Source organism: Haemaphysalis longicornis, unplaced genomic scaffold (assembly GCF_048455015.1).
Source record: "Haemaphysalis longicornis isolate Haplotype H1 unplaced genomic scaffold, Haemaphysalis longicornis Haplotype H1 scaffold_7, whole genome shotgun sequence".
Taxonomy (NCBI): Eukaryota; Metazoa; Arthropoda; class Arachnida; order Ixodida; family Ixodidae; genus Haemaphysalis; species Haemaphysalis longicornis.
In genome coordinates, this window is record NW_027526422.1 from 38,379,787 (window position 1) to 38,451,875 (window position 72,089).

At 48.1% G+C, this 72,089-nt stretch overlaps 1 long non-coding RNA gene across 1 annotated transcript; it reads left to right on the forward strand.

Moving 5' to 3' along the window:
* The first annotated feature begins 28,494 nt into the window (after nt 1-28,494).
* LOC144145981 (uncharacterized) lies at nt 28,495-31,969 on the forward strand. The gene is made up of 3 exons (XR_013317635.1): nt 28,495-28,556; nt 30,208-30,267; nt 31,912-31,969. It is a non-coding gene; the product is annotated as an uncharacterized LOC144145981 (long non-coding RNA).
* The last annotated feature ends 40,120 nt before the right edge of the window (nt 31,970-72,089 follow it).

Consider the following 72,089-nt stretch of genomic DNA (forward strand, 5'->3'; position numbering starts at 1 on the left):
TGTCATTTCAATGTTAATGTTGTTTGTGTAACAAAAAAATTAGCACTTCGTTTTTGCCTGCGTATTTGGTCGTTTTAACTCGTTTTGGAACTGCTATTTTTCCAAATTTCATTAGTTCTTGTGTGGCACGGATTCATTTTTGCGTTAAGGGCGGACCATTGGGAGAAAAAATGTCTGCTTTGTTTAAGTTTCTTTTCATAACTCGCGGCAAGCGGTGTGAATACAAGTGGTATATTTTCATAATGAGGTGTTCCAGAAAGAGCTCGCCTGATGGGTGATCAAAGGATACATGAGATATATTTCTTATAATTAATTTTTGGAAGGGATGAATTGTGTGAAAATTTCTTAGTTTGGTAATGCCCCACGCAAGATGGCAATAGTTAATACGCGCGTAAAATAACGAGTTATAGAGAATTATTTTAACTTCAGAGGGGAATGTGAATTTAAATGAGAGTTAGTCCAACTATTCTCCCGCGGCGCGCGCGCATACACTCCGGGCCAAGAGGGCAACGATTCAAGACATGAAGTTCTGCTAAAATACACAGACATCTTGTGCCACTACCATCACAATCGCAGAAGATTCCCACCACCGCATCCCGAATTAACGCGCACCGAAGCCCCACTCTGTGCCATCTACATGCAAACTCATACCCGCACGGCACCATTCTACACGCCATCGCCCCCGCCCTTTATCCCACCACCTGCAAATTCCGCACCCAGCCCAGCACACTATACCATGTGGTATGGGAGTGCTCTCACACGCCTAGCCTCTTTCCAAACCCCACCCACACCTACGAGCAGTGGGAGGCCCGGCTGACCTTCGCAGACCTCTCCGACCAGCGAGACCTGGTACGAAGAGCAAGAGCAGCCCGCGAGGAACTGGGTGTCATGTGTCAGGGCACCCCCAAAGAGGGGATGCCCCAAACCCCCCCAAAAAAGTGAAAGAAAAGAACAAAGGAGCGTAAATTTGAAGTGCGCGCCACGAGCGCACCAATGAGCGAACGCCAGTGTCGAAACACCGAGGTATCATGGGCAAATATGTCAGCGCATGGGTCTCCAATAAGAGAAGGCCGCACCGGAGACCAGTGGCGTGATGGCCATATATGGACATGGAAAAGGCAATAAGCGAATGAGAGTGCGCCACGAGAGAGCCCAGAATGGATAAAAGTGGGGCGCACAAAGAGAAGGGAGAGGCAAGGAACGAGGAGGCAAGAGGCGACAGGAGCACGTGAGCTTCACGGAGCGAGCCAGGGGGACGCGGCAAGGCCATCGACCACGCCATCCGAGCCTACGCGGGAGCGGGCCTACTTCGCATCGGCACCGTCATCCTAGGTGCACCACGAACCTGTCCTCGCGGCCCCAGCGGCATCGGTCGGGCACCTGCGGCCAACGTCTACGCTCCGCCGACCTTCGTTTCGACGGCCCCGAAAGGCTAGGTTCGTGCCGAGGCTACCTAGGACCTCCAGCGGCAGCGGCTGCCCGGGTGTAGCCACCGAGGAAACAAGTCGGGACGAGCGGAGCCCACGCGTCCAAGGAGTGACAGCGCGCATCGAACGCCGGCACCGAAGCGAGACGAGGACTGCTATCACCGAGTCGCGGCCACGAAACGGGTGCGAGACGTCAGCGCCGACGACCGGGTAGGCCAATCCATTATAGACGCAGTCGTAGTACACAACTAGGGAGTTGTGGTGCGAAAGGTAATAATTACGACTTGATGTAAGGAGTAGATATGACCTAATTAGGAAGGACTGTATTGTAGATACTTTTGAGGTTTGCTTTGAATTGTATTCCGTTATTTTGAGTTTGAGGATTGATTGTTCTCGGGTGTGTACCATTGATTTCTTAAGTGGTTTCCTGAAGGGTTTTCTAAGGCTGCATTAAATGTGTGTTTTGTTAAACACGCCAAGGGCTTTCCTGCGTCCATCTCTCTGAGCTGGTCAAGACAACCTCACTATCCGTGCACGTGACACTGGGTTTTCCACACTAAGGAAGAGCCCCTACAGGGCCAGGTGCTCCTAACATCAGCACCTAAAGCTCATCCTGACCTGTATAAAGTTTATTCCATCCATACGGTAAATATCCTCGTCTCGAGTCATTTTTTCTGTGATGACGACCCTGAGTATTTTATATTCAGCGACTATCAATGAATTCTTTTACCGAATTGTATCAAAAGCTTATACAGTTTTCTTTTATTGGCGAAATGGAATACATTTACTCTCATGAGGGTTCTCTTTGAGGGCATTGCACTTGCTCTATTTATTGAGTTCGGCTAGGACGTTGTTTGCCTAAGGTTTAAATTATGATGAAGGGCATTAAGGCTGACATATTCACGCCGACGTCCTCGATATGACTTGATCAACGCTAATCCTGTACCACAGCAACCATACAAATCTAATTTTAACGCGTTAACAATAACGTGTTATTTAGGTGATGGAAAGCCTTTGTGTAGTCTACATATATTCGTATAGCCATCGGTTCGTCTTGAAATGGTTTTAGAATGAATTCATTGTGTTCTAGTCAGGCTAATTCTGTAGAGCAGTCTTTCGAAATCCAACCTTAACAGAGATCAGTATGTTATATTTATCACAAATGTTTTTATTACTGCAAAAATTACTCTTTCGAGTACTTCTGAGAAAACTGTAGTTTCCGATGTCGTTTTTGCTGTTTTTTATTCGTATTACTGCTGCTTTTGCGATTTGCATTGGCTTTGGAGACACTCCTTCTAGTAAGCATAAGTAAATATATGCAAAAGAAATGCGTTCGTTTCCTCGCAGGCTTGCATACTTTTTCTCTCTCTCACTCACCACTCTCACTCTCTATCAACCCAGAGTTCACTTTGTGGCGCGAACTGCGGACTCAATTTCTACTAGGTCTCGCCCCGGGGCATTCCTTTGCGACGCCCGTCTCCAACTACCGCCGGCTGACTGAAACTGTGATCCCATTTCTGCACGGGGATTTCACCTGTCTCTGGTTCTACTGAGACCCGCAGCTCTATTGCTGCAACAGCAAAATTTTTCAACTCTCTGACATGACTAGACGCACCTATTAAATGCTCCTCATTCTTTCTTCCGTTGCTAAGCAAAATAAGGCCTTCTGAATAGCTAGACTTTCGTGCGTTGTCGAGGCCGCTTAATAAAATCGCATTCACGAAGTTACATTTCAAGAACCGGCAGGCATCAATCAGCTTGACTGTCGGTACACTATCGGCTGGGTGTTTCCGAGTGTTTCCGCTCTCCAGTGGGTGGCCCAGAAGGGCTTCATCTTTCATGCTCGAGCGCCCACTCAAACTTTCAGGTCTGCTCGCGAGATTCAAGCCTTAGTAGAAACGGCTGCTTTTCCGATTAACGCTTCCTGTTTTCCTAGAGCACTTCGGTCACCGGCGACTGCGTACGTGTCTTCGCATCGCTCCTGAGCATCACACACCACAGAACCGTGCACAGCCAAATCACACAAACTGACACCAACAACGAGTTCTCCTGTACGCAAGGCCCCTCTTGGCACGAGTTGTATACCGCTACGATGCCCATTACTAGCACTACCGACTGACATCGCCACGCCACTTTGCTGCTTAGGCTAAATTAAAGGCTAGCGCCATCGAGCCTCGGTGGCCCGCTAGCTCCTTCTACACCCGCGGCCCCTGCGTTAGCCGAGTAAATTTCTTCGCAAAGGCAGCTACACATGCACTGCAAGGCAATTGCACCACCATTGCTCCCAGCAGCGATTGCACGCCATTGCTCCCAGCAGCGAGGATCTTTTAAACACCTCTCCGGGCTCCACCGCCTTGAACACGCCAGTACCGGAAAAGGTGCATGACGCTTCATCAACTCAGACGACCCCCGCCATAGAATACGTCATTCCTGGAGAAGACATTGACCCGCAAGTCTTCAACAAGCCAGGATGGACGAAAATTCGCCAACGGGCTGCACATGAGACTGAGAAAAACACCTCCCCCCAGAAGACCCGCTGCGTACGGATGATGTTCAAATTATACTACGGCCACAGGAAGGCCTCAACCTCGGGCAAGTAAACGCAACCCTTTTATCCGACGTCACTTTGAAACAGGCCAACCTCACCAACTCTCACGAAGGCCAAGTTCGCATTAACCAACGATGAAAGTTCATATCGCTCAGCACACCGTACGAAGGATGAACCCAACAGTACCTGAATCTTCCAACCCTCCCATGGAGCAACACCAGCTACGCTCTGGCTAACCGTATCCCTGGGCCCAGTGCAACCATAGCAGGGGCAATCTTTCAAGTTCTCCTCAACGACGATCACACCCCCTTTATAGACATTATCGTCCAGTATAATCCTTCAGTAGTGCAAGTGCTTCTTCATGGCTCATTGATTCCCTTCTGGGCTGGCAACCGTGCGGTAATCCCCCGGTGTTACCGTTCGAGCGGAAGGGGGAGCCCTACATGGCCTGCTGCAGACCAGGCCCCAGGCATAGCGTATGCCCCCGTCCCTTCACCACCTTCTTACTGCACCACCTGTGGAGCCTTAGATCCTGCACCCGACCATCCCTGCAAACACAAGCGCGTCCTGTGCGGAGACACCCACCTCACCGCAGTGGCTGGCTCCCTAAGTGGTTTCAGCTCCGCCGCAAAGCCCCCGCAGCCAAGCAGCGCACAATCACCACTGTACCACCTAGGAATACAAGCACTACAGTCCATCCCTCCCTGAAGCCCTTCCACAACAACACCTACAACCAGGCTGCCCAGTGATCCGCATGTGCCCGGGGCCTGCTCTCTACACCACCCTCCCTACTCCTTCCCCAAACCAGTTAAAAACAAGGGCAAAATTAGATGGCGGCACTCGGCACTCTGTCGAGAAATGAACACAACGCCTCCCGCTATGAACTCCCAACTCGAACAAATCTCCCTCAGAAACCCGCGACCCCCCGTACTGAATGACTCCTCAAATCTCCCACTCTGAAAAGGCGGGTATCTGCTCCAACGAACGCCCCAACGCATCTGCTCCAATACATGAACCCATCACCTCCCTACACTCAAAAATCGCGTTCGCTTTTACCGCCCTAATCAATCGGACCACAGAACAAGTCAAAGACATTACAGTCACTGCGCACTAAGTCCACCAATAAATGTTAAACTGGATTCAGGCAGCAATTCTACAACCGCCACACCTCTCCCAGCTAATACCCCACTAGGTGTACCAATCTAACAAAACAAAATACTTTAAGCCGCAAAAGATGTGGCCATGAAATCGCAGAGTTTACGCAACCAAACGCTCTAACCTTTAGGCATTCCCTTCCGCACTCAGACAAACGCCCCTCCTTAAAGCGCTACAAGAAACATACATACCAATCAAACTTCTCAATTACAGAGCATACCAGGATACTGGTTTCCCCAAACTATGAGCTCTAGCACTTAGGAATACAGCTACCCAAGAACACATGCTTAACTCTGACATCCCGTATAGATTCATTACTCTTTTACCCGCCACACCAAATAGTACCCAATTAGACGTTTTGAATGTCTACATCTCCCCCCCTCCCCCCCAAAGTCACGGCTACAAATTTCAAAGCAATATTCGAAGAAGCCATACACCATGTCAAACGCAAGCCGTTGCTCATTCTGGGTGACTTCAACGCGGCGCTCATAGCGTCGGGATACACACATACACCACCCGCAATGGTAGAATAATGTGGCACTGCGGCGGAGGAACCTACCATTGCCCTTGCGCTCTCGCAGAACCCCACCCAAGTCACCGTCCTCTCAGAATCGTAGCCTGCCATCCGACACTTCACCAAAGGTTTTATATTTAAAGTTACGCTCCAAAGTCTTCTCCAATGCTAAACGTAGTCGGTCACATCCGTTAAGTCATGATGGCGGTTGGCAACGCGTTTTAGGAGATGACTAGTTTGGGCTGTGTATTTCTTATTGTCGTTGAGTATGCGTACCTTAAATCTGTTGCGTGTGATAGTAAGACCCAAGATTATCATCTCGTGAGTGAAGGAGACGGGGTTGTCTTTTCCCAATAGTAGCATTGTGGGTTGGGGGAAAGCCGGCTTTAGGACGTTTTATGATGAGTAGGGCAGATTTGGTGGCCCACTATGTTATGGCAAGGGGCTGATGTTTGAGGATGTCTTGCACCCTAGTTTCTGAGGTGTCTTCTAGGCCCACTTACGCGATTTTATCTGCGTAAGTGGATCTAAGCGCGGGGATGTGGAGGACCTGTTGAGCAAACGGAATAAAATGAATGTTAAAAAATTACTGCCCTTCGACTCTGTGAAGAAGGATGACCTGCAAATCTGGGCGCAGTCCACGGAGTGGACGATACAAAATGCGTTTATCGTAATTTACGATAGAGCATATTTCGTGGCCAATTAGCCGAATGAACCCTTGACGGATCCAAGCTTTGTTCTTGCAGGTAAACATGGAACTGCCCGTCTCCCTCCCGCGTCGTAAGCAATGCTTACTGTTTGTGTAAGGCCGGGTTCAGACTGTTGCCGCAGCTGTCGTAATAACTTTCAAGAATGACGTCATTTCACGTTTCAGCCAACCGAACTGCGTGACATGGAATGTTTTACGTCCATAGATCGCGATACGCGTGTGCGTCGGTAATCTGAACATAGCCTAACACATAAACCCAATCCGCTCTACCATTAAGGACTCCGGACAGGTACCATTGGGCCGTTTAATGTCCGGGTTTAAATCTCGCACCAGCACAACGCACATGGCGCCCACCAGTGCGGGAATGGAACCTATAGCTGCGGTGCACGCCTCCCCTTCTGCCTCTTACTATTCTCCACTACAGACCCGCGCACGCATAAACCTGCAACGGGTCATGTGCGCGTCCTAAGAAATGACAGACGCCGTCGAAAATATCCCCTGAAAGCCCTCTGAACAAGATATATTGGCTCACGCTGGCGTACTAAAAGGGAAATTTGCTGTTCATCCAGGCTACTCCACGAGCTGAACTTGAGGTGGTAACGGCGGTGCCAGCAGCCTTCCGTTGTTTTTGCACCCATTCGCGCTTGTGTTCGGGCCAACGCTTCGATACTTGCTCTTCATCGTCTATACGAACCACGAGCGTCCGTCCCAGAATGATTTTAAACCTGGAAGCCGTTGAGCTCTATTCTCGCGTACAAAGATGCGGCTGTCCGTTTTCCTTCCCCCTCGTGTGCATCTTACTGTGTAAGATGTCTGTGTAACACATAAACCCACATCCGAACCACTCGATTGAGGAGGATAGCCGAATAACCGCATCGAGCCGTGTAATTTTGACATCTAAATACCAGCGCAACCGGAATTTCGTCGGTAGCGGCGTGTAGCCTAGCTATGCGTGCAGGCTCACGTTTTTCTACCCGCCAACCCTGCACGCATAAACCAGCAACCGGTGATACGCACACTTAGGCGTGAAAAACACCGGTGAACAGGTCTCTCGGAAGGCCTTCCAAGCTGAAAAAGAAATATGGCATCAAGCCGGCGTTCCAACTGGGGAAGTTTCTCTTCTACCGGGAGGGATTCGCAGCTACTTAGCGAAGTGAATTTGAGTGGAGATGGCGATGTTGGGATTCCGTCGTTTTAAGGGGCAGCCCTTTGGCAGCCGTTAAATGGGCTTCACGGGAGCGTCTGTCCGCATATCCGAGTCAGCGAACGCAGCAGCGACGAAAGAAAGCAAACGGAGGGGAGCGTCAAGCAAGTGGAATACGACATGTGCGGCTATGCCGTCATCTCTCTCACTGCCTTTCCGTACGTGTTGCCACCAAGGAGCGTCCTCCTCCTGACGCTTTCCGGAGACGCTGTTCCATTCTCCGCTAATCCAAACCACGTGACGTTTGCGCGGGAGGTTCAAGCACGATATGCAACATGTTCGCCGCTCCCTCCTAGGGGGCTAATTCCAGCCACGTGGCATTAACGCGAAAGGTTCAAGCACGATTTGCAACATGCTGGCCGGCGGCGGCGGCGCACTGCGAGGTAGCAGCAGAGTAGCGCATGGCGCCGTACGTTCGCTCATCAGGCGAACACTTCCTGAAACACAGCAGAAATGCGCCGTGACCGAGAAGACTGCGCTGCCCACAAATTTCATATTACGGAGTGTAGTAATCGTTAATGCATCTCTTTACGCCCATTCGTGCTTCTGTTTATTTTTCGCAATCATCTGATGAGCGCATAGCGCCGTTAGCTCCCGACTGCACAACTTGCCAAAGGGGCATCGGTGGAGGCGAGGGGGAAAATAGTTGTGAAAGAGGTGTCAGCGCTGGTGAGGAGGAGCCCCAGAGCGGCGCCGAGTAAATCGATGACACCGGAATGAAAACTGGGGGGGGTCAGACATATAATGTTTTGCAGTGAAGGAAGTGGTTAGAGGACTCCCCCGTCGGTAGACCCGCTATTAGGCAATTGGATATGTCTGCAGTGGATGGGGCGAGTTTGATAGTCGCAGTGCGTTGGTAATGGGAGTTGTAGGTATGGGTATGGAATTGGGTTCGCAGACCGAGGTTGATGATGGCTACAAGGATCGCTTCGTGCGATAAGTGGTTAAAAGCCTTGTGCAGCTCAAGTGAGAGTATCGCAGAGTTCTCTTGCGCATTTGTGTGTTCGATTAAGTCGTGCTGCAGTTGAAAAGACCACACTGTGTAGAGAGGGCGGGGCGGAATCCTGATATATTGGGAAGATACCGGTTGCTAAATTCTAGAGAGTCGGAAATACGGTTGTAGATAATGTGCTCTTGCAACTTTCCAATGCATGAGGTCAAGCATATGGGATGAGGTTGTGTATAGAAGATTTTTTGCCCGGTTTGTGCACCCCGGCCCGCACCGGCATATGTGCAAAAGAGTCAGCAAAATCACACAGTCGAGCGCCTAATTCCCGGGGTACTGCCTCTGGTACACTAAATGTACGGACCTCCCGAGGGCGACACCTGTTCTCACTTTCAGGGACATAACCCTCCACTTCCTCCTCATCCGCCGTAGTTTCCCAACACCAGACCTATACCTATTCACCGTATACTACAAGCACACACCTTCTCTCATCGTACTAAACTAATACATACGCATCCACAGTGGTTCCACCCACCCCACTGCCACAAGTGTGGTCAGCTGGGTACTCTCTCTAATTGTGCGAGTGTCCTGCTGACCCATACTCCCAACTTTTCCCATCCTATTGGGAGCAGACCGACAGCAGCTCCGAGGAGTCCAATCGAGTAATAGTCACCTCCCGAGTTCTGGCGGTCGTGGTGAACATCTGGTGCTGCGCCGGCCGCCCTTGGTAGCCCAGTTTTCAAAATTGTCTTGTTCTCTCTCTCTCTCTCTCTCTCTCTCTCTCTCTCTCTCTCTCTCTCTCTCTCTCTCTCTCTCTCTCTCTCTCTCTCTCTCTCTCTCTCTCTCTCTCTCTCTCTCTCTTTCTCTCTCTCTCTCTCTCTCTCTCTCTCTCTCTCTCTCTTGAGTTTTTTTCTACACTCGAGTTGTTTTTGCATTTCAACTGTATAAAACTCCCATTGCATTCGTGTAAGCACTGTTGTCTCAGTTTCAGCTGGGAGTATTACTGCTACTGTCCCGCATTGCAATAGGACCCCGCGGATCGAACGATTTGTTTTCTTGCTTCATGCCAGCCAGCACGCTCTTCCTCGCTACCACGAACCCTACGCTCCAGCCTAGACCACCACAACGAAGCGCAAGTAATCCCACTCCCGGCCCCTTCGGGGGCAGGTTGCCGCGCCAATCACACCGTGCAGGTGATTCCCGTGCACTAGTAGTCTCACTAGAACTCGCTGGTCCCCGCGAAGCACAGCTTACGCTGGTGACAGCGGACATGCGCCCGCTCGTTGCACCTTATTCTGGCTTGGTGTTGTTTTCTTCGGCTAAATACTGCCGAATACGTCTGTAATGCATGCCACATTCCTTACCCTGAAGTCCGGAGTCCATCAAAAACCTAATCGCCTGGGGAGCGTTTGATTTGGCATAAGGCAATGCGTGGCGATGATGTTGAAGTTCTCCGAGGTGTTGACCGAATTCATGAAATCGAGATGTTTTTGATGTGATTAGGAGACATAAAGATTGTATACACACCTATTAACCTTAACAGAACTAGGTACACGAATAAAAAAGTTCAAACTGCAGTTACACTCTACCTCCAAGTGCGTACGGGTCTCTTGAGTACCTGGCACTCAGTCTAACTCCCCTATGCCCCTTGACCACAAAAAACCACTCCGGTGACGACGGCCGTTACCGAGGTCCACCGCAGGACCCGTCTCGATGCCCGGTAGACAACTGTACCATTCAATACCCCCTGTACCACCTCGGGCAATCGTCCAGGGATGGCCGAGATCAAGTGTACAGAGCCAGCACTGCAGCCGGCACCGGCGCAAATTGTGCACCGTCCGGGCTGCAGCTTCGGCTTTGGGGCATTTGAGTCACACCTCTCTTGGCGTGATTGACTAGCCGGCACCCTTTTGTGCTTCTTGCACCTTCTCCCAGCTTCCTATGGCAAGAAGGGTGGCAAGTTTGTTGATATGAGCCGTATGTTAGTGACGCAATAAATTTATCAGACACCCAAAGGGCAATACCAGCCGATAAAGACGTGTTCTCGGTAATGAGAAAAAGGCACCGAAGTCATGCAATATTTTACAACGCCTTCCAAGAAGGCGTTGAGTAGTATACGCGGGCATAGTCTCGCAGTAGGTCTTCGAGTCAACAACAGTGATTCACGTCAAAACGTTTCATTAGTCGACGTTGAGGTCATCTTTGATGCGGCCCGTTGTCATAAACACACTGCATGCAGTGTGAACTGTTGAACCATCGTAGCGCTGGGACGTTCAAACGGCGGAACTACCCCGCGTCACCGACAACGTTCGTGTATACATTTTGAGCATGTGTCCACAAGACGCAGAACTGGAGAGCGGGGCGTGGCGCCAGGTGCAACTGTTTCAGACAAAAAGGAAGCATGGCGGAATAACACCGCGTAGCGACTTCTGGGCTGCCATGACGGACCAGCATATTTATCGGTTCACGTAAAGCATAGAATCATTTTTTTCGGCCAGGTATAACTCTCGTATGAGCAGCACGAAACAGCCTTAGTTCTAGAAAGACTTTCATTCCCCTCCCCAATGCTCGCGACAATTCTACGCCTCTGAGTGTCGCAAAAGAATGTCGGATTCTGGATGCTTCTTACTATCTCTGGTGTGAAATGGTGGGCCCGGTCTTGTAAATTGTGACGTGGTTACTATTGCCAAAAGAGCACCTGACGAGAACAGATGGGGCAAATGCTTTGTAACGATCGTGCCATCTGCGATTTCTTGCCCCACCTAAAGCAAACTTTTCATTACCTCAATGGGAACGTTGACGTACCAGTGAAACTCACTAGACGTCATCTAACTTTACGGAATGAGTCTCACAAAGGGTAAATCAATGATAGACCACATAACCTAACAGTGGGATGTCTGTACACACATAACCGACCTCTCATAATGCGGAATACATCGTTTGACATTACGCACGGTTAGCGATGACAAAGATGAAGTACATTCTCTAAGCAGGGTTGGAATTTTGGTGTGGACTTTGGTGGTGTAGGATGCGAAGTTGGTTTAAGATTTTGGCTTAGTTGAAGTTCACTTTAGCACTTGGGATTTTGGGCGTTGGGAAAGTGGATTTTGGACTTTGGCTTTGACTTAGGTTGCACGGGAGAATATTTCGCGTTTTCACATTTTTCTAATAAGAAAGGAGTTTCGATTTTTTACCCCTTTGGGTCAATGTTGCTCAGAAGCAACAACTCAAACAATATTTTTTTCCAAACTTTTTTTTTCGCCATTTGGTACAATTTGTTGGCAGAAAAAGGCTCTCGGACATTCAAAAATTAAAGAAGAGAGTGCAGCACCTACTTCCATGGGCTAAAAGAGAGTCTTAAGCGTGTCAACTCCAATCGAGCCCGGGGAATTACAAAATACCCGCCGCGGTGGCTCAGTGGCTAAGGCGCTGCGCTGCTGAGCACGAGGTGGCGGGTTCGATTCCCGGCCGTGGCGGCCGCTTTTCTGATGGACGCGAAAAGCAAAAACGCCCGTGTGTACGAGATGTCGGCGCACGTTAAAGATCCCGAGGTGGTCAAAATTAATCCGGAGCCCTCCAATACGGCGCGCCTCATCGGCAGCGTTGCGTCGGCCTGTTAAACCCTTCAATCAATTAATCAAATTGCAAACTTTAGTGGCTAACACAAATGATAGCAATACAAACTTTACGTTGTTTTCTTCACTTGGACCACAAATCGGGCTGATCAAGCTACCTTTCTTCAAGTGATACATTGGCAGCCAATGCCCTTCGTTTCCAATTGCCCAGTTGGTTGTTGTGTCCATCATGATGAACAATTTTTTTTTCTGAAAACAAGACTCACCTTCCTGCCCTCCGCATTATCTGGGCACCAAGTCATTCCGGCATAGTCGGCAATGAAGCGGCACATACCGCGGCTCGAGAAGCAGTACACCGGGCCATTGCGGACAGCCACAACCCTCTGCCAACCACCCTCACTAACTATACGCCCCAACCATTGCTAACCTAAAACGACATCCTCTCTCGCTACCGACTATCCCGCCAACAGCCCCCCCCCCCTTCCGACATAAGCAACTCACCAAAGAGGAAGGTGTTATACTTCGACAGTTCCAAACTAACACCTTCCGCCACAGCACGCTCTGGCACAAAATATTCCCCACCCAATAATGCCCTCAGTGCAGCTTCTGCCCTACATAAGGAACACTATACCACGTATTGTGGGCATGCCCGAACTTCCCAGACCTCCCTCCCAATCCCAACCCTACCCCTTCACAGTGGGCGGCGGCGCTGACAAGCTCCGACCCCTGCTCCCACCCAGCTTCGTCTGGTGAATAGGGCACGGAGGGCCGACTACACCCCGGGTGCCCTGGACTGAGGACACCCCTCACTGCTCCGGAGTGAGTGAACTTAACAGATGGGATAAATAAAGCTTTTCCTCCTCCTCCTTTGACTTCATACGTTTGATGTCGTAAGTTCTTTTCGGTCATACAAATGTTTTTACAATATTAAGAAAAAAATTAGTTAAGGGCATCAAAGGGTATAATAATCATTAAGCATGACAATTTTTTTACAAAATACCGACTAGACAAACTTGAATTTTTATTGCGTCTATATTCGGCTTATGTTGTATAGGTGCGCTGGCAAACTTACACGAGAAATGGGGCGTGCAATGTGGTTCCCACGTGGTCTTAACGTTACAGATTGGGCATGGTGTTTTTATCTTGCTTGAATCGGAGTCAGTGTTGGCCGTAAACGTAGCAGCGTTGAGAGGTAAAGCGTTGCAAGGAGGACGGCCAATACAGGGAAGCTTGTTACAGGTCTAAAAACCTTTTATATTTAAGGAGTTGTAAAACTCCACAACAATAAAATGAAAGAAAATTGGCATGTCAAAAACGACACCACAATGCCTTGATTTGAAAACACAGATGCACGCATAACACCCTGAGTGCAGGGTTTCATTTTTGTTTTCTTGTGTGTTTTGCAGCCCGGGAACCGTGTACGCCCCCGATTCTGCGTTATGGCAAGTACTTCCCCTTACACTCGAACCATTTTACAGTTTTCTGGGCGAGGTATTTGTGACTAAGCGGGCTGCAGGTCAGTCAAGTTGAGCCAATCCCGACACGCCTAAGCCCCTGCAATGTCACAGGAGCAAACCTGAACAGTATAAAGCGGACATTCTTAAAGACGATATTCTCTCTTGGGCTACTTAAACCCAGAAATTGTGGTCTGTCTGTCTGTCTGTCTGTCTGTCTGTCTGTCTGTCTGTCTGTCTGTCTGACTGTCTGTCTGACTGTCTGTCTGTGACTCGATTGAGCCACCCGGCCAAAGTAAAATAGATATCGCGCAATAGTCTTACATACTGACAGCCAAACTTAAACGTCTTAGCCCGGTTCATACGTTCATACTTCTCAACTTTGTTGAACAAGAACAAGACATTAGGCAAATATAACACAGGAAATTAGTACACAAGAGATATTTAAAGTGGTCCTTTATTAAAAATTCACGGATGCTTGGTTTTTCGATAGCAAATGATATTCCACATCTACTGCAGAAAACCGCCAACTGCTGTTGCCCGCGCCACCTCCTGGCGGCATATTAAAAATCACGCCTCAACAGCAACGAAAGATTTCACTAGCTAGGTTCCACGTTCTGCTTGGAACGCACGTGGAGCACGGTCACGCGGTTCTATAAACATTGTAGTTGGCCGCGTCCAATCACGCGCGTCTCCGCCGTACTGCAGCGCTGGCATCGAGGAACCCGGCCTGTAGCAGTGGAACGCCGTAAATTCAAGTCTCCTTGAGCAAACCTTCAGTGTCTTTACCTTGGGATGAGCGCTACGGTACAGAAACAGCATGAGAGGTGAGCAGGAAAGCAAATTGGGTCATTTCCTTGGCAAATGTCTACAAAGACTATCGTCTTTTGACGACATTTGCAACGAAAGGAGCAGATACGCGGCCAATATTTTTTACAAAAACGCATGAGAACACGTCTTTACGCACAGCGTGAAGCTTGGGACAACAGTCCGGAATTTGAATAGGAAGCAATCTTGAGACTGTAATTCACCTGAAGGTAAATCCAACTGGAAGTAGTACCCATTGCCTGATTATATAAACAACTTAGGGAAGTGTCAATCATGTGCTTTGCTGTGAAGTGTAGCCTAAGTGAATAGACCCCTAATGCACCGGTGCAAGTGTCTTAACAGGTAATCAACCCACGATAATAGGGGACGGGTTGCGCCCGCACATTTCTCCAGAAGCACATTTCGGGCTCGAAAGAGGAAGGAATACTTGGACAGCTAGATGTTGAACTACGTAACTATAACTGAAAGCCGCATTCCAGGTGATGAGCTGCATGGTCATGAAGACAAACACCAAGAGACTTCGGTGAACGTCACCAGTGCAAAGAAGGTCTATTCGTTTGTTTAAATCAATTAATTAAATCTTCGGGTCATTTAACATGCACCAGAACCAGTAGGTAATGTCAACAAACAAATAGTTCTCGCCATTGGCACTGCTCAAAATAGACTAGTCATTTAAGGTGAACCAGAACCAGTAGGTAATGATCCCAAACAAAGGGTTCTCGATATTGCTAATGCTCTGCCACTGGCCTGGTAGTCGTTGTTAATAAGTTTACTTTCACACCACTTTGTTGACATGCCGCTAAAGTTCCTACGACAATGTTTTGCTTGAATGTAAATTTGAAGTTGTTTTGTATTTGAAGTAGTGGGAAGCCAGCGATTATTTGTGGCCCCACCCCTTTGTGCGTTGTCTCTTATTGCTCTGCGGGCATCACCTAAGACAACTTAGGTGTTCAAATGCGAAGAATCGCTTATTTGGAACTATAGGAATTGTATTTGAAATATTGTGTTACCTATTGTGTCCCGTAGACAAGTGTACTGACATATACGTTGATGACACAGTGTATAGGGGGCTGGGGAGCTCCCTAAGCCCATCAGTGCAATTAGTGCCAGTCTCGTCTCGCTCAGACAATGGAGTATTTTTAAATCAATCCAATTCCATCACTTCAAGCTACTTCATATTTGAAGTGATATATGTGTAGGCGGGACGCCACTGTCTTGGATTGGGCTAATATCCTTTGTGCTAATAGGATACGTCCGGCGTGTACCCGCCGCGTCTCAACTGTTTCGGTGGTGTCGGAGTGTTGTTATTTTAGCTGCAGCGGGCGCCTGGCTCTGTGCTTGTTGTGCGTCGTTTTCATGTTCTCTCGCGTCTCCTGAAGATGTGTACTTCCTTTAATTTCACTGCCGCCGCTGAAGTGGACGCCTCAGAGTCTATCGCAGCAGATACGGCACTGACCGCTGAAACATGTCCAGAGTCTAGACATGTCTAGTTGTGAGACATGTGTGTGAGCCAGTTGTGGGACCATTACAAAGTTGTGTGACAGTCAGAAACATGTGTAGCATCTGGAAATGTTCCTGGGATCTTATTACAATCACTATCATCATGTTCCTAATACGTTGCTTTTTTTCTTCTGTGTGTTTTTGTGACTAAAAAGCTCGGTGAATCACCCTTGTTAGCCCTGCATATACTCTATCTGCGTAAACGTGCTTTGCACTTTTGCACTTAACGTGTTCTAGTTACTCCTGTAGGCCTAAAACGGTGGGATCATGCCCTTTCACTACCATTACTGTCAAGCGTTTTCTTCTTCGTTTTCTCTTACTTTTCTCTTTTGTTTTGTTCCTTCTTATCATCTTTGGTAGACCTACATATTCGTGGTTATGGTACGTTCACTTTGGTAATTCCGCATTTCAATGTTTAATTTATTTCTGTTCCTTGCGGTATTCGTTCCAACACTCGTTTCTGAGTCAAGTTTCAAGATTTACTCGCTGAGTCCACCTTCAGTTGGCTAGAGACGGGAAGGCGGGTTCGGCAAGCGTGCTAAAAGCAGACTGGCATGTTGTATGCTGCGGACTTGAATTTTTTTTTCATCGGGCGCAATAGCACTAGCAAATTGTGTGTTCAGAAAATAAACACCTTCATAGCCGCTTTTAAGGCTTGTAGTCATTATATCTAGACAGCTCTCTTCCTTGTGACCGTATCTAAGGTTATAATTTCATTCCAAATTTTCTTGAGATCATTACATATATTACTGAACAGTCGTTCATATTACTCTATTTTCGCACTTTTCAGTAAAGCATTTCACTGATTTCGGTACTCTTTAAAAGCTTTAGCAAAGCTATCTACGTCGTTTGACTACAGAAACGAATGAAACTTATAGTTTTTTCTTAATCTTTTTTAGAAGTGTTTTCTTGATTCAAGGCTTTTGTATTTTTTACATATTGGCCTGGTTAGCTCTGGCGGAAATGCTTGCTCATAGCACAGCAAAAGTCTTTCTAAAAACAAGGTGTATGCCTGTTAGAAGAGCGATAGAAAATAAGGTAAGTAAAGAGAAAGACACACGCGAAAAACATTTAAAACATTAACCTTTACGGATGTTTCAAGAACAGGAATTCCTTTCTTCACAGCCTGAAGAAAGGAACTTGTCTTCCTAAAAAAAAACTCCTGCGTTTTTCCAGCTGACCTTTTTTATAGGGGCGATTTCTCGTACAAGCGGGGTGAACTTCCCAAGCGTTGTAGTCCCACACAAGGGCCGAGCGCCAGGCAGGGAAGTCGCTTGTACCTACTTTACCGATAGGTGCCCGGCGCGACCAAGGCACATGTATGCACATGCTGCCTTTCACAGCCACGGTGGACGCTCAACTCGCAACCGCCTGTGGCAGAACATGCCGCCAGACTCTTTCAACCCCGGCAATAGGGCAATGCGGCAGGATGGCCGGGGGCCCCGCCAGATGGACAACGGTCAGGGGCCCTTCGCAAGGGTAAAGGCAGCTTTCCAGACGTGAAATCCCCTTTCAAGGGTCCGCCCTCGACCAGGGATGCCTGTACCCGTTAAAAAAACCGGTGTGTGCCCGGCGGTAGCAGGATTCTTACCCAGCACTTCCCGCATACGAGGTGAGTGCTCTACCTCCGAGCCACCGCTGCGGTTCAACGCATGCGATGGTCGAGTGGTAAAGCTCTCGTATCGGAAGTGGGTATCGGAAGTGGGAGATACCAGGTTTGAATCCTGGGCCACCGGAAACCCACCGGCTTCTTTAAAGGGCAGAAGCGTCCCCGGAGCATCTTGACGTCTTGACGTGGGAATAAATGCTTGGAGCTTGACCACAAGCATCCGTGGAAGGCCACGTGGGAGGACCCTCGAATCCCTTCGGGCAAGGTCAGGGGCCGCTGGGCACCCACCAGTCAAAACGGTACAAGCGCCCCCTGTACTGTCTCGGCAAGTGATAAAGGCCTTGGACACGTTCTACCACTGCGGCGAACATGGGACCATGGCTGCTGCTCCCAGACTTCAGCCGCTGGTCACCCGCAAGAATAAAAAATTTCACCATCTTCCCGCAGGGGAACCCTGAGTAGTATGCGAAGCAGCCATGAGGTCGACTCAAGTTCCTATTAGTTTTCAGTTCGATCGCGGTGTTGCGGGAGGAGAATGAGGGGAGCGGAGCGCGCGCGCACGTCATTTATACCGCGGAGTTACAGTGGCGCCCCCAGCGGAGTATGCAGCGGCTACCGTCGCGTCTCTAACCCTAAGCTGCTTCGTATTATCGCGCGCGCAGCCGCAGGTGTTGCCATTCGTTGCGCAATCCCGGAGAGGAGAGGAGCTTCGGAAAGGAGAGGAGGAATGCCTCACATACTACTCAGGGTTCCCCTACGGGAAGATGACGGCAGTGGTTGAACGCGAAGCTATCTCGTGATGGATTCTTTGGTTGGCCAATTCCAAGGGGGATCCTGCCACAATCATCATCAGCGGTGCCTGGCCAGGCATGCGCGGGGGGGGGGGGGGGGGGGGCGGCGGGCGGCCGACGACAATGACAAGGGAGGGAGAGACACAGCCCCGAGCACGAGATGCTTCGCCTTCCTTGGGGGGGATTCTGAAAATAGTAATTCCACGTCGGACCATATCACTGGTTACAAGAAAATGGTAGGTATTTCGGCACTTCTGGGCATCAACCAGTAGCAAAATTGGTACGAGCACGCCCTGCACAGGGGACCAGTGTTTGGAAAGTTACCCGACTTTGTCGGGAAATGCCCCGGTGGAAGAGGTCATAACTTTAAACCGCAGCGATGGCACACAGGTAGAGCACTCACCTCGGACGCGGGAGGTATCGGGTTCGAATCCTGACGCCGCCGGGTACATACCTGTCTCTTTATCGGTACATGCGTCCCTGGTCGAGTGCGGACCCTTGAAAGTCGAGTGCGGACCCTTGAAAGGTGGATTCATGCCTCGAAAGTTGCCTTTACCCTTGCGGGAGGCCCCTGACCCTTGTCCATCTGGCGGGGCCCCGGCCATCAAGCAGCCTTGCCGGGGAGAAAAAGTCTGGCGGCATGTATTGCCACAGGCGGTAGCGAGTTGATCGTCCACTGTCCCTGTCGAAGGCACCATGTGCAATCGTGTGCCTTGGTGACGCCGGGCACCTACCGGTAAAATGGGCACAAGCGACTTCCCTGCCTGGCGCTCGGTCCTTGTGGGGGACTACAACGCTTGGGAAGTTCACTCGTCTTTCACGGGAAATCGGCCCTATGGAAAGGGGCAGCTGCAAAAACACAAACTTTTTCCTTGTCTTTACTTACCTTAGATTTATTCATTCATTCATTCATTCATACATACATACATACATACATACATACATACATACATACATACATACATACATACATACATTCATACATACATACATACATACATACATACATACATACATACATACATACATACATACATACATACATACATACATACGTATACGCCTCGAGCGCGGCCTGTAGGGGCGCCACTGAGATCCCCCTAGCGGCCCGTTTCTAAAGCAGCCGCGGGAGTCCGCGCCCCGCTCCCCCAGTGCCGCCGCTGCTTTTGCGGCACGTGCAAGACTGAGATTTACCTTTTGCAGGCGTTTGAAATCCATGTTTATGTGGAGCCGTCACTCTGTTCGCAAATGGGGTGTGTTTACGAGAGTGTGAGTGTTTCTGACGCGATCTTAGTGCGGTATATTTGGTCAGAATAAGCCCCAGGTGTGTGCCACAGGTCAGCGTCGCGGAACCAGCGTGTGATGGAGCCGATTGTAGTTACACTGACCTGAATTTACTAGCCGTGTCTCCGTAACCACCGGTTCCTCAGATGTTCATGCTGCGGCTATACAGTACGATTTAAATCGGCTTTGTGCGCTTACACCATCAGCGGAGCACTCATACCTGACAGCACGCCAGTTACGTTTGCCAATATTATACCTCAGATATTGATCACCATAATTTACAAGCCAGTCTGTGTTAATTTCGAGAATATTCAACAAAAGTACGATGAACAATGCATAATTATACTCAGGGACAAGCACACGACAGAGTCATCTTGTCGTGAGGTAAGCGCCCGCAAACATTTATCTGCTACATATATCCTCTGCGAGCTGTGTGGAGACGGGCTTAGAATATAATCTGCATCCGCGACTAAATGCTTCTTTAAAATATCGTCATTAGGCACAGGGAGCCTGCAGAATAAAGCAGAAAATGAAATCAGATTGCCTTATCACATACCCCACTCTTCCAATGACACCTTTCATCGCTTAATTGTTGAACAGCGTACCCTGTATATTTCCAAAAATGCGTCCGCCGTACGATCAGCTCTTCGTTGAAGTAGAAAAACAAAAAGAAAGTTAACGCGAGATTTGTATGTGGGATTACTAAACCGTTCATTGCTTGATTCCGCTCCGCATTTGTACACAGCGTCCCCCTCCCTTCCCCCACCGATGTCTCTTAAAGGGACACTGAAGTGAATTTGTCAAGCTCCCGTTTTTGCTTGCACTGTGTAGACTGGCTCAAAATAGCACACTTTTCATCGTTTATCCGGTTGACAAATCGGTAATTATTTTACAAAGCGCGAAAGAAGAAAAACTACCATGCGCGGTTTGCGGCGGGCGCACAAACTAAGCTGTGACGTTAGGAGGAGGGGGCGCCGTGATTGGACGATGCCCAAGGTTAGCACTCAAACAAGTTTCGGTTTCGGTTTCGGTCTGTAAAACAACGTGTTTTGACATTCGATGGCGTCGTTGGATGGGCATTCTCAATATCCCAGTTATCGTAGTACCGCACTTCTGCCATGTTGTCGGCTGTAAAATGCATAAGATAAGCCTCCCAGGACGGCTTGGAATCGTAGCATTCACTATCTGAAGCCTACGCAGTGCATGAACGCCCTCCGCGTCCCCGCAGACGCTCAAATGCATGCGCTTTTCCCCCATATTTGGAGCTTGCCTCGCTCATGCCTGTATCGTAAAAAGCGTGTTCGCACCAGGCCAAGGGTCTGTTGATTCTGGCCTGTGCCCACTGCCCGCAAGCAGTCGGTGCTTATGGCAACAGCACGCCAACGAGAACTCGCTAGCGCGCCAGTGCCAGCCTGCGCGAGTTCTGTGGACTAGTTCGTGGAGCAATGAACGTTGCGGCCCAAAAAAAGGTGAACTCAGTATAGAAAACATCGGCGAAAAACGAAAAAGTTAACGCATAAAAAAAAGAATGTACCCGCGGCGATTCGAACTTGTGACTGGCAAAACACTTGCGATGACATACCTAGCGCCTCAGACGACTAGGCCACGGGGGGCCACTGGCGGTAACGGAAAATATAAGGTATATAATGTATAAAAAGTTTACACTTTTATTTAGTTTTAGTATTTTAAGCAGCTTAGGTGACTATTTGTTGTATTGCGCTCGTGCAGCAAGCGTCCCCCGAGTTTCCACAATAGCTCAACCCTGGCAATTGCATTTCGTAGACGGGAAAGCGTTCGCAGATGCGTAGTCGTGCTGCTGACCGCTCTGCTTGTTCGCCCAGTGCAAAAAAGTGCTTCCCGCACCCTAGTTTTACGCTGTACGGTAAAAATATCAGTTGATTTTATTTCCTTAGTACCTATATTGACTTCGCTCACTCTTCTCCCCCTTCAAGAGGCCTTATATTTTCCTACTGGCGTACCAGTCAGCGAAGCGTGGCATGTGCGCTTGTGCAGCGCTTGTGTGAAGCGACCTTGACTTGGAGCTAGATACATTGTACAAACTAACGAAGTAAACAAAGGTGCATTCTTCCATTCCCAAACGTGTTGTGGCTTAGTTTCAACTGATCGAGCGAATTGCGACGACCCGTCGGCGGCCGGCGGACTAAACGGTGGGCCGACTGACTCGGTCGCGGAAGGTCGGCGAGCCGTGCAGTAGCGCAGCCAATTGTCAGCTCCTCTCCTGCTGACGTCACACAAAAACGCCACAGAAAATGGGCGAGCGTAAAGAGAGGAGGACAGCATTTTTGAATTGATTTTTCTACTAAATAAATTCGCGTAAACGCGCAGAGTGGTCGAAACAGGGCCCAGGGACTCCGGACTACAGTTGGCGCTCGTAATCCCGCATTGTTTACAAATCACTTCAGTGTCCCTTTAAAAAAGCAGTGCATTTCGAGTATACTTGGTCTAGTGAACCCTTTCTGGCTTACGTTTCGACGAACGTCTTTAGCATGAAAGAAGTGGCACTGTTTTTTTTTCATTTGTGTCAGAGCTATGATGTTTCTTAATTCCGCACTTGCACAGCATTTTTTCCCGTGGTTTCATTACTTGCCTTAGTTCTTGCTATATGGCGTGTGTGGCTACATATTTAACGACGCACAGGCTTGGAATTTACTTAACATTTTCGCATGGTTTATATTCTTATAACAGGCATTAGTTATTGTCCGAGATTGGGTAATCACATCCCCGAAACACATTTTTCTGCGACGTACATATTCGAAACGAAGCCGCGTCCGTTGTCCACGCTGCAAAAAGCCAACCTCTCATTGTGCCAGTATCAGGTCTAAACGAGGCGACAGTAGAATTCAATTGTGCCTGATGTTTTGGAGGTGACATGGGTGATATGTTTCTGCCGTCGCCGACACCCGGAAGAGTGGCGACGAAGCGCGCAGAACCGCGTCCGTGGGTAGTTCTCGCAGGCGATCGCGCACTCTACGAAGACGCAGCTGCTTTTTAAGTGACCTAAACGTACTCTTTGCCTATAGACGTCACCGTAACAAGTTTTTTAGGGCGCGGAAAGGCGAAAAGAAGCGAAACAGAACCAAAACACTGCACGAGCCCCTATCAGCCACGCAGCGCAAATCCCGTCAACGCCCCGGAGAAGCGGCGGCAGGCGGTGCAGCGATCGCGAAGCTCGAGGCGTATACATACATACATACATACATACATACATACATAGATACATACATACATACATACATACATACATACATACACACATACATACATACATACATGCATGCATACATACATACATACATACATACATACATACATACATACATACATACATACATACATACATACATACATACATACATACATACATACATACATACATACATACATACATACATACATACATACATACATACATACATACATACATATCAGTGTGTCCATCCGACAAACTACGGGTTATCCGAGGTGGAAAGGCGTCCTAAATCTAGTTGGAAGATAGGGTTTCGATCCCCACTCTGTTCCCATGTTCCTCTTAAATTTCGTTTCGTCACTACAAAATATTAGCCTCTAATCGTAGCAAAAAATGGTAACCGTTCTCCTGTGCTTTCCTTGGCATTGAAGGCTGCGGGTCTTCCTTTGTGTATTTCCTTATCGTAGCCTTTCCTTATCGGTTATCGCAGCCTTAATGACGAAAGGAAGCATCAGTCGACTGCTCATTACAGGCTGTAAACAATCTAGTGAAGCCCCGGAGGTTAAAAAGAAGGCACTATTCACACCGTTTGGTCAGAGGGTTGCTGGTTACCACACTCAAGCGTAATATACAGTTCTACTACATGTTAGTACCCCATTAGGTGACGGAAAACTCAGTAACCCATATAGATGAATTGGTAAAGCATCGGAAATATAATCAGAAGGTGTGGGTTCGGACCCCGCTGTGGCTTCGTGTTTTTCTTCAATTTCTGTCCTGTATGAATTAAGAAAATAGGAACTTCACTGACCTATTATTATAAGCGTAACCATTTCCCTATGGGTCCTTGGCGTTCAAGCGTGTGCGTGTGTGCGTGTGCGTGTGCGTGTGCGTGTGCGTGCGCGTGCGTGTGCGTGTACGTGTGCGTGTGTGTGTGTGTGTGTGTGTGTGTGTGTGTGTGTGTGTGTGTGTGTGTGTGTGTGTGTGTGTGTGTGTGTGTGTGTGTGTGTGTGTGTGTGTGTGTGTGTGTGTGTAGCAGTTCACGGTGAAATTTTGTGTCAATGGTTGTTTTGTGTTTCGCCGTAGGGGAATTCGCGAATGTTTGATGACATCCCCTTTCGTGCCCGTCTTTGCAGGAAAGTGCGGATTATCTACCTGCTACTCTTCGGCTTCCTCGTCGTGCTGCTCCTTGTCCTGTGCTACGTCATTTTCACCTTTCTCACAGGCACGTGCCATATTTGTATTGGCGCCTCTCGGTATTCAGCACTCGAGGGCCTCATTCGCTGAACCGTCTCGTCAGCGTCCTACCTCAACGGTGATGAGGTTGTAGCTAACATTAAACTTTGGCCTCACTGCTCTGGACTTATTTAGATTCGACAAACTCGAGGCCTGGGTTATTTCGCTTGCTTCATCACTGTTTTTCAAGTAAAAAGAGCAGTGAATCCTGCATGTGTAATACCAAAACATTTTGTGCCGACCTAAGTGTTTTATGGCGAAGCATACAAAGTTAAAGCAGGGCGGAGAACCGGCCATGGTACGGTGACTTGTAGACAGTCGCGCCCGTGTACCCCCACCAACCGTAGTAGCCGTCTCTGTGAAATCTCGGGGGCGCCGGTTGCTGAACCAGCACTGAACGGAGACGGAAACTCTCCTTTTCTAGAACGCTGTAATGTCGGCGCAAAATCTGCGATACGGGTCTATGGCTTTCTAATTTACCTCTTTGTGGCAAGACATTGTAGACATTACATTTCATTGTAGGGTTTAACACGCCGAAGTTGCACCTCGGTTCCGAGTCGCCGCAGCGGCGCGCTCTAGAATAATTTTGGCCACCAGGGGTATATTTAACGCGCGCCTAAATCTAGACACAGGGCGTTATCGTTTTCCGCCTCCATAAAAAAGCAGCCACCGCGGCCAGGAACACATGTTTTAGAGGACATATTAGGCACCGTAATGGTGTTTCCACCGTGTGTTTAGGCAGCCTGGCGGACACTATTGGCGGTGAGATATTTGAGTGGCGCCCCCTGGCTCTGACGTCGGCTTAGGGACTCCCGCCGCTGTTGTCTGCTACACTTCGCTTGTGAGGGGCAGCGGCGCCTGTGCTAGAAAAAAACACGCTTTGATGCTGTAGTGCATTGGAAAGCGTATTTCTGGTAATTCAGTTATTTTTGCCAGCGTCCAACACATCTGAATAATTTCAAGCTGTATCCCCCACAAGTTTGCAATACACGGGGAGAGAAATATCAGCTTTATCAGAGCATCGGTCAGAAGATCGATAAGTATTCAAAATGGGTTGGCTTCCCTACAGTATTTTTGAGATGCTCTTATGAAAACTCGAAAGTCTCATGCTACGTACCAAGCAGCAGGCCCTTACACGCGCATCGCACAGCAGGAAATAAAGCGGCTGTCTTCTATTTCTTCCCTTGTTGTTGACTTGTATCAGGTAATTTTTTTTTCTGCGCCCCACGCATTAATTTTTGTCCACCGTCACAAACGTCCTATTATAGTATGTTTGGGGGTGTTTAGGAGGCTCACAAATTTAGATCGTGTGGATATTTTCTTCAGGCTGTATGGCATACATTCTCTTCTTCCCAAATTTTCTTTCGTTACGGCTGCGTGCAAGAAGGTGCATATCCACAGAGTGCGTTGTTTATTCACGTGCAAATATAACGAGGTTAGTGCTATGCCATCGCGATGGCGCCCCAGGCAACGTTGTCCAGATTAATCGAACGAGGTTTTTGTGCTCCGAATTTATATCGTAACCATCCTTATCATAACGAACTGATTCTCAACCTGAACAATTATGACATCATTACGGTGTTGAAGGCTTGATATGCTCGCTAAAGAACGCAATAAATGGTATACGTGCATATATTACAAGAATAAAAACCGAAAAATATTTCCAGGCAGCTCTTTATTGTTTTCCAATACTTCCAAGCGTAAAGAACAAATCCCAGTCTATTAGGAGTGGCGTTCTATGAATTGAAGAAAATTGCTCTCAGTATCTTGTCCTGGACTGAGGACCCAGCCCATAAACAAGCTCGATTTTAGTGTTAAATAATGTTTTCTCCTCCTCTCTCCTCCTCCTGTGTGGAGTTCTACTCTAACGCATATCTGAATATTGGGAAGATATGGCTGGGGAAAATTTATCGAAATATCGCTCCAGGGCTGAACAAATATAGGGTTACACTATCTTAACCATAGACGTGACTCGTTTTGTTCAATAAACCTTCATACTTGTTAGAGGCCTGATATAAAACCCGCACGTGCCTATACACACAGTGGGTTATGTGGAACTCAACCTAGTTGTTGCAGTCCATAGTGCATGTCGGCATACTTTCATGCCATGACAACGTAAGGTTAAGCAAGGTTGCAAAAACTGTTTTACGATTACCGGGATTCGGCACCAAAACCGACATCCCCGAAGGCCTGGAATTTGCTTTGGTGATGTATTTTCGCTGTTGTCGGTTACTAGCAGCTGGCTGTTCCCTTTATTTGAAAGATTGCTTAATGCAGAAGCTGACGCCGAGCTCGACTTTTCGCGCTCCGCACAGGGCCGGCTTCGCAAGGAATGGGGTGATGGCGGCAATGTTTCTTCCGTAGCGGTACCCAAAACAATACTTTAACTCACGCTTTGAGCTATTCTATGCGATTTTAAGTCTATTATTATGAGAAAAAGTTACGCACACGCCGCAAAATCTGGTGCTGACAGGCAAAAGACGTCAGCCGAGCGCAAAGACACAGCAGAGAGAGCAAGCCCAAGTGAAGCAGACGACCAATGCGAGAATCCCTAAGCTGACGTCACACAGGCGCGCTTCGCAGCGCCGCCTGTGGTCGCGCTCACCGCCTATTCACACACACACGCACAAAAATATAAGCCTTAGTTCTGTTTCATTAGGCAGTTTATTTGTGGATAGCGGTTGGCACAGTACTGTGGCAGCAGCGGAGGAGTATTAAGATCGATGGTATTTTACGCAAAAAATTTGTAGGGATATTCTTCGGGGTGGGGAGCTATATATAACATCCGGTTCGAACACCATTTTTGTGCTTTCAGGCAAAGGATCCGCTGATGCACCTACGCATTCGAGTGATAGGACCACAACCCCAACGGGAGGTACGTCTTCTACTTCCCGTCAAAAAGCTGTCACGTCTTACCCTAACGCCGGCAGTGACGTACCCAACTGCGGCGACGTCTTGGCGGGTAATATCGACGGTTAGCCCGTCAAAAAGGAGGGAATTTTCTAGAGCAAAAGCTTTATTTCAGGCTCAACCGAGAAAACACCTTTTTTCATCCATCTGACCTCCGTGGTTCGAGGGACGCCCTTACGGTTGTCCCCTAATTTTATTTTTGCAATGTGTTTGACCGCAGGAAAGTTTTATGTCCACCCCATTGCGGCCGTCTGGCTACAAAGTAAAGCTCGATCCTTCAACTGCGAAGCTTCTGACAAATCTGTACAGCTTTTCTATGTAGCCGCACGGCTACATTGAGGTCTATGTCAAACTTTCCTTAGCAGAAACTTACTCCACTTAGGGAATTTCCCCTACATCGGGTTGATTAATGCAGCTGCTCGAAAGCAATAGCTCCTGCCAATATAGGGCCCACTGTACACTTTAATTATAAGATGCCCGGCGTAGACTAAGCATCTGACTGACTGTTTCGCTTGTGCCTCTATTTGTCACCAGTGCTGTGGGGTGTGAATAGCAGCTTCACCGTCTAAACTGCACAGCTGACTGTTGTAACATTCTCCGCATCCAAAGACATTTTGCCCGAACATGCAACATTGCCCGAACTGTTGGCATTTTATACTGAATCGCCGGATTCATTCCACTGTGGTTAGAAGGACAGCTGTTTAGCATCCTTGTTCACACCGATTCATGCTATAGTAAACGTGTATGGCAAACCTGAAGTGGTCAAATTTAGAATACCTTGCAGAAAAGAATGCCATGTATTTACGGTAATTAGAAAGGATGCATCAGCGGCCTGCGACGGGCCCCACTAGACGGTGAATACTGTATATTTGAGGCAGACCAGATTAATTGCTGTATACTGCTGATACTTGTGCATCAAAATATACACAGCTCCTAGACAACGAACCTGACGGGACGTACTAATCCTTAAGGAATTCAAATTGGCGTGCATCCAGAACGAGAACCAGAAAACAAGTGTTATAATACGAAACCATTATTGTCCTAAACACACTATCTGATGAACTCTAATTTAATGTCTCAATAAGAACATTTATCATTGAAATAAAAGATCTAGTCCTATAAAAGAACATTCGTTTTTACAAAGTCCAAAAGGACCGTATACATGTATGAGGTTTTTCCCTCTTCCTTTTTTAGTTCCTTATTTTTTCGTCCTTTTTTAAAGAATCCCAAAACTCGAATTGGCCCCCAGGGATATATTTATCGTGCGCCTATATCTAGACCCACGGGCGTTTTCACTTTTCGCCCCCATCAAAAAAGCAGCCACCGCGGCAAGGAAGTCATGTTGTAGGGAACATATTAGGCACCTTAGTGATGTTTAGGTAGCCTGGCGGACACTATTCACACACACACGCACAAAAATATAAGCCTTAGTTCTGTTTCATTAGGCAGTTCATTTGTGGATAGCGGTTGGCACAGTACTGTGGCAGCAGCGGAGGAGTATTAAGATCGATGGTATTTTACGCAAAAAATTTGTAGGGATATTCTTCGGGGTGGGGAGCTATATACAACATCCGGTTCGAACACCATTTCTGTGCTTTCAGGCGAAGGATCCGCTGATGCACCTACGTATTCGAGTGATAAGACCACTACCCCAACGGGAGGTAAGTCTTCTACTTCCCGTCAAAAAGCTGTCACGTCTTACCCTAACGCCGGCAGTGACGTACCCAACTGCGGCGACGTCTTGGCGGGCAATATCGACGGTTAGCCCGTCAAAAAGGAGGGAATGTTCCAGAGAAAAAGCTTTATTTCAGGCTCAACCGAGAAAACACCTCTTTTCATCCATCTGACCTCCGTGGTTCGAGGGACGCCCTTGCGGTCGTCCCCTAATTTCATTTTTGCAATGTGTTTGACCGCAGGAAAGTTTTATGTCCACCTCATTGCGGCCGTCTGGCTACAAATAATGCTGGATCAGAGCGAACTTTTCTTCAACTGGGAAGTTTCTGACAAAGCTGTACAGCTTTTCTATGTAGCCGCACGGCTACATTGAGGTGTTTGTCAAACTTTCCTTAGCAGAAACTTACTCCTCCTTGGGAATTTCCTCTACATCAGGTCGATTAATGCAGCTGCTCGAAAAGAATAGCTCCTGCCAATATAGGGCCCACTGTACACTTTAATTATAAGATGCCCGGCGTAGACTAAGCATCTGACTGACTGTTTCGCTTGTGTCTCCATTATTTGTCACCAGTGCTGTGGGGTGTGCATAGCAGCTTTACCGTCTAAACTGCACAGCTGACTCTTGTAACATTCTCCGCATCCAAAGACATTTTGCCCGAACATGCAACATTGCCCGAACTGTTGGCATTTTATACTGAATCGCCGGATTCATTCCACTGTGGTTAGAAGGACAGCTGTTTAGCATCCTTGTTCACACCGATTCATGCTATAGTAAACGTGTATGGCAAACCTGAAGTGGTCAAATTTAGAATACCTTGCAGAAAAGAATGCCATGTATTTACGGTAATTAGAAAGGATGCATCAGCGGCCTGCGACGGGCCCCACTAGACGGTGAATACTGTATATTTGAGGCGGACCAGATTAATTGCTGTATACTGCTGAGACTTGTGCATCAAAATATACACAGCTCCTAGACAACGAACCTGACGGGACGTACTAATCCTTAAGGAATTCAAATTGGCATGCATCCAGAACGAGAACCAGAAAACAAGTGTTATAATACGAAACCATTATTGTCCTAAACACACTATCTGATAAAATCTAATTTAATGTCTCAATTAGAACATTTATCAGTCAAATAAAAGATCTAGTCCTATCAAAGAACATTCGTTTTTACAAAGTCCAAAAGGACCGTATACATGTATAAGGTTTTCCCCTCTTCATTTTTTAGTTTGTTATTTTTTCGTCCTTTTTTAAAGAATCCCAAAACTAGAATTGGCCCCCAGGGATATATTTATCGTGCGCCTAAATCTAGACCCACGGGCGTTTTCACTTTTTGCCTCCATCAAAAAAGCAGCCACCTCGGCAAGGAAGTCATGTTGTAGGCAACATACTAGGCACCTTAATGATGTTTAAGCAGCCTGGCGGACACTATTCACACACACACGCACAAAAATATAGGTCTTCATTTTGTTTGTTTTTGGCAGTTTATTTGTGGATAGCGGTTGGCACAGTACTGTGGCAGCGCTGGAGGAGTACTAAGGTCGATGGTATTTTCGCAAAAAAATTGTAGGGATATTCTTCGGGGTGGGGAGCTAAATATAACATCCAGTTCAAACACTATTTTTGTGCTTTCAGGTAAGGGATCCACTGGTCCACCTACGCAATCGAGTGATAAGACCACTACCACAACGCGAGGTACGTCTTCTACTTCCCGTCAAAAAGCTGCCACGTCTTACCCTAACGCCGTCAGTGACGTACCCAACTGCGGCGACGTCTTGGCGGGCAATATCGACGGTTAGCCCGTCAAAAAGGAGGGAAAGTTCCAGAGAAAAACCTTTATTTCAGGCTCAACCGAGAAAACACCTCTTTTCATCCATGTGACCTCCGCGGTTCGAGGGATGCCCTTACGGTTGTCCCCTAATTTTATTTTTGCAATGTGTTTGACCGCAGGAAAGTTTTATGTCCACCTCATTGCGGCCGTCTGGCTACAACGTAAAGCTGGATCCTTCAACTGCGAAGTTTCTGACAAATCTGTACAGCTTTTCTATGTACCCGCACGGCTACATTGAGGTGCATGTCAAACTTTCCTTAGCAGAAACTTACTCCACCTTGGGAATCTCCCCTACATCGGGTCGATTAATGCAGCTGCTCGAAAGCAATAGCTCCTGCCAATATAGGGCCCACTGTACACTTTAATTATAAGATGCCCGGCGTAGACTAAGCATCTGACTGACTGTTTCGCTTGTGTCTCCATTATTTGTCACCAGTACTGTGGGGTGTGCATAGCAGCTTTACCGTCTAAACTGCACAGCTGACTGTTGTAACATTCTCCGCATCCAAACACATTTTGCCCGAACATGCAACATTGCCCGAACTATTGGAATTTTATACTGAATCGCCCGATTCATTCCACTGTGGTTAAAAGGACAGCTGTTTAGTATCCTTGTTCACACCAATTCATGCTATGGTAAACGTGTATGGCAAACCCGAACTGGTCATAATTAGAAAGACTACCTTGCAGAAAAGAATGCCATGTATTTCCGGTAATTAAAAAGGATGCATCAGTGGCCTGCGAGGGGCCCCACTAGACGGTCAATACTGTATATGTGAGGCGGACCAGATTAATTGCTGTATACTGCTGAGACTTGTGCACAAAAATATACACAGCTCCTAGACAACGAACCTGACGGGACGTACTAATCCTTAAGGCATTCAAATTGGCATGCATCCAGAACGAGAACCAGAAAACAAGTTTTATAATACGAAACCATTATTGTCCTAAACACACTATCTGATGAAATCTAATTGAATGTCTCAATTAGAGCATTTATCAGTCAAATAAAAGATCCTGTCCTACCAAAGAGCATTCGTTTTTACAATGTCCAAAAGGACCGTATACAGGTATGAGGTTTTCCCCTCTTCCTTTTTTATTTTGTTATTTTTCGTCCTTTTTTAAAGAATCCCAAAACTAGAATTGGCCCCCATGGATATATTTATCGTGCGCCTAAATCTATACCCACGGGCGTTTTCACTTTTCGCCCCCATCAAACAAGCAGCCACCGCGGCAAGGAAGTCATGTTGTAGGGAACATACTAGGCACCTTAATGATGTTTAGGCAGCCTGGCGGACACTATTCACACACACACACGCACAAAAATATAGGTCTTTGTTTTGTTCGTTTTGGGCAGTTTATTTGTGGATAGCGGTTGGCACAGTACTGTGGCAGCGCTGGAGGAGTATTAAGGTCGATGGTATTTTCGCAAGAAAATTGTAGGGATATTCTTCGGGGTGGGGAGCTAAATATAACATCCAGTTCAGACACTATTTTTGTGCTTTCAGGTAAGAGATCCACTGGTCCACCTACGCAATCGAGTGAAAAGACCACTACCACAACGCGAGGTACGTCTTCTACTTCCCGTCAAAAAGCTGCCACGTCTTACCCTAACGCCGTCAGTGACGTACCCAACTTCGGCGACGTCTTGGCGGGCAATATCGACGGTTAGCCCGTCAAAAAGGAGGGAATGTTCCAGAGGAAAAGCTTTATTTCAGGATCAACCGAGAAAACACCTCTTTTCATCCATGTGACCTCCGTGGTTCGAGGGACGCCCCTACGGTTGTCCCCTAATTTTATTTTTGCAATGTGTTTGACCGCAGCAAAGTTTTATGTCCACCTCATTGCGGCCGTCTGGCTACAACGTAAAGCTGGATCCTTCAACTGCGAAGTTTCTAACAAATCTGTACAGCTTTTCTATGTACCCGCACGGCTACATTGAGGTGCATGTCAAACTTTCCTTAGCAGAAACTTACTCCACCTTGGGAATCTCCCCTACATCGGGTCGATTAATGCAGCTGCTCGAAAGCAATAGCTCCTGCCAATATAGGGCCCACTGTACACTTTAATTATAAGATGCCCGGCGTAGACTAAGCATCTGACTGACTGTTTCGCTTGTGTCTCCATTATTTGTCACCAGTGCTATGGGGTGTGCATAGCAGATTTACCGTCTAAACTGCACAGCTGACTCTTGTAACATTCTCCGCATCCAAACACATTTTGCCCGAACATGCAACATTGCCCGAACTGTTGGCATTTTATACTGAATCGCCGGATTCATTCCACTGTGGTTAAAAGGACAGCTGTTTAGTATCCTTGTTCACACCAATTCATGCTATGGTAAACGTGTATGGCAAACCCGAACTGGTCATAATTAGAAAGACTACCTTGCAGAAAAGAATGCCATGTATTTCCGGTAATTAAAAAGATGCATCAGTGGCCTGCGAGGGGCCTCACTAGACGGTCAATACTGTATATGTGAGGCTGACCAGATTAATTGCTGTATACTGCTGAGACTTGTGCATAAAAATATACACAGCTCCTAGACAACGAACCTGACGGGACGTACTAATCCTTAAGGCATTCAAATTGGCATGCATCCAGAACGAGAACCAGAAAACAAGTTTCATAATACAAAACCATTATTGTCCTAAACACACTATCTGATGAAATCTAATTTAATGTCTCAATTACAGCATTTATCAGTCAAATAAAAGATCCAGTCTTACCAAAGAACATTCGTTTTTACAATGTCCAAAAGGACCGTATACAGGTATGAGGTTTTCCCCTCTTCCTTTTTTATTTTGTTATTTTTCGTCCTTTTTTAAAGAATCCCAAAACTAGAATTGGCCCCCAGGGATATATTTATCGTGCGCCTAAATCTAGACCCACGGGCGTTTTCACTTTTCGCCCCCATCAAAAAAGCAGCCACCGCGGCAAGGAAGTCATGTTGTAGGGAACATACTAGGCACCTTAATGATGTTTAGGCAGCCTGGCGGACACTATTCACACACACACGCACAAAAATATAGGTCTTTGTTTTGTTCGTTTTGGGCAGTTTATTTGTGGATAGCGGTTGGCACAGTACTGTGGCAGCGCTGGAGGAGTATTAAGGTCGATGGTATTTTCGCAAGAAAATTGTAGGGATATTCTTCGGGGTGGGGAGCTAAATATAACATCCAGTTCAAACACTATTTTTGTGCTTTCAGGTAAGAGATCCACTGGTCCACCTACGCAATCGAGTGATAAGACCACTACCACAACGCGAGGTACGTTTTCTACTTCCCGTCAAAAAGCTGCCACGTCTTACCCTAACGCCGTCAGTGACGTACCCAACTTCGGCGACGTCTTGGCGGGCAATATCGACGGTTAGCCCGTCAAAAAGGAGGGAATGTTCCAGAGCAAAAGCTTTATTTCAGGATCAACCGAGAAAACACCTCTTTTCATCCATGTGACCTCCGTGGTTCGAGGGACGCCCTTACGGTTGTCCCCTAATTTTATTTTTGCAATGTGTTTGACCGCAGCAAAGTTTTATGTCCACCTCATTGCGGCCGTCTGGCTACAACGTAAAGCTGGATCCTTCAACTGCGAAGTTTCTGACAAATCTGTACAGCTTTTCTATGTACCCGCACGGCTACATTGAGGTGCATGTCAAACTTTCCTTAGCAGAAACTTACTCCACCTTGGGAATCTCCCCTACATCGGGCCGATTAATGCAGCTGCTCGAAAGCAATAGCTCCTGCCAATATAGGGCCCACTGTACACTTTAATTATAAGATGCCCGGCGTAGACTAAGCATCTGACTGACTGTTTCGCTTGTGTCTCCATTATTTGTCACCAGTGCTGTGGGGTGTGCATAGCAGCTTTACCGTCTAAACTGCACAGCTGACTGTTGTAACATTCTCCGCATCCAAACACATTTTGCCCGAACATGCAACATTGCCCGAACTGTTGGCATTTTATACTGAATCGCCGGATTCATTCCACTGTGGTTAAAAGGACAGCTGTTTAGTATCCTTGTTCACACCAATTCATGCTATGGTAAACGTGTATGGCAAACCCGAACTGGTCATAATTAGAAAGACTACCTTGCAGAAAAGAATGCCATGTATTTCCGGTAATTAAAAAGGATGCATCAGTGGCCTGCGAGGGGCCCCACTAGACGGTCAATACTGTATATGTGAGGCGGACCAGATTAATTGCTGTATACTGCTGAGACTTGTGCATAAAAATATACACAGCTCCTAGACAACGAACCTGACGGGACGTACTAATCCTTAAGGCATTCAAATTGGGATGCATCCAGAACGAGAACCAGAAAACAAGTTTTATAATACGAAACCATTATTGTCCTAAACACATTATCTGATGAAATCTAATTTAATGTCTCAATTAGAGCATTTATCAGTCAAAAGATCCTGTCCTACCAAAGAGCATTCGTTTTTACAATGTCCAAAAGGACCGTATACAGGTATGAGGTTTTCCCCTCTTCCTTTTTTATTTTGTTATTTTTCGTCCTTTTTTAAAGAATCCCAAAACTAGAATTGGCCCCCAGGGATATATTTATCGTGCGCCTATATCTAGACCCACGGGCGTTTTCACTTTTCGCCCCCATCAAAAAAGCAGCCACCGCGGCAAGGAAGTCATGTTGTAGGGAACATATTAGGCACCTTAGTGATGTTTAGGTAGCCTGGCGGACACTATTCACACACACACGCACAAAAATATAAGCCTTAGTTCTGTTTCATTAGGCAGTTTATTTGTGGATAGCGGTTGGCACAGTACTGTGGCAGCAGCGGAGGAGTATTAAGGTTGATGGTATTTTACGCAAAAAATTTCCGGGATGTTCTTTGGAGTGGGTAGCTAAATATAACATCCAGTTCAAACACTATTTTTGTGCTTTCAGGTAAGGGATCCAGTGGTCCACCTACGCAATCGAGTGATAAGACCACTACCACAACGGGAGGTACGTCTTCTACTTCCCGTCAAAAAGCTGTCACGTCTTACCCTAACGCCGTCAGTGACGTACACATCTGCGGCGACGTCTTCGCAGGCAATATCGACGCAGGCCCGTCAAAAAGGAGGGCATCTTTTAGGGAAAAGCTTTATTTTATACCCAAACCCAGAAAACGCCTCTTTTCGTCTATCTGACCTCCGCGGTTTGAGGGAAGTTTGTGTACACTCGTCCCCTAATTTTTGTTTTGCGATGTGTTTGCCGAAGCAAAGATTGATATCCACCTCATTGCAGCCGTACAGCTACAAAGTAAAGTTGGACCAGGACGAATTTTTCTTCAAGTGCGAATTTTCTCACAAAGCTGTGGGGTTTTACTTGGTCGACTTTATTGCCTCCATTAGAAACACCTAAATGTCTCTACTAGAAAATTTAGCAGTCAAATAAACATCTAGTACCATGAAAGAACACTAGTTTTTCCAAAGTCCGTAATGACCGTTTACATGTATGACGTTTTTCCCTCTTCCTTTCTATTTAATTAATTTTTCTTCTTTTTTTAAAGAATCTCAAAACTAGAATTCTGTAAATAAAACAATTGAGCAATCACTTCTCTGCACATGCTATGTGAGTTACTACCTGGATCATTTTGTATCCTTGTGATGGCTTTTGCAATACAATTCCCTCTGCTTGTGACCCCTGTTGCAAACCCTGCGTCCTGCTTGTCTTATTTTCGAAATCTTGCTCACGTAGTTTGGTGCGTGCTATTGTAATATTGTTTGTAGTATAAATGAGCGCTTGTCATAGTATAAGAGCAGCTTGCACATTCTTAAATGCGGTGTACACCCGTTAACTTAGGGGCCTGCGGGTGCATCAAGCTGTGAGCGCATGATATATTAGAAGAGTGGCTTGCCGATTTTTTTAATGCGCTGTGAACCTGCCAACTTGGGGTCCTGCGGTTAATTCAAGCTGTCCCCCTCTCACTTTTCCGCAGACCCATAGCATCACGCCACCTGTGATGTGAAATAAACGACTTAATTATATTCTATCCCATTCCGCTAACATGTCATTCGGGGTGCTCATAATTTCATTTGGGTTCGCAGCGCGGGCCTTGTCTGGCAACGTTCAAAAGTCCCCACTAGGTGCAGCAAACTGGAGAGAAAGGAAGTGGTAGGCCATGAACTGTGCTACCAAGGTGGCGAAGAGGCAAGAAGCCAATGAGCAGGTGTGGGTAGTGGGTGTCGGGGCGCATATGTTTGGATGGGGAGGCGAGCGACTGGGATTCCCCAGCCTAGTAATGACGTATGCTCTGACGGGCTGTAGGACATTCCGTCGAAAGGCAATTCATAGCAGGTCAACTCGTAGTAGGGCAATTCGTCGCATAGGGCAATTCGTAATAGGGGAATTCGTCAAGATGACAATCAGTCACCCTATTAGAAGTTTCTTGTGTGTTTGGGAGTGCTGTGAACTGGACTAGTTGGTAGTGATTCATTCTAAGACTACGCGAAACAACAAAGACCTAGGCATACACAAGATAGGACACAGTGGAGGCTAACAAATGATTTTTATTCAGGAAAAACAATTTAAGAAAATCAAATCCTTCGCGCAACATGACCGCGTCGTACATTAAAAACATGAACAATTATTCAAACTATATACGTCATGCTGCGACGCAAATAGATCAGGAGGTACCCTTATTCCTATATCACGAATCAAAAAGAGCTATATCGCTGTTATCAAGAAGATTGTCACACAGTGATGGGCAGTACAAGATTTTGGTAGAAGTAACGTTTATTGTCGCGAACTTGTGCCCCGCAATAAACTGGTGTCACATCACGAAGAGTTCTATTTGCGTCCGCAACTCTGGATATAACTTCCGCTTACAACGTACTGCTTCTGGCGCAGGCCTCTAGGATAGCCGTGTTGTCTGTTCCATCGAAGCGTTGAAGAATTCTTTGAAGGCCCTTGTTGTAGGCTTGCTGCTTCCGCGACACCCTTGTAGCAGTGACCCCGCTGCCGCTTGACTGAGCTTCATTTCGCTTAGGGCCTTCTCTTTCTTCAGACAGTGCAGGAACACCCACAAGTTCGGTGAAGCGCGCCTTACGTTGCTCTGACAAACGAGAAAGGGACCATAAGAAATACGATATTAAAATTGTCAATAGATTTTGCGCGATAAAGTTAGTCGCATAAAAATTATGAGCAATTACCTGCAGCCCATAGTGCCACGCCTCCACTCTGTTGTTTGTACGGGGCATTCCATCAAGTGCCGACTCGTACACGGACCATAGTTTCGGAGGAAACTGAGCCGAGCAGATGCCGTTCCGACGGGGCCTTCCGACATACACGTCCTCAAAGTAGCCAGCGAGTTTGATCGCCTCCTGTGGAAAGACTTCTAACATGTCGTGAAAGGCCTCCGGGGTAGCACCAATCGGCAGAAACGCCAGGGCCGGGAGCATTTTCATCTGGAAATAAAACAGCTGTTACGTGAGCTGTGTTATAGAAAACGGCCATTTATCTATGCATAGGCATCTTGCGGTGGACAGAGACCGTTGCTAATCCAGACATGCACTACCCACCGCTATGCGCTAACGTCTCAAGCTACTATCGCCCAGAGTATGGCGGGCTGCACCCCGATAGGTGTAGTGTACCCCAATCGGTGCAGTGCGCACCGATGAATGACAGTGCCGATTCGCAAGAGCAGAGCAAGAGCAAAACAGGGTAGCAGTGCTGTTGCATATTTCATTTTGATAACGTTATCACGGGCGCCTTGCACCTAATGCATTGGTGGCTTGGCTGTTGATAACTCTCTCACTATCTAGGAAAATGTCCTGATGTTCACGTTCTCTGAATTCAATGAAAAACGGCTATAACGAACGCTTAATGTACTACCCATTTAATGACGCCTCGAGCCACCAGGATGTGTGAATCGGTGCTGCTGCTCCTAAGGCAAACTTCAGCGAAGGAGGCCTATAACAGCAAACTCACCTTGACTGCAAATGACTCGTCTGTGCCATAACGGGTTTGGAATCGCAACGCGCACAGCTTACGATAAACCGACGGGACCAGGTGAAAAAAACATCCTTCAATCCGGATGTCTCAAATCACGCCCCGAGCAGCGTTAATAGCAGCAATCTCGAAATCCGTGTACAGAATGCGAACAGCGCAGGGCCCGACGTTGTCGATGACGACTGAGAAGAACCTGGTAAGGTAACACGGAATGAAAACGATTTCAACAACCAACCAATCGCTACGCATTGGAACAGCAGTTAATAAGGTAACAATTAATAGTGACGTACCTCCGATAGGTTTCTTCGGTTTTGTTGGGCAGTAGGCCGTACACCAAGGGCACGACAATCCCGTTACAAAGAGCATGGACTGTGTACAACTGGTAGAATAGCGAGGGCACTACCTTAAACGTCCCATCACAGAACCATGCACCTGCTCTCCCTAAGCACTTCAAGTTCCGCTTCGTTGCAAACATTTCCGCTTCGTCGTTCCGCTTCGTTGATGCGGTTGACGTCACTCTCGCCACTATCATGCAGTAAGAACGCCTCTTGTTTGAAATTCACCGGCATAAACAACTCATTAAAACTATTTTTTTACACTTTTAGTACACGCACCTTGAATTCAGGCGGGAGATGTATGTCTTCTCTGCGGGGATTAATATCGTAGGCAAATGTGCCACGTTGCCTTTGCCTTATAACTGTTCGTCGAAGCGTTGACGTAGAGGGCAGCTGGGATGCGGTGCTGTACGTGACCTTTGCTGCCGCGTCCAGAAGAATCTGCTGTACTGACGCCCGTCCTCCAACTAAAAAGGCGGTATGCGATGACTATCCAAGAGAAATTACCCTCACAACAAAACACAGTAACGAATATTCATGCGTTCTCACCGGCGCTCGCCTTCATTTCTAAACCAATCTTCAGGCAGCTAATCTCGGTTGGGTCTGGAGCATGGCTGTGGACATTTGAGACTAACAACGCTTAGCTTCGAGACGTCAGTCACGATCTTTGCTTTGCAGGTCTCTCTTTTTCTACACACCCAGTAAATTCTTTGCTCAGTCCTTCGATTAACAGTATAAAAAAATCTTTTGCAAACCAGCATTTACCCGCCTCTTTCTGTCCTGATGAGTTCCATAGCGACTGCGAAAACGAGCGCTTATAGCAGTTATTTTATAGTATTTCCCTGGTGAACTTTAACGCGTAAGTCTTGATAGTTCGTTCTGAAAGCTCCATTCAACTTTCGTCCTTCAATGATAAGATTGGTCCGGCGAACGCGCAGCCTCCTGTGCACTGTCAGCTTCAGGGTAAATTCAGGGTAAAAATCAGGGTCAGCTTCAGGGAAGGCTTCTGAGCTTTAACTTTTATACAAGCACGTACCATGCCCCTCTTTCCCGAATCCCGTTATGCTGTAAGCCTGGAAATGTAACAAAAAAGTTTTTTTCTGAGTGACTACATGTCCGAGCGACGAGTAGCCCTATGACGAATTGCCCTATTACGAATTGTCTTTCGACGAATCGTCCGTACCCCGCTCGACGTGAAGGTGTTTTCCTGCTTGAGAGAGACGGCGTGCCCTCGGCGGCGTCGGGGTTCCATAAACTGATAAGATGGGCAGACCTAAGAAAAGCCAAGATGAAGATAGTGAAACCACGATCACCGCTTTTTTCTCAGTGTTCGCACACAGTAAAGGTAGAATACAAGGCCCGTGAAGAGGGCCACAAAGAAAGAAACCAACCATAAAAAATTAAGTAAAGGCAGTCATGCAATGTTTCGATGGCGAATGTGACAGGAACGTAGGCAACAATGGGCATATGCATTGCTTTGCGAAGATTCAAAATTCATTTTAGTGCGCGCGCTTTAATGTCAGCATCCTGAAAGAAAAAAGATGACTACAGCGAAACTGGGGAAGTAAGGGCACCTAATCGCGTTAACGGAGTAAATTTACACAATAAACAAAGAGCAATCAAAGAAAAGAAATGGAAGATCATAAAATAAATCAACGAATTTAGCTACGAGCACTGTAAAACGTAAACTACGAGCACTGTCCTCCAACTAAACTCGAGCACTGTTAAACCTTAGCTCGGCTATGCCAGGATATATGTAGCGTGAGTTAAGTTTCAGCTGGTTATTCTTAGCCTTCTTGGCTGTCTAGGATTAGCTTTATGAGCATGCTTACTGCTGCTTCAATGACACACACATGGTATACGCATTTGTGACAGATGTATATTTATCAAGCGGCTCCGGCTTAGCGTCACCAATCGCGCCAGAGCTAAGCTGGTTCCACAGGCGCACGCCGGTGATGCTGCGCCGCACGAGCAATCGGCTCCACACCCGGCTTCCCCTCGCATGATCATAAGTGGACCGGGCCGCCACGTGCGGAACGGAGGTCGACGAAGACGCTGGACGCGTGTAATGTGGTTCCACAGGCGCACACCGGTGTTGCTGCGACGCACGAGCCATCGGTTCCACACCCGGCCACCCCTCGCATGATCATCAAGTGGACCGGGCCTCCACGTGCTGCGCTTTGGCAGCACGGCTCTCCGGGAGCCATGCGAAGTTCCTCAACCTCGGCCAGTGTAGCTCATGCTACAAAAGTCTCAATGCATACCAACGGCTTAGGGATGCTACGCATTACAAGACAATTCTCTGAGTTTGCGCAGCTTCTTTAGTCCAGCTGTATATGGCTTGGTAAACTCCGCACGGTGATGTAGCCAATTTCCTCGCGAATGATCTGGAGACCCCACACTAAAGCACATATCTGCAAAAAAAAAAAGAATCAAAGCTGCAAAAAACGGCTGTAAAGTTTTTATAGAGATTATCTTGATAGACACTGTATTACATTTGACAGCTCAAACGACGACGCAACCGTGGGAAGTTTTATCTTACCACATTTTCGTGCGATAGACGGTGCTAGTAATCGTAGTCACATGCATCAAGTAGGTCGTCATGTTAGCGGCGAGTGGTGGGTGGAAAGCCATGCTCGGCATCGTAGACTTTCACCAGCTCTTCATCGACTCGAGGCAGTGGGGCCAGTTTCTGCAAGTCTTCTCGGGAAGGACTGGCACACTTGTAGCCATGTTTCCAGTTATCCATAATGTCTTATAGAGGCCGTGGTGACCTCTCCCAAGCAGGGTGGCTTTTCATCTTTATCGTTACCGGTAGAGTTGTTACAGCGAAGCAAAGTAGCAAGTCGTAATTTTCGAGTCCGCAGTTAAAAATACCAAGAAATGGCCCAGCGCGCTCACGTGAGCGCGAGCCTCCCTGCGAGTGGCGGCATCACATAAAGCACATTGCGACAAAGGGGGAACTGGCACTTTGTCTGTTGCGAAGTAGCGGCAACCTGAATTTTGGGATGCGAAGAGACAGTTTAATATTCATTTACCGCGGTTACGTGCGCCGTGTCTTACAATTTGGTTGTGCTCTCTTTTCAGGATTTCCAATATACAAACTCAATCCGCTTATTCTACTGGATCGATGTGCCCTGAGATTGTGTCTCGGCCTCCCGAAATAAGTAGCTAATAACATCCTGTATTTAGAGTCCCAGCTGCCTGCACCAGAGTCTTTATTTAAGCTTTTAACTGTGCCGACAATGCTCAGGATTTTCGAATCGCCCCTCAGCAGACACTTAACGCTGATGGTGGCTCGACGGGTGTTATCTTTTAACTCGTGGTGGCCCCACCAATACCGCCCTTAATGTGTGTATGCCGAGACATTAAGTTGACCCCTTAATATTAACATTTCGTCCGTAATGTAGATGACCTGGGAAGCTCTCCCTGTTCCCCTAACTTTCAATAACAATTGTATTTACAATAAAAAAATGCTGCCTACATGGTTACTAACAGGTTTGATGAACGACTATCTGGCTAGCTTGAATATACATGCGTAGTTGTAGCGACTGATGCGTCTCAACTTGAGGAGAGAGCGGGTGTGGGGATTTTCAGTTCACAACTCAACTGGACGCTTTCGATTCGCCTACCGGACCGGACTTTACCTCAAACTTATTAAATGTCGTATTACGACAATTACGACATATTAAATGTCGTAATTGTGTCCGATTCATTAGCTGTTTGCTTCGCTTTGATATCCCCCATAAATTCATCTCTTCTTCGCACAGTTGTTTTTTAGTTTCTTCCTACCTGCGAAAAATCCACCTGATATGGGTGCCTGGACATAAGGTCTTATTTCTCAATGAAGAAGCACACTCTTCAGCGAGGTCATCACTAGACGGACCTCCGATCGACGTCTGTCGATTTCCCTCTATACTCGCCGGAGCACGGATACGTCGGCATCAACATCTGGCGAGGTGGCAGGAGGGTGTCATCACCTTCTTTCCTGAACACGCCCATTTGGTATATGCGCTGAACTTTATACCCATTATACCTCGCGTTATACCAAATGGGTATAACGCGAGGTAACTTTAAGTAGCTTACGTTGTAGAGTTCCACAGCTCAATTTCTACATGCACCACGCTGGGCTCACCTCCTCTGGTTGTTGTGCTCTTTGCGATAATCCTGAAACCATAGAGAATTTTTTCTTACATTGCCGCGGTTTCTCTTTAATGAGAAGAAAATACCTCGTGGAGCCAATTAACCGCCTTGGACTTACCCTTTCAATGCCGGTCTTACTTTTTTTTGGTGCCATTTCGCTTGGGTTTATTCACAGGAATTTGGTTACAGCCGTCCACACCTGCGTCTCTGAGACTAGGCGGATATCCTGTTAGCCGCTCTTCTTGTACACAGACGAAAAAAGAGCCATTCCTTCCAAATTCCCGCATAGCCTTTTCATGAGAATTACTGTATAGTGCACACTTTTACTATAGAAATTCCTGTTTTTGTTGTGCGATTATTCTAATCAATTTTTTTCCCGAAACTTAGTTTTCTAAATCGGGCATATTAGCCCCAAAAAGCTCCCGATCCTTGCCAATCCCCCAAGTGGGTATGCGCCACCAACAAAAGAACAACAACAACAACAACGACAGCGGGATAGTTGACAAAACCAACAAAATGCCCAACACTCGTTTGTGCGTTCCTCGCAACGACCGCCCAACTTTCCCGCGCAGGTTTGTCAAGCAAAGTGTACCCGCGTAGGTATATTGGCCAAGGTTGCGGTGACCGCCCGGACGTTAAAACAACCAAGGAAACACCCAGCCCTCGTGTGTGCGTGCTTCGCTGCGACCACCCAGCGTCCCGGGTGCAGCACGTTTGTCTAGCCCAACTACCTCGGGACATTGACCAAGATTGGCAAACAAACTCCAGCGTTCGTAATAATCGTTGAAAAACTTGTTCGGAATGACAGACACGTCATAGTGTACGCCCGTCTAAGGTGGTGTCTAATGATTATCACTTCCTGAACAATTCATGAAGTTCACACTTATGGCAGCAGTGACGTAGTAAATGTCGTTGCGACTGCGAAGAAGCAAGTCGGCTGCAATGGTTGACTTAACCCATCGTTATTGTCGTGAAGGTTGCATACACCTTTGCTGCCTTCATGCGTTACGCCTTACTGTGAGCTTCCTTCATTTTTTATCCGCGGGATAGCGCTCGACGAGAGTGCCGGAGTTTCCTTTAACAAGAAAGTGTTTAATGCCGGGATACGCGAAGATTTCACTGACGACATATCCGTCACGGAAATGACGCCCGTACAACAAACACGCGAGAAATGGCAGAAAAACTTTCACTGACGCGAATGGTGCTGCCGTCTGGGAGAGATGATGCGAAGTAGCGCTTCGTGACGCTCACGACCGCGCACAGTTGGCGCCTCTATGGGCCAGCGTTAGGTTCGTCGTTCCTCAGTGCGACGGCTCCGTGTAAGAAAACTTGCATCACGCGCCCCAAATAGGCAACGACGCCGATGAGGGAATGCAGGGAACGTGACTGATTTGGTGCGAAGTGAAACGCCAGCGGGACGCGGACCGCGTTCGCGCGTTCGTGGTCCACGCTACGAACTCTGCCTCTCTGGTTCCACAAGCTAAGCTCGCGCAGCGCAACTGTCTGCTACACACCACGGAGCAGGACAGAAGCGGTCGCACCTTTGCTGAAGCGACCCGCCAGCAGGAAGCGCACCCACAAGGCACCCACCAACCCGCAAATCTTGCTCCTTTCGCTGGAGATTTCGCTGCACAATTCACTTTTATGCGTTACCGAATGCTATGGCAGATCAATCAAGCACAGGTGTTGCTAAACCCACTGTGCGAGCCCGGGACTCAGCGGTGGCCGCGAGGAACACGCTCACTAGCGCTCACCATCTTTTCGCTCATCGGAGTTTCTGCCAGTTTTTAAAGCGAAGGTAAAGTGTTCTCCCAGATGGCGTCTGTAACAGGAAGACGCCAAAGGGAAAGAAAAGACGCTTCCCAATCTAACCTGGGTCCCTGGGTATGGAGTACGCGAGTACTGGGTATGGAGTACGCGTCTAACCGATCACTCCATCTCAACATGGTCGATGTGGATTGGAAAATTTAGACGGCGATCAAAGAATCGTCATGAGAACGCTTCGCGTTGAACTATAATCGTCGTTTGATGGATGGGGGTATTTTTTTTGCGAAAGCCACTGCTCTTGCTGAGGGCACTTGGAGGTCGCCGCGAGGAACGTGCTCACGAGAGCTCGGCATATTGTTGGTATTATTTTACTGGAACAGCGAACTTACAGCCTAGTAATAAGAGCTTCTCTGTTAAAATAGACAATCCGAGAGACCCGTGAAGAGGGTCAAGTAGGAGGAGGTGAAGGGTTGCGGAGTCAGAGGTGCACAGAATGCGGAGAGAAGGATGGGGACTGAGCGGTTGGGTTTAGGGGGCAGGAGGCGTCAGCAGAGCCAGGAAGAGCCCCACCCGGCAATAGGCCGGCACTTGGGCTGGGGCGTTCAGACGGCATCGGGCTGTCGGGACCTGGTGTGGCGTCATCTGGCGCGGGGCCATCGCACGATCCTTGTACACGTCCTAGAGAGAGCGGCCTTCGGAATCCTGCTACAAGGATTGGGTGTGTTGGAGCGGGCGCCATGGACGTGATCGGGAGGTGACACAAGAAAGCCGCACCTAGAGCACAATGTGAATCACGGTGGCAGCGGACCATCGGCAACAGGAGTAGGGACATTGCGCCCCAACGACGGCATCACATCAGCAACAAGCTGTTCCCATTAATCCTCACGACAACGTACAGACACATCGAAGCGCTATAACTGCGTGTGTCAACCGCTTGTTTTTTTTTTAGTGAGACTACACTCTAGTATAAGTCACAGGACTGTGGAGACTGTGTGTTTGCATGCCGTGCTATTTTTCCGATTGGAGTGAAAGCTCGTTGAATAAAACTTCAATAATCTACATTTATGTATAATTTGACCGGCACAATTTGGCCCGGCCAAGCCTGCATAGAAGCGTCTTCACTGAAAAGCACTTTAACGTGTACATGAGGGGCCTCCGCCACGGATAATTCGAAGTGCGCGCCACCGCGTCGGCGGCTTGGGGTGCGACTCACTACACGAGAAATGCTCCTCTGCCTACACACGACGCTGCGTCGCGTCCGCAAAGGAGGGAATGGAGAGAGAAGTTATTTCGAGAAACAATATAAAGCCCTTATAGAAGAAGTTTGGAAGAAGTTTCTTCGGGGACTACACCTATGTGGACACTAGTTCAGGTGTGGGATGGGCTGATGGACGCCATTTTTTCTGCATCCAGAAGCTGAGAACTTTTCGCTGCAAGTGAACATGAGTAGGTGGCCCCGGCATCACCGGGGCGACCATCGCTCGGAAACATTGACCGGATGTAATGCCAGCCGTCTCTACTTACATTTGTGAGCACGCAAAAGGAGGCCCTCCGCTACATTCGCTTGTTAGAGCAAAAAGTGCTACATTTCACCTTTAAGACTAAAAAGGGGTTTCATTCGATGCATTTTTCGAGCGTTCAGTTGCTGATATGCTGTAGGCTCTACAATCTCATTGCAGGTTTTTTGTACTTCACTTCCGTTATTTTGAACTTTAATTACTAAGGTGGCATCCCCTTGCAGTTGGAAGTAATGAGCTATTTATTAAGTTCTGGTATTATTTGTTTTATTGAGGTTTTCTACGTTGCACTTCCTCAAGTATGAGCGGGATTCTTTTGATAATGTATACTCTTTCTCATGTGTGAACGAGCTATTTCCTATTCCTTCCCGGTGCTGCAAATCGCATGACGCACGTGTAGTGCGACCTGTTACTGGCAATTATACAAACAAGCTGAAGCCGGCGCACAGAAGCATTTCCAGCAACATCCAAAACGATCCATAAAACCGACAGCCCCATGTTTGTCTGGCCAAACAAAGCTGTAGTCCTTCGTAGTTTAATTAGACCGCATCCGAGATATGCTAAATGGCAAGCTTTAAGGAACCATGCTCCGCATTCGCACTCGCTTGTACTGCTCCCCTGTCAACTGTGTTTTATGTCTTGCATTTTACGTTTTCACGTTCACATTTTCGGCTGCGGCCATTTTTTTCTTCTCCTCAGGTCCCGGAGTGAACACACCGGACCCCTCAGGAGGAGAAGAGCCGGCACGCACGATCACGCCGGTTGGCTCCAAGCCTTTGATCTGCGTGTTCGGCATCCACAAACAAAACTACAAAGCCATTAAAGTGGGCAACTTCTGCGATTACGCCTTCATTCCATTCTACGCGGAGACCACCAGTGATACGTTCGCCGATGACGGCAACCCGATGGTGCAGGCGCTTCTCAACAAGGCCGCCGCCTCCAGGAGTACGCAGTATGGTATCCACATCCCTTTTAAGTGAGTGTTCAACTCGCTGACCGACCCAACAGATCCCTGCCGGTGACTGGCGGGTATACACCGTACCTTGTTAAGTGTTCATTTAAAAAAAAAGAGTGGAAGAATCATTGTGCAAGCGAAATGTCAAAGTGGGAATACCCACATCAAGGCCGCCTAAAGGGTACAAAGACTAACTTTCCCGGGTGCTGTCGCCTTCCAGGGCACTTCACATCTATGCCACACGCGGCGTCAACTGCTCATTTATAGAACAGGGCGCAACAGAAGCATCTAGGCGGGTACCGTCACCGGTTGGAATGTCTTGCAATTTCCAGCGTGACAAACCGGCTCAAAATGACCGGTGGGAGAACCTTTTGAAGAGCGTTAAAGCCCGCGATTGAAAAGTGATGAAACTTAGCAATATCACGGTACAGACGATGCATTTTTACACCTTTATTGGATGAAAGGGGTAAAAAATCTTGTCTAATCCTTGATGAGTTTCAATTGTTCTTTTTTATTATACAGGTTGTACAGATGAAAAAGGCGGTGCTGGCTAACACCATAAAATAAGGCTGTGGGCAGTGCACCTACGAGTGGCAATGTCGATCGACTAGCGCGCAGCACAAAACACTGATACATTTAACCCTCACAAAAGTCGGACGTCCACTATAAATGAAGTGCCTATTCTAAGAAACGGGTCGTTTCTGTGTCTTTCCCGCCAGCCACACAATGAAACCAAGAGAGAAAAGTTTCCTGGCTTTCTTTAGCCGCGCAATTAGCCGACAGTGTATGCTTACTTGCTTTACAAATACGCTTGCTCTCCTTGCTTTTATAGCCAGCACAGAAAAGTCATTTGCTAGAGTCTGTGGGCTTGTCCCAAAAATGAATCATTTTTGCGCTGATTTGTGAAATACGCATTTTAATATCAACATGCCTATTTGCAAAAAAATTGTTAATAGTAATGGGGAGTGGGAATAGTGCTATAGGTGATGTGTTCCATAAGTCATGCAATTTCTTTAACTATCAAACACATATTCAACATCCTTTACACACGCTAAAGAAGTATGTTCATGATTTAACCACCATTTTCTAAGTGTAAAACGGGTTCGCATAACGAAAGACCGGTGTGACCACCTTGAAATACTTTTCGAAACTTGTTTACAGGAATAGAAAGCAAAACGTTCGGTGCGTATCTTCACGGTACTAATTTAAAGCGAATCGTTTTACCTCTACCCCGCAAGGGTTCTGTCGCGACCGTTGGCGTCAAGAGAAACCTCCCGCAAACAAATAAAAGTAGTTACTGGCACCCCCCGGAATCGAACCAGGAACCAACAGAGAAACGGAGCGAGAGCTAGTTGCCTTAGCGATGGTGCTACGAGCTATTTTTTATTACCGTTTTGTTTCCCACAAGACACGTCACGGTTAATTAAAACCGTCGGCCGAACTTCGGCTGACGCAAAACCTTAAAATAAACATAAAACGTACACAGTTCTAGAACAGGCAACCATTCCAGTTACGGTGTCTGCAACTTATACACAAAAAAGCAAACTAATACTTTGTGCAAAGTATTTTCTCATGGTGACGGCGTGGTGGTCAGCATGGCGCACCGCCATCCTCCATCTCCAAATTGCATGCAAGCCTAGAGTCATGATGAGGTCAAATTCCACACTTTTGTCGCTAGGTGCAAAAAGAAAACGTATGCGTTGTGGTGAAACGAGGAGGTCTATATTAAATGTTCCTTGTAACACTTCCCCAAAATGATGTCCTCCCAAGAAATTGTAAAAACGTGCACAACTGTTTCCGGCTTGTTGCACAAAGTGCGCGCTGTGGGACCAACAACATACAAGCATTTCTCCTACATCCAAGTCTTAACGGGCAGCGTACCGTGTGTAGCTTAAAGGAAAATGTCTTTACTGATGCTGGGATGGCCATATTTTTGACTCGTGATAACATGTCCTGGGCAGGAACAGATCAATACAATGAGCGATAAAGTGGCGTAGGGAAGAATACATCCTTCAAATCTGTTGTAAATACGTTCCTTGAGTCTGTTCCATGATATGCCAATAAAAACCGTACTGCTAGAAACCTGAAGGGGTACACTGGATCTTTCATACAGCCTTAAGGGCTACTACATCTTTCATTTGCAGACGAGACAAACGTCGGCAACGCCTTTGCTAATACACTTTGCCAAAACGTTCGCAGATGAGGGTCATTAACACTCCAAAAAAATCCGGTTAACAAACTGACGAACATAAACGTCACACAACCCTATCCAACCCTCCTTAACTCGCCGGAAAATATTGGTTCTACTTGAACGCTCCCAAACTGATGACCAAATAAACATGGCAAACACACGATGAATTTTCTGAACTTGAATTCGTGAGCAATGAAGGACTTGCCGCACATACCACAATTTTGCTACACGGAAAAGGTATGAAACTGTGGCCCGTTGGCAAACAAAGCTCGACCACCCCATTGGTTGTTTTTTGTGGAGCTTCACCGTCTAGGATTCCCAGTTCTCGCGGCTAACCTAATAGCTGTCCACGGGAGCTCCGAGATAACGCACTGGGGTTCGTGACAAAGAAATGTTTTCAAACACTAGCGGTGCTGCCTCCTACACCCCATGAAAAAACCCGCACACTTTGCCCAGTTAACAGAACTATTAGTAACTCGAGAAAATTCCTTCGTTATCATTATGGCCTTGATGATGGTCTCGTTGTCCTCACATATTGCAGCCACATCGTCCGCATATGTTAATAGTCTCACCTCGCTCGAGTGGAGTATGTATGTGTGTATTTATTGTTCTTAGGAAAAGGAAGATCCACCAACAGGCAAAAATTGTCTCGCCTAGGGGGCGGACACCGGAACGCCTGCTGGTGTAGTGGGGGATAGGGAGAAAAGAATACATAGGAATAGGAGGGTATGGGAGAAGGCTGATATTACAATGTATATAACACTCACAAGGGTAAATATAAAACAGGAAAGGGAGAAAACAAAGAAAAAAAAGGAGTTACACATTGAGAAATATAACATTACAGAGAAACACTACAGATATAGACAACACATGAATCTACAAAGGACAATGTTTAGCACACATGTAAAAGGGGACGCACACGCACACACGCACACACAAGTACAGAAGCTGCTTCAGCAGCAGCACTCCATCACAATCTGGGCAGTTAGGCAGAGTTGTAGTGGAGTGCGCTGTGCAGCCCCGAGGCCCGTAGGTATGTTCCCAGGGCCTCCAGCACTTTGTCTCGCTCCCTAGCACTGCCCGGGGGCCAAATCAGCTCCTCAAGAGACCGCCCTCCGTGAAGCACGACCAGCAGCTCGCCCGCCCTGCCGCAAACTTGGGGCACTCGTATAGTACTTGCGGCAGGGACTGCACGGGCGCTCGGCAGTGAGTGCAGGCGGGGCTGGTCGCCCGCCCCAGACGGTGCTTCCGCTCCGCCGTCCACGTCCCCCACACGGAGGCGCAGGATGGCCGAGCGCAGTCGTCGAGACAGGCGTGAGGCCCGCACAGGCCGCAAGCCCCCTCCGACACGCAGCCGCGGGTCCGGATGCTTTGTCTGGATGTGTCGCTGGATGAGCACGCGGGCGTCGTCCGCTGCCACCTGAGCCAACATGTCCGACGGACGCAGCGCGCGTGGCCCGGCGGCCAGCTCGTCCGCCCGCTCGTTGCCATCCAGACCAATGTGAGCGGGGACCCACTGCAGGCACAGTTGAGTGCCCCGGTCTGCCAGCTGTGCCGCCTTCTCCCGGATGCCCCGCACAAACAGGGAGTGCGAGTTTCCGTCCTGATGACGCACCACAGCCACTCGGGAGTCGCACCGCAGGGTGCAGCGCTCGGGCAAGGGCTCCATCTCCAGCAGCAGGTCCAGGCCCAGTCCGACCCCCACCAGCTCAGCCGTGGCCGAAGAAGCACAGGACAGCCGCGCCTGTCGGGTGGCCTCTCCCAGCACTCTTTCGGGAGGCTCTCCCAGGAGAGCTTCGCCGGAGGGCCGGAAGAGCGCGGTGATGTCGGCGGATACATGTAGCACAGGTAGGAACTTTGTTAGTCGCCCGCCTTGAGTGCTTGCCTCCCGTTCGCGGTGACGACCCGGACGGCGTGATTCGTGAACGCCGTCGAGCCTTGTGCTTGCATGCTTTGGGATTCCCCAAATAAACGGCTGTGCTTCGGCGCTACTGTCTACTGTGTTCTCGTATCGGCGAGCCTCGCTGGGCTTCCGTAGGTTCAGGGGCCCGCGTGGTTGACACACCGGGAGCTAGCGGGGTGGCCTACCCCAGAGTGCTGGCAAGGTCCCCGAGGAACCCCTCATATCCCACATGGCGCCCTACGTGGGGCTCATCTTCAGACGAATTCGAGGTTGCTAGCCGCCCGAGAAATGCGTTGCTGCATGCAGCCGTAGCCGCTACGCCTTGTCCGGAAGGCTTCGAACGAAACGCCTCGCGCCAGTCGGTTGCAGGCAGACAGTTATCGTGCCCGATACAGCCGTGACGGCAAATGTGTAAACCTTCCTACACGCACCAGGCGGTACGTCAGAAGGATACCTCCTAGCACCGCAGTCGCGGCCCGCTTGCGAGACGGGAGGTACGTAGGCCTTGTTCCAACATGGCGGCGGGTCGCCTTCGTCGTAGCGCCGTCCCCGTGCAGTCACGCCGGCGGCGCTGGTTGAAGTTTCCCACAGGCGCGGCGGACACTAACGAGCGAGGGTGCGGTGTTTGGGAGTCCGTAAGCCGCACGATGAGCCCGCCGCTACTGCGCTTCGAGTCCAAGTGTTTGCCGATTTGACGCCTGACAAAGGGATCGCTGAAGAATCCTTTCGCTGCGCGGGGGGGGGGGGGGGGGGGGGGGGAAGCGGGAGCAATGGATCGTTGTCTCCGCGCTTCCGGAGTGCGTGCATCTCGATGCCGTGAAGTCTCCGCTCGAGATTGCGTTTAGACAGTAACAGCTTCGCGCGGCTCGACAGCGGCCTCGTTGGTCGCGAGAGATTTCCCCAGTCTTAGGAAGAGACGGACTCTCAGGCGACCTATACCGGTGATGTGCGCCCGTAAGCCGCTGGTATTGCGGTTGGCGCTGGCTCTACGGCAGCTTGTATTGGTGCGATTGAGTTGCAGGAGCCTCGCCTGCTTGATGCTGACGCAGCTTTGCCGACCAACGCACCAAGCCGGAATTACTCGGACGGGTGTTTCGATGTCAACACCCCGTACTGGGCAAGCGAGCTGTCTCCAGGCGGGGGTGGCTGCTGGAGCACAGTTGCCGGACTCGTGATTCCGCAAGCAAGCGAACGCGCAAGGGGGAGTACCCTCGGGCATCTTGTTACCCTATTTGGCAAGATCGTCGATAAGGTTTCCCGCCAGTCACAGAAGGTTGCGGAGTTCCGCTGCTCCCCACTTCAAGTATGGAAATTGTTTGCACCAGTAGGTGAGAGCGAGACCTACAAACGGATACCACCGGAGCCACGCCAGTCACCACTGCCACGGACAGCAAGGGTGGCCTGCTGAATGACCGGCGGTTCCCGGCGCGGCCCGCGGAGCTGCCGCCAGTTGCTGCTCTGGCCCGCCGGGTCACCGACCTTCCGGCAGCCAACCGTTCGGGAGGACCTGCGGTCGAAGCGGCTACGGAACCCAGGAGGCGGCGGGATCTGGCGCCTACGCGAGCGGCGCGAGCCTTCGGGCAGCCGCAGTGGGCGTGGCCGTTCCTGTTACCACCTCGAGCTGGGAGTGGGGGTCATCACCGCGCGACCCCTGCGTTCGTCGGCTGCGGCTGCAGGCTTCCCCCGGGCCTGCAAACCTGCTGTGCTGCCCAGCCGCTAGGGACTCGGAACCTGTGCAATGTGTTTGCGGGTTTGTGAGGCGAGAATCGCGGCGGCGGCATCGTATGGTGAACCCTGGGTATGGACTTGCGTAGGAGTGGCGTTCGGTGGCAGTTTTGCTGACTTGAGGCGTCGTGACGAGTGTGGTGTAACGTGGCGTCACTCAAGGTCAAGGGGCGTCCAGTTTTTAGGGGGGAAGGAGTGTGGGACTCGTGGAGAACCGAGATCCCGAGCCGGCGCGCGCTTCGGGAGAGACGCTTGTGCGCTGAAACCGGTCCGGCGCTCCGCTGGTTCGTCGGCGTCCCCCGAGAAATGGCAGCACCGGTCCGTGCGTGGGCATAGGCGCGCGGTGTGCGCGCAGGGGACGAGGAGTCTCACCGGAGGCCCGGCCGGGGCAGGATTCGGCGGAACAGCGCGGCAGGACAGCGGTATGTATCTCAGGTGGGAACTTGTTTGTCGCGCGCCATGAGTGCCTGCCTCCCGTTCGCGGTGAGGAGCCGGACGGCGTGATTTGTGAATGCCGTCGAGCCTTGTGCTCGCATGCTTTGGGATTTCCCAAATAAACGGCTGTGCTTCGGCACTACTGTCTACTGTGTTCTCGTATTGGCGAACCTCGCTGGGCTGCCGTATAGGCGCGGTAGCCCGTGTGGTTGACACCCGGGGAACTAGCGGGGTGGCCGACGCCGGAGTACTGGCTACATCGCCCCGAGGAAGACCTCATATCCCACAAAAGAAAGCCAAAAATATTCTTCAGATCGCGCATTCCGGGGAGAGTGGAGCATTTGATGCCGCTGAGCTGTGGACGCGGCGAGTGAGCAAAACTGTGATCTCACGCTTTTTAAGTGCGATGCACTTTATAAGCGACCCTGAATCCGCCGTCCGCATTGCTCCTCCTCCTCTCCCCTAGCAACGGCGCGAGGAGCGGAGAGGAGCGTCTGTAGCAACGGCGCAGCGACGTCACACCCCACGTGACCCGCGCGCGCTCCGCCTCCCGCGCCGTGGCTGCGCGCGCCCGCGCCGGCTCCCGCACCCCTCCTCGCGCCGTGTCGTCACACTCCCACGTGACCGCGCGCTGGCGCCTTTGCGTCTGCTCCCCCTCTCCTCGCGCCATGACGTCACATGCTCTGCAGCTGGCGCGCCTCTCCCCCCGTTTGGTTTGCAGTCATCCTCGGCGAGCGCCTCTCCCCTCGCCTGACAGCTCCCCCTCGCCGGTACTGCGCCTCTCAAGGCGATGGCAGAATTACTACGCCGTGTACTCTCGGCGCAAGAAATGCATTCGCACTTCCTCACGATTCCCTTCGGGGAGGTGGGGGCAATTTTTGGTCGATTCGCATTTATTTAACGCACAACATGACGCAACATTAGCCGCCGCATCCTTTTTGAGTGTCTAAAGAGTAATCAGCAGTCAGCGGGGGCTGGGTATAAAATATTTATTTTAAACAAATACTGCAGCCCAGATTAGGTATAGTCGTATAGATCACGAGTGGGTAGGAAATACGGTGTGCAGTGCAGATACAAGGAAGGACGCGATCAATGTGATATAGCTAAGCCAGTCTGGATACAAAACAAAAATGTCAAATAAATACAAACCAATAAGATTGAACAAGCAAGCACTTAAGTTGAGAAATTACGAGGTTTTGATTACTTTCAGAGACGTCATACACTATGAAACGAGGTGAAGGCGAAGGAAACGGAAAATATAAAAAGATGTCTTTTTGTGTGGGCGTGGGGGGAGGAACGAACGCTAGCGCGTTTCAAAGGCTGCCAAAAGATATTGCTGAATTAGTTCACGAATAGTACCAGGCGCAGCATACCGCCGCTCGATGAGCAAGGAAAGAAACTACGTTTTTGTGTACCCGTTCGGCTGCGTTGGCGATATAGCAATAAAAGAGCGCAAACCGGAAACGCGGGTTAATATAGCTAACCCGAGGGTTAGCTATATTCTCTTGCTATATTCTATTGCTTAATATATTGCCAATTTCACCAGCTTGTGTTGTTTCCACTCGGCGGATTGAGCTCTTAGGCCAGGTAACTTATACCGACTAGTACAAGTTTATCATGCGAAGGATAGTTTGACATCCACTTGAATGCAGCCAAACGGCTACAAAAAAGCTATACAGCTTTCTCAGAAACTTACCAGTGGAAGAAAAATTCGTCCTGATCCAGGATTCCAACCCGGGGCCACCGCTTAACCGGAGCAACCTCTCTACCAACTGAGCTAACCAGCAAGCTAGCAGTTTGTATCGCGAGAGCTGATTGATCAACAACTCGAAGTAATGGACAGGTGTTAATCGACCAGATTCTGGTCGATTAACAAGTTTACCTTGTTTTCCCCAAACATAAGCGTTCGTTTTATTGTGTTTATTTATTTATTTATTTATTTATTTATTCAAAGTACCCCTAAAGGCCCTCACGCAGGAGGGTATTACATAGGGGGTAGTCAGTGCAGCAGAAACAAACATATGAACAAAATATATACACTGGGAAAAATAGAACATAAAAAGGACAACGCATGCGCGAACACAAATACGATATATGTAATGTTAGCTCGAAATAACGCGTAAAAAATTAACTCTGTAGAAGCAACAACAAACAAAACTTTTTAGAAAAAGAACAATCTGTCAGAAATTATGCAATAAATAAGCGATAGTTTTGTTTTCAATTCACAACTTGAGTGAGTATTAGTTGATTAAAATTAACAGCATCAGTGACGGTGGCTATGTGTGATGGCAATGCGTTCCAGTCAATGATTGTACGCGGAACGAATGACCGAGAATAGTGCAATGTATGACATAGTAAACGCTTCACTTTGAAAGGATGGTCGTGTCTGGGAAGAATGGAAGCTGGTGAAGAAAAGAAATCGTTATGAAGCAATGGGCGGTGATAAAGTTTGTGAAAAAGTGATAACCTTGCAGCTGTGCGTCGTTGCGACAAGTCGAGCAGTTCTGCACGAATTTTCAACTCAGTGACACTGGAATGACGGGAGTAGTCTGAAAAGATGAAGCGAACTGCGCGGTTTTGAGGTGATTCGATGTTGTTGATTATGTAAGCTTGGTAAGGGTCCCAAATTGCTGATGCATATTCTATTTTAGGCCGTATAAGTGTGATGTAAGCGAGTTTACGTAGGTGCGATGGGGCATGCTTCAAGTTATGTTTTAACATAAAGTATTGAAATAACTGGCATGAAGAAAAGACTCACGATAGCTTTCTAGACCCAATACTGAGAACCCTCTTCTTCCATAGCACCTGTGCCAACTGCATCTCCCCCTCTTTCCCCTCCCCGTCTGCGGTAATGCAATGAAACAGTAATGATAGTTTCGTTTGGCCTGACGAAGTACAAAACGTAACGTTAACGTAACGTAACGTAAATTTTTCGATTGAAGCGCCGTTCAACGTGCAACTCGTCGTTTTGTGGGAAACTCGTCTTTGGATGTGGCTACGTGGCGGCAGGAAAACAAAGAGAGATTATGTGAGGTGGGGAAGCGATCTATTGGCAGGATGTGGGCCGTCGCAGCCCTGAGCAACGCCATGCACCGCAAACGCCAAACTCTGCTCTCTTTTACTTCAACTTCAAAAGCATTTGGGCTCGTCAAAATACACTCCAAAAAGAACCGTAGGGTATATTTGACACATGGGTCCAGAATGAGCAATCGGAGTGGCCTAGTGTGCAAATTAGGCCAATTACTCAGTGGGCCATGAGAGAGAGAGAGAGAGAGAGACATTTATTTGAGCTTTATAAAATGGGAGTGGTTCCCTAGTCGGGGAATCCATGAGGTGAGCAGAGAGCCTTCGCTCTGGATGCCAGGAGCTGCTGGACGTCCAGATGGTCGCTGGTCACCAAGCAATTTGAGGTACAAAGAGCATGTGCGCTTGCAATCCGAGGCACCATGAACCCGTTGTGTGTTGTCCCAGGGCGCATGCGTTTTGCTGGTCAAATCGTACGTTGTGATTCGCCATTCGCCGAATTCACAACCTAAGCCACTTTATTCGACCATTCTGAAGCATTGTGGTGAAGGCCCCCTAAGGGGACTTATAGTTCATGTTTTAATGCGCATACACCCTCCCCACACACAAACGAGACCATCTGACAAAAAAAAAAATCAGGAAATAATTCTTGAGTACGGGGTTCCAAAATACTGTCCGCATATACATTCGTCAAAAGGCCTTGTTCAAACCCGTTTGTACTTTTCTTGAAATGCATCGGCTGTTATTCTTACACTTGTGCAAGCATGGAGTAAAAAGAATGCACAAGTTTTTTAACTGACTTTTCGTAAGACAATTGCGTCCCAGCTCAACTCGGCCGTAACTATGGTATTTTCAACGTCCGAGTCACCTCCGGTTAATGCATTTTCGTACATTTGAACCCATAGTACACAGCAGAGGCACAGCGATTGTACCCATTTTTTGGGGTGTTTTAGTCGCTCATGCAGTAGCTATTATCTACTACGCATCCCTCTCAACCATTACTCTGATGATGAGCCATGAGGGCGTTCACAAGTCGACCTGATCAAGTTTCTAAAGACCCCATGATCTCTTTAGACCACACTTCTCTAAAAAAATAAATACCATGTACTTAAGGGAAAGATGGTCGTTAATACGCGAAGATTTTTATCTGGAAGCCTGAAAATCCCAGCTGCTACGAGGGCGTCGGAATGACGCAATCGACATACGTCAGCTTTATGAAGCGAGGTACTATATGGCCTTCGCTTATCGTCATCATTTCGTGACACCGATTTTTTAAAGTTGGCTTTTTTAAAGTGTGTTTTTAGTGACGGACGACACAACCAGTGAAACTACATAAACTTCGCTGTAAAATATGATTGGATATGTGAAGGCAACAATAAAAGGGGAACAGATTGTTACCCCTTCTTACACGTTGCGAGTGGCCATGCGCAAGGCAGCTCTTGAGCAATGAAAAATGATGATGGAGCAGCGTAGGTTGTTTACAACGTGCAACCTGACGTGTTCGGCGGTTTTCGAATATCATGCAGTGTGCTGTGTCTGTGTCTGCAGTTGGTCCTAGCCAAAGCAACATTGTTCTCAGCAAGGAGAAAGTGAAAATCTAGCTGTGGAGTATCTAGCGAATCTTAACACAGGGACAAAGCTAACGAAGAGACGTCCAGTATCGCTGCAGAATATAGGCATTCTTGTGAATGGGGCTAACAACGTCAACAGAACAACGTCCACGGCGACTTGCACGCCAGGCTCAACCAGCAGTGCCCGCTGTACAATCGACTTCCGCTTGGTGCATCGGCCGCCGAAACACACTTGTTTTCGGCCACAGCAATGGGTGAAATGTTTTCAAGCGAAGCTTGATATAACTGACTGGATCTTGAGACGTGCGTCAGCTAAACGCCATACAGAAAAGTCCACCTTAAGAAGCTCGGATGAGGCTAATGATGATGATGATGATGATGATGATTATGACCTGACATCACGGTTGCAGGTCTATTAATATGCCATAGGTATTGTTCCAACGGGTATTGTACAACCCCGTGGGTATTGTACAACACCAAATAACTGACGCGTCGAGCAGCGCTTAATAGTTGACGGCTTTCAACTGCAAAGCTTAACGTTAAGCCCAATATCGGAAAAAGTCTTCTAAGGCACCGCCCACTACATTTCTGTGAGTTTGTGCTGTGCGCCCCCGCTAAAAACATTTTCTGAAACCGTTCAGCTGCTATAAACTCCGACGCCGGAGGCCGGCTATCTGGCTGAATGCATAAAGTCTTGTTTGGTACAGTTGTTTCTTTTTTTATCATTAGCGTAGGAAGTCAGAAGTACGGCGCACATGTTGGCTGAGCGATGGTATGATTTTTCGATTGCGTACGCTTTTTTCACGATTTCCTTGTTGGCCCGAGAAAAAGGGTTTAAGATCTCTCACTACTTGGCTCTAGATTCTAACCACATTGCACTGAATGCCACTCGGTGTTCGCGAAGCTCATTTGGTACGCGTTGCATTTCAGCGATTCCCGAAGACCTACATAAAAAGTGTATTCCCCTTTTTATATTTTGGCCAAACCCTTTCAGAAAGGCAAAAAAAGTGGCATCGCTGCAGGGCTGGCATGTTTTTTTTACACAGCATGCGTTTTTTTACACAGCACGCGAAAATTGCTGGAGCACAAGACACTCATTACGGTACTCTGTCGTGGGTTTACAACATAGCTGTTGCCAGTTATGTAAATGTTTAGAACGCAGCCCCCGAAAATTTTGCGTGGCGAGTTTGCTTGCCGTAAACTCGAAAAGCAGAGGCTAGTTCGTGAGTTCGAGCAGTTTACGAGTAGTCTAAGTAAGGAAGGAGGCAGCGGGAGGAGGTCGAAAGTCATAGCTAGAGTCGAAACAATCTCATAAAACATAAACTTGGATATGGTGCATGTTCCTGGTGGCGTTTGTGGTGTAAAAGTTGCCCCGGATGAGCATTCTCGCTGGACCGCGTTCCTTGTCCCTATTTCTTAAAGGCGGTGCAATTTGTTTAGTTTTTACAGTGTGGTTGGGGAGTGAGCGCTGCCAGCGATTACTAGTTTACGAGTCCTACGGCAATACGCAGGATGTCCTGGCTGCATGGGTAGTTTCGCAGACAACCAGATGGTTGTAGTAAAGATCGTTTCCCCGAAGTCCGGTGTCGATCAGGAACCCAATCGCCCGGGCTCCGGTTGATTTGGCAGGAGGCTGGCAGGGCGAGGGTGTTGAAGTTCTTGGAGATGGCGGTCGAATTGACGAACTTGAGGCGTTGAGGTTGATCAAGTGAAACGGAAGTTTATATACAGCTATTTACTGTGGGAAAACTGGGTACATGAATAATAAAGGAAAAACTGCAAACTTCAGCTAGACGCCAGCTCCGAGTGCGCATAAATCACTCGAGCTCCACAACTTGGTCTAACTCCCCTATTCTCAGAGCGTACACAATCCGCTCGAGAAACCACGGCCGAGACTCTGTCTCGCCGCAAGATCCGTCAAGTTGCCCGGTGCGGCGCTGCACCCTAATCCTCCGACGCGATCTTAACCTCGACTAGGGGGCTCCTAAATCCCAACCTAGCGTTAACGGTCGAGACTCCTTGTCCCGCCGGGAACTGCCAGCTCAGCGCTCAGACAAGAACGATTTCCAACGGCCAAGTTCGGTCTTATAAAACCTCGAGATCACCCTCTCTCGGGAACGCCCCTGTAGCGTTCGTACATGCGCAAGGGAGTGCCTAAATTCACGTAGACAGCTGTCACTCAGCCCGTCACGGAATATTCAATGAGGCGCCGCTATCTTCGGGTCAACGGCACGCTTGCAGACGAGCAAGTTCGGGCGACGCCACGGGGTGAAAGCGAAAGACGGCGACAGTGCGTCATGCTGACCAGGGCGCGACAACAATAGAGACACGCCGGTAATCCCACCACCTCCGCGCGTCGGGCGGACGTTCCTGGAACCCGGCGGCGCTATTTGCGTTCTCAGTGGGGGATTATCCTTGAGGTATGCGGTGGGCCAGACGATCCGCCTCCCGTGCACGCCATGACGAATTAGCGGCGGTTGCAGCGCAGTGTCGGCAGTGCTACGTCGCTAGACAGAGCGGCGGGTTCTCACGCGCAGCCCGGGCGCCCTGCTGCTATTCTCATAAGTGGACCTTACAGTTGTGTTAGTGTGTTAAAAAAGCCCATGACTACCTGCGTGCCTTTGTGTAGGAAAGTGTAAAATAGGTTTTTCTACGAATAATTGATACTGATGTGTGATAACTAAAATTGAGGTGGTAGGTGCATCTCTAAGATCAACGGAGTCGTCATGTATAAACCCGCCATTTTTTTAGGTTTTCCGGGACACGTGCAGAATCTGCTCTCCACGAATGGCAATCTTATTTCCCGCTACGTGTCCATACCCCCGAATGAAAGGGTAATACTTCGATGTGCTTGCCCGCAATGATGTTGGCCCAGTTCCGCGACATCCGAAGTTTTGACACGTAGCAACGACTCTGGCGGTCAGACGAAAGCTTCTTTTTCCGCCGACGAGTGAAATCCCATCTTTATAGTGGCTGCTGCTTCCGCGCCGCCGCGAGCGTGTCGTAGCAGGAAAGCAGGGAGCTAGACAGGAGCGGTCGTGCGCGAGCACTGACAAACAAATAAGGTATACACCTAAAAATGAGTGGCCTAAGCTTGCGTCAGTAAACTTGCGACTTCGTGTATATGGCCACGAGCGGGTTCTTGAGGCCTCATACAAAATAACGGGTCTGCACATGAAGACGAAGATAATGAGTGGCACTCCCGTCGTCCTGCCTGTCAGTATATAATGGTGCGAAGCACCGTCAGCACCACCTCCGCCAGCCACGTTATAATCTCGAACATGCCCATTTCGGCGCCGCCTGAAGGAAGAAAGAGACGGAGGGCGTTCGGAGTAAAGCTCTGCTTTAGGAGCTTCAAAAATAAACACATTTATTACTGCATGCTTGGAATTTCTGGCAATTGCAAATAAAAAGCCGGCTTGAATAAATTTTTACGCGGTTGTATTGCACCCCTTTCCAGACGCATCTCGAACGTTACCATGGACGTCAGCAACAGCGCAGGTAAAGGCAAAATCATGGAGTACTGGACGAAGAAGAATATATTCAACTACGCCATTTTTGACGTATCTGGGTATCCAGACGGCAAATCAAGTAGCCTTCCTTATAAACAACTAATGGAACCAGCATTAGACCTGCTCAAGGTACTGAGTTTGTCGCTTCGGGGTAGAATTTAACGGCTACTAAAAGTATCATCTGCATGTATTTTTTGACCACCTTGTATGCGTTTGATAAACTTCGTTTGATCGCCTTGCATACGCTCAGTAATTGAGAAATAAAACACCAATGCAAAAACATCACTTCATCACTAACATTTCCTCATCGCTGTTATCAAAGTGCAATACATCTAAGTACAATAGCAACACCCAGAAATGGCCCTCCCTAGCTTGCCAGATAGACCATTAAGGAACCCGTTCGAACCATCAAAAATTATTTTGCGTTTTGCGTTTCATGTATCCCTAATCCACGTCTTAAGTTTAGCCGATGCGGTACATACTCCTTCCTCCTTTCTATCAAAGCCGTATCGTCCAAGGGGTGGCCAGTTTCGTTGATTGCAAGTGGATCTCTGCTTGCATTTCTGTAAATGCATTGTATATTTTATTGCTCACTGTAAGGTATATATGGCTCCAGTTTTTCTACAAAAGAAATAGGCCATTCGATTGTTAGCTTGACAATTCTTGAACCCTGGTGCACAGGCGCTACAAAAATGGCTGACGGGCCAAAAAAAAAAGAAAACATCTGCCGAAATTCAAAGAATTATCTACTAATGCGTAGCATTCTCTTGACGCTTGTCTAATGTGTGAGTTCATGACAGCCAATTTTTTTATTGCTCGACAAGTTTCCGACCAGCTATCCGCATTTATTCTATTATAACGATTACAGGCGTCACTCCCGCCTAAACTACATTTTTGTGTATATTAAGGGCGTTACACGATGCACAATTTTCCCTATTCTTCTACATTTCTTTTTTTTTGTGTGTGTGTTCAAAATTCTGTCCAGCCACTTATCTGCATTCACGCAATTTCAACAAAGAAGATTTACATTCGCCACATACGCATTCTTGTGGAAACGCGGGCGTTACACGGTTCGCCATTGTCGCTATTTCATTCTATTTCTTATTTTTTGACCTTTTAAAATCCTGTCCTATTAATTATCTCCACTTGGGGTTTCATCCCCATTAAAAGTGTCCCTTCAAGCAAATCTGCATTTTTGTAGAAATGCAGGCGTTGCACTGTTTGCCACATTTCAATAATTTTCTATTTTTCTTATTTCTTGGATTTTAAAATTCTTTTCCACCAATTACCTTCATTTACGCTGTTATATTCATTACAGGTGGAACTTCCGCAAAATCTGTATTTTTGGAGGAACAGTGGGCTATACACGCTTTGTCAATTACGCTAAATTTTTCTATTTACTTATTCTTTGGATTTTGAAAATTCTGTTGAACGAACTATCTCTCTTTACGCTATTATACGATTACAGATTGAACATCCACAAAATCCTCACTTGTAGAAATGCAGGGCGTTACGCTGTCCTGGCTCTTGGGGTACTGGGCTAAGAATGCTACGATTTAAATATTATCTATACAGGCGGGAAGACCTGATGAACCACCAAAGCTCGCCACAAGGGCGCTCGGTCCGTTCCATCCGGCGTCGCGAAAGTATCTTGGAGAGAATACAGAGGAGGCTAAATGAACCTAAGATGAGTTGAGGGCGATGAATGCGAACGAGAACAGTCCCAAAGAGCTTTCGGAGTATTTGGGAAGCCAGAACACTTAAACACCGTGAAGGGCTACGACGGCTTTCAAATCGATGTAGCTTGTGGGGGGTTAGCAGGCTGTCCGTTAACGCTAGCCAGATAAGACAAGCGTCTGTCGGGGGCACAGAACAAGAGTAGTTGAGGAGGGCTATCCGCTGGGATGGGACAGCGCGGGCGGGCGGGTCGTTAAAGTCACTATCTTGCGAGGATGAAAAGAGCTATAGCTTGCGGATCAGCCCAACAGATGACGCGTCAAGCGCGTTGCCATAGTTTAAATGTTCTACTATGAACGCGACGCACAAAAATCGTAATATCACCGAATATATTGTCAAAAGTGCCAGATTTCTTTCTGTAAATTAAAGAAATAGAAGTGCTGGACATTTTAGCAGCAGTTATTAATAAATACTTCCCTAGTTACATGTCGTACCGCGCTTCAAACAAAGTACTATACTCGGTTACAACTCAAGAACGGCACCACCTCATGTAGTGTATCACTCCGCCAAAGCGCTGGACCCGTGACGTCAGTGCGCGCGCGTTTTGAAAGGGGTGTGCTATGAATGCGTGATATCGTCTGCTTTGTCGCACGCAGTTTGTTTGTCGTCACTGGAGTCGTTTATGAGCATATTAAGCCCAAAAAATCACGGAAACAGCTCACGCCATGTTCAAAATATTCCCAGTAACGCCCTACTTGCGCCGCGCGGAGAAACATCCGGCTACGGTGATAAGGCACAACGGCAACTTCCAGTGCCGTTCTTAAGTTGTCACTGAGTATAGAAGGAATCCCGGGGCAGCCGACACCTTCCGACGCCGCCTAATCGTCATGAGTGCTTCACTCTCGCCGCTATCGCCTCTCGCGGGCTTCTCAGATTTGCGCGCTTTTTATGTTGCGCAAACGCAAGTGTTTTCCATACGCGCTTCCTGATGATGGCACGGAAATGTGTCGTGCCGAACTGTAACAGTGGCTACGTATCCTGTAAACAAAGAATTAACTACCTTTAGAGTTCCTATTGACCCGGTACGGTTAGAAGTGTGGGATCATGCTATTCCCGAAAAATATCGGGAGCTCACGTCTCGTGAATGTTTGCGACAAGCACTTCTCAGAGACCGACATAGAGAAGCGGTGGTATTACGGCTAGCTACTAGACAAACCTAAACACCCTGTCCTGTTACCAGATGCCATGCCGTCAATATTTCCGAACTGTCCCAGCTACTTGTCTTCTGTTCGCAAAAAGAGAAAGCCAACTGGACCCGTCGTGACGTGTGCGAAGCATGCCAAGACGGAGACCTTGGCCAACATGCACGCTACTGGAGAAAATGAAGAAAATGAGGCGGTGTGTTCTGTCACCCTCCTACGTTGTTTATGAGCCCGCGGTTGGCAGTACTAGCACTAGTGCTGCGAACTGCCAAGACAGAGGCAGCGGAATCTGCAGTGTTGGAAGTGATGGTAACCGACTCTACGCTGTTGCTTCTAGTGTCGCTGACGTGCATACAAAAATCGAGACTCAGAAATCGCAGTCACGTGAGACGTGCTTGTAAGACAAGTTAGCACGGAAACAAGAAATCGTCACGCCCGGCGTTGCCTGTAGCCGACAAGACTTCGTACAAGGAGCAGTCAGCATCTGCTTTGTCGAGATGAAGAAGCCATCACCATCGATCCCGTTGTTTGCAAACAAAAGTGTCAAATTCACTGTATGCAAAGGGAGCGTAAGTGTGACGGAATACGTCCTCCAGCGTGAGGTCAACAGCATGGTAGTCAACGCCCCGACAGGTACCCAGCATGCTACTGACGTTACGCAAATGCTCGAGACTTTGCACAAAAAACCTTTATGTCGCACCGGTCCGGCGCAGAGAACATTTCCCGGGAGAAAACTCGAGTGCGTTCGAACTGCTTCGGTTTGACTGCCTTCTCACCTCTGGAGATCGGGAATGAAGCCGCACAGGGAAGGAGCCGATACGCCGAACAGCGGGGCAGCCTAAGAAGAAGACTGAACGAACCCAGCCGTAAGTAAGAGATCTGTTCGACACAGCACGACGTGTCCCTTAGCGGAGAAGACAATACTGACGATAAAAAAGGCGCTAGCTTGGCCTTCAGAGCCCAGTGACGTGTTCTCACAATCGATGCGACGCTGGAACGGACCATGCAGCAGCTTTTCGAAAGGCAGTGCATCGTCCGAGGAAACAACGGCAATCATCGTCAAAGTTGAAGACCTCCCAATGACACCACCCCAACGTTTCAGTTGACTGAGCTTGCTAATAAATTGACAGAACATCATGACGTACTACGCAACCTAAAGAGAGAAGTGGAAGACACTGTAGACATTGATAATTTGGAGGCCGAGTTTGAAGATGCACTCATTCTTGATGCCCTAGTTTGTGTGAAAAAAAAAGCGAAGGTTGGAGTTAGAATGGTTGAAACAAAAAATCTCGGGAAAACCTAATTGCTTGTGGGAAAGATGAAACTCCCGCAGAAAATACGGAACGCCGAGATTTTGAGATCAGTTATGATGACGGTTGGATGTTTATGGCTCAAGGCCAACTAGGGCAAAGAGCGCCAAAACAATGGTTATGTATGACGGTTGAAGATGTAACCCCTAAGATTGCTCAACAAAAGCAGAGATTAAAATAGTAAAATCAGCAAGGCAATGCGGGTGGCTGGTGTAAAAGGCCAGGGTGTGATAGTGCAGGGCATGAAACTATGTGCAAGAATTACGTGTGATAGGAAATAAGCTGTAAAAATTTGATTTCGCTAAGCACTAAGAAACGTAAAAGTGCGTTGTAGAGGGACCATGGGATCCTCCGCTAAAAACAGCGCTGGGTGTAGTGGGATGTGTTGTCTGTATAGTCGTGGGAAATGTTTGCGTCTTGTTCTGTGGAGTGTTCTGCATGTAATAAGAATGTGAATTACGGATAGGCCCTCCCCACACCTGCTACACAAGGGCCTTGGAGAACCAGTGAGCAGATGGGAGTGTGTTGCGTGTGTGTGGCCTATCCGCCATCTAGCTAGTACAACTTCAATGAATCTGTTGTGTGAGTCAGTAGTGTATGATCCTAGGTGTGGTGTAATTAGGTGTAACTTGTTGTCTGTCTGTGTGCTCCAGTCGGCTTGCCAGTTCCTGCGAAGGTGTTCTCTTATGTATGGCTTGAGGTCGGTGTACGGTAATTTTGTAATGTCCACTGTGTTCGTGTGTGCCACAGCGGCAGCCATTTGTGTTTGCCGCAGCGGCGGCCATCAGTTATTTGGAAACTTACAAAACGCCAAAAACAAATCACAACTCAGAGCGGAAAGCGATTAACGCCGACACACAATGAAGCTGTATTTTCAAAACATAATGCAAATGAAAACTAACCACCTCATACATTCTCCCGAAGGGAGGGAACGGGAAGAGAGTATTACTACCAATACATTTTTGGAGTGAAAGGCAATGATTCCTACAACGACTGGATTAGCGAAAAACAAGGAAACCATCAGCGACTTTGACATCGATGACCTAATACCGAGGACAGTCCAGGGGTCGTCTACCTGCAAAGAGGAAACAGTGCTTTAGATGATCAATGATAGAGACGCTGAGTACTCTGGCGAAGACAAAAAGACACATTTGTTACGGCCTGATGTACCTTGTCCTGCATTTTTCGGACATAAATCGATGGGAAAGCCGCACGTGCGAAAAAAGAAAGAATTGTAAAGGCAAAAATTTCTCAAGGACAATGGACCTCAAAAATGGTTGGGCTCATAATTTGCCACAGTTTAAAAAGAATCACCGTCGCCTGCTGACGTTGGGAGAACGAAGGAAAAGTCTTCAACTTCTTACAAGGAGACGCACGGTGAACCCCTACTCAAACCAAATTTTTGGAACAGCACTGAGCACTAAAACCGAACCGTGCCCTTTGGGTAGAGCCACAACTCAAATACAGCCCACGTGCATGCGGCTGCTACAAGACAAAACGGCTTGTGGTAACTGAACAAAATCCCTGCGAACCGGACAAGCAAATGGAGTTCAACTGGTCTTCTGAAAAGACTGCATATAAGGCTGCAGTGGCTTGGTCATTGAGCCCACGGAAGCTGAGGCATTGTTACCCTTGATTGAGGTAGAAGCCGCCGAATGTTGAACCCTTTTAGCTCACACGGACTTGAAATGAGTTCTCCAGGAAGTGAACAATTTGCTGGCCAGGAACCATACTGATTCCTTGTTGCGCGGGGCAAGATGTTGTGAAATAGATGCTTCTCTTGTGCTCCACTATCATCATTACAAGCTTGTTCCATTAGAGCCGCCCGCTAAATTCTCACACCCTTTTTTGACCGAAAAGGGTGTAAGAATCTTGTCCCACGGCAAACACCTTTAAAAAGTGTTTTAGCGAAAGAAGGGCGAACGGATGAAAAACGTTAGTGCCCTTCCACTCTGAAGAAGGATGACCGGCAAAGCTAAGATGCACAAAAAAAACACGCTTATCGTAATTTGCGATTGAGCATACTTCCTAGCCAATTAGCTTAATGGACTTCTGAAGGATCCAAGCTTTCTACTTGCAGATAAACATGGAGCTGCCTTGGACCCTCCGGCATCGTAAGCATCTAACTGTTGGTGTAAATCTGGGTTCAGACTGTTGCCGCAACTGTGGTTATAACTTTAAAAAATGACGTCATTTCACGCCTGAGCCAAACGAACTTCCTGATATTCCATTTGTTTCGTCCATAGATCATGATACGACTTTTGCATCGGTGGTCTGATCATAGCCTAACACACAAACCCAATCCGCTCTACCGCTAAGGACTCCGGATAATCCCGTTGGGCCATTTAACGTCCGCATTTAAACCTCGCACCAAGACAAAGGACATGGCATCCATCAGTACGGGCATGAAACGTATAGTTGCGCGTGCACTCCCCACTATTCCCCACTACAAACCTGCGCACGCATAAACCGGCAACCGGTCATGTGCGTCCGCTTAGAAGTGACAGACGCGCTCGAAAATATCCCTTGAATGCCCTCTGAAGAAGTTATATTGGCTCACGCCGGCGTTCCAAGCGGGCAAGTTGCTGTTCATGCGGGAGAGACACGCCGCTACTCAATGAGCCAAACTTGAGGCGCTAACGGTGGGCCCCACCTGCTTTCGGTTGTTTTTGCGCCCATTCGCGCTTGTGTTGGGGCCAACACTTCAATTCTTGCTTTCCTTCCTCCAAACAAACGCCTTGATTGATTGATTGATTGATTGATTGATTGATTGATTGATTGATTGATTGATTGATTGATTGATTGATTGATTGATTGATTGATTGATTGATTGATTGATTGATTGATTGATTGATTGTGTCACGTGAACCGATGGTGGGGTGGTCTTAACCAGCTCGGAGCAATGGACACCGGGAAGCCGTTGACGAGTTGGACAAAACACACATTTAATGCACACTCAAAAAACCCTAATGCACAGCACTCAATGATTAAAATACACGCAAACGATAAACACTCACATCTCTAACTAACAATCCCAAGATACAATTCAGCTCTAACCCAAAAGTCTCTACAATAAAGTTCTATACAATTCTTAATCAAGTTAATTACTCTTCTACCACAACTCCCTAGTTGTGTCCTTTACAACTGCGTCTCTACTAGACTGGCCTACCCCGCTGTCGTCGGCGCTGACGTGTCGCACCCTTGCGTGGCCGCGACTCGGTGGTAGCCGTCTTCTTCTCGCTTCGGTGGCGGCGTTCGATGCGCGCGGTCACTCCTTGGACGGCGTGGGCTCCGCGCGTACTGACGTTTCCTCTGCGGCTACTTCCTGGTATCCGCTCCCGCTGGATGTCCTTGATGCCGGCGTTCGATGCGCGCGGTCATCCCTTCGGCGGCGCGCTTCCTCGGTGGCTACCCCCTGGTAGCCGCTGCCGCTGGAGGTCTCAGGTAGGCTTGGCACGAACATCGCCTTTCGGGGCCGTCGAGACGAACGTCGACGGAGCGTGGACGCTGGCCGCTGGTGCCCGACCGATGCCGCTGGGGCCACGAAGACACAAGTTCGTGGTGCACCTAGGATGACGGTGCCGATGCGAAGTCGGCCCGCTCCCGCCCAGGCTCGGATGGCGTGGTCGACGGCCTGGCCGCGTCCCCCTGGCTCGTTCGTTGAAGCGCACGTGCTCCGGCCGCCTCCTGGTTTCTTCGGTTTCTTGCCTCCCCCTTCTCTTTCTGCGCCCCGCTTTTATACCCTCTGGGCTCTCCCGTGGCGCACTCCCATTGGCTCTTAGCCTCTTGTATGTCCTTATATGGCCAACTCGCCACTTGTCCCATGCGTGGCCTTCCCTGACTGGCCGACCAGTGCGCTGCCACCTTTGCCCATGATTCCTCGGTGCGTCGGCGCTGGCGCTTGCTGATTTGGCGCGCTCCTGGCGCGCACTCAAATGGCCGTTCCTTTGTTCTTTTTCCTCGTTTTTTCGGGGGTTTTGATGCGTCCCTCTCTCAGGGGGTGCCCTGACACATGACAGATTGATTGATTGATTGATTGATTGATTGATTGATTGATTGATTGATTGATTGATTGATTGATTGATTGATTGATTGATTGATTGATTGATTGATTGATTGATTGATTGTAGGCTTTAAGGCTCTGACGCAGCGCAGGCGATGAGGCGCGGCGTAGTGGAGGGCTCAGGATTAATTTTGACCACTTCGGGATCTTTAACGTACGCGGAAATCTCGTACACACGGGCGTTTTTCCTTTTCACCTTCATCAGACAAGCGGGCAGCCGGGAATCGAACCCACGACCTGAAAGCCCTTTAACTCTATTCTCGCGTACAAACATGTGGCTATCCGTTTTCCTTCCTTCTCGTATGTGTCTTACTGTAAGATGTCTGTGTAACACGTCAACCAGCACCCGAACCACTCGATTAGGAGGACAGCGGACTAGCCTCATTGAGCCACGTAATTTCGAGATCTAAATCTCCCACCAGACAGTCGGCCGGCATTTCATCGGTAGCTACATAAAGCCTAGCTGTGAATTTTGAATTTTATTGGCGCAGCAGCCAAATTTGGCTATAATGCGCCAGACACAAGGTAATATATTTTGAACACATTACGGTAAAAGGCTCATGTAAAAATCATGTAAAGTGGTAAAATCAAAGTTTCTGTAAAAGCTTGAGTGCACTCAAAAATTTAAAAACCGCTCATGTAAAAATGACGTAACATGGTAAAATCAAAGTTTCTCTAAAAGCTTGATGGCACTGAAAAATTTAAAAACCTTTCCCAAGGGAACTAGGGGTTCATCGCCTAGCAGTAAAACAGGGTGCAGTGGAATTTGAAATTCATAAAAGTGGGAAAAAAATTCACGACGCTTGTTTTCGTAACTAGGACACTCGACAAGTATGTGTATTACTGTAAGGCGCTTCCCACATTGCTCACATTCTGGAGGGTCTTCTCCCAGCAATAGGAAGTAGTGGGTCAAGCGCGTGTGCCCAATTCTCAGGCGACATAACACCACCTCTACAAATCTTTCTTTATGTCTGCAGCTCTGCCACTCTCTCAGGTGCGGCTTCACAAGGTGGAGCTTGTTTTCATTGAGTTCTGTCCATTCAGACTGCCACTTCTTCGTTACTGATAATTTTAATCCCCTTCTGTAATCCGGTAGGGTAAACGAGTTTCCGTCACTTTGAGCTCTTTTGTCTGGGCTGCGAGGGAATCTGCCTTTACATTGCCGTCAATCCCTACATGACTCGGTAGCCGACAGAAGCTCACGTCTAAGGGATTTTTGCTACAGTCCATCAGTTGGTTAAGCAGTTGTTGGACAAGCGGATTTTTGGTTTCGTTTCCTGAACACAGGGCTGCTATCGCGCTGAGAGAGTCAGAGAAGATGACTGACTGTGGCGTCCTTTCAATGCATACTTTGTTTAAAATGAGCTGTAAGGCATGCAGTTCGGCAGTGAAGATACTAGTGTCCGGTCTGAGCCGTTGACATTCCTCGTAATAAGGTTCAATTGCAGCTGCTCCTACATGCCTTTCTCCTTTAGAACCATCTGTGAAGTAAGTAGCACATCCGGCATACCTGAACTGGATATCTAACAACTCTTGCTGCAGTAGTTCCTTTGGAGTGTTGTGCTTATTGTACTTCAGCAAGGAAAAGTCACATTGTGGCTTGCGGTATTCCCATGGAGCATAACCGATTCTGTGGGTGACCAGCATGGTATCGTCTACATAAAAGTCAAGGGCTTCATTAAGAATGCGGTACCTGAAAAACATGGTTGGAATAGTCCGAGGCCTGTTGGTAAAGAGAGTTTCAAAGCGAGGTTTCAGGAACAGCTGTCGACAAGGGTGAGTGGTGCAGCAAAGAATTCTCATTATGTACATGTCTCCGATGAGTACTCTCCGTTTGTTAAGTGACCATTGACTGGTTTCTGCATTCAGGCTTTGTACCGGAGATGTCCGGAAAGCTCCGGTGCTTATTCTCAAGCCCGAGTCTTGAATGGTGTTGAGCGCTTTGAGTACAGGTTCGCGACCAAATCCATATGTAAAGCAGCCATAATCCAACTGGGAACGAATTATACTGTTGTACAGTCGCAAAAGGCAGGTACGATCTGAGCCCCAGGTTCTGTAGGATAAATGTTTTAAAACATTCATTGATTTCAGACATTTTTGTTTTAGATAATTAACATGGCTTTTAATTGTTAACTTTTGGTCAAATATTAAACCAAGAAATTTGTGCTCAGTTCGAACAGGGATTTGGGCCGATTTAATGTGCAGCTGAGGATCTAACACAATTCCTAGGTACAGACTGAAAGGCACACAGACTGTTTTTTTCTGCACAAAAGTTGTATCCGTTTTCCTCGGCCCACTGCACTAGACGGTTGATGCCAATTTGCAGTTGTCTTTCGCAGGATGCTAAGTTGCACTAGGAAAAGCTGATCTGAATATCGTCCGCATAAAGCGAATACATGGAA